The sequence below is a fragment of the Strongylocentrotus purpuratus genome, unplaced genomic scaffold (genome assembly GCF_000002235.5).
Source record: "Strongylocentrotus purpuratus isolate Spur 01 unplaced genomic scaffold, Spur_5.0 spur5_scaffold_12, whole genome shotgun sequence".
Taxonomy (NCBI): Eukaryota; Metazoa; Echinodermata; class Echinoidea; order Camarodonta; family Strongylocentrotidae; genus Strongylocentrotus; species Strongylocentrotus purpuratus.
Genome location: NW_022145597.1, coordinates 4,370,466 through 4,442,554, shown reverse-complemented (window position 1 = coordinate 4,442,554; position 72,089 = coordinate 4,370,466). Strand labels below are relative to the sequence as shown.

General features: G+C 40.1%; 1 protein-coding gene across 1 annotated transcript; it reads left to right on the top strand.

Annotated features, from left to right (window-relative positions):
- Window positions 1–20,591: 20,591 nt before the first annotated feature.
- LOC591705 (multidrug resistance-associated protein 5) lies at window positions 20,592–69,773 on the top strand. Its single transcript, XM_030982542.1, has 28 exons — window positions 20,592–20,799; window positions 21,600–21,692; window positions 23,684–23,897; window positions 27,769–27,927; window positions 28,598–28,748; window positions 29,657–29,890; window positions 30,613–30,789; window positions 31,440–31,587; window positions 32,027–32,175; window positions 33,255–33,362; window positions 33,883–34,087; window positions 34,714–34,871; window positions 36,711–36,980; window positions 37,949–38,152; window positions 43,462–43,609; window positions 47,298–47,488; window positions 48,205–48,339; window positions 52,517–52,601; window positions 55,905–56,068; window positions 57,868–57,997; window positions 58,791–59,073; window positions 59,537–59,573; window positions 61,747–61,936; window positions 64,362–64,521; window positions 65,366–65,444; window positions 65,974–66,087; window positions 66,515–66,679; window positions 67,318–69,773. Exons 2-28 carry the CDS (start codon window positions 21,614–21,616, stop codon window positions 67,408–67,410), a joined length of 4,230 nt encoding a protein of 1,409 aa, XP_030838402.1. The 5' UTR covers window positions 20,592–20,799; window positions 21,600–21,613; the 3' UTR covers window positions 67,411–69,773.
- The last annotated feature ends 2,316 nt before the right edge of the window (window positions 69,774–72,089 follow it).

Here is a 72,089-nt window from a genome sequence, read left to right as displayed (position 1 = left end):
TTCTTGTGCACCATCTCCCCTATCTTCTGGTGTTAACTACTAAGAAACAGAAATGTCGGCGTAAGGTAGGGAGGGGGTGAAGTTCTCCCTACCCCGCGACCACTAACCAACAAGGCGGTGATCATTTCCTGAAAAAATCTGAAATTATCCCGAACTTTAAACCAATCTGACAAATTTTGAGTAGAGTGTTCTAGAGCTGGAAATATATGGAGTTCTTGTGCACCATCTCCCCTATCTTCTGGTGTTAATAACTAAGAAACAGAAATGTCGGCGTAAGGTAGAGAGGAGGGAGGGGGGGTTGAAGTTCTCCCTACCCCGCGTCCGCTAACCACCAAGGGGGTGATCATTTCCTGAAAATTCTGAAATTATCCCGAACTTTAAACCAATCTGACAAATTTTGAGTAGAGAGTTCCAGAGCTGGACATATATGGGGTTCTTGTGCACCATCTCCCCTATCTTCTGGTGTTAACTACTAAGAAACAGAAATGTCGGCGTAAGGTAGGGAGGGGGTGAAGTTCTCCCTACCCCGCGACCACTAACCACCAAGGCGGTGATCATTTCCTGAAAAAATCTGAAATTATCCCGAACTTTAAACCAATCTGACAAATTTTGAGTAGAGTGTTCCAGAGCTGGACATATATGGGATTCTTGTGCACCATCTCCCCTATCTTCTGGTGTTAACTACTAAGAAACAGAAATGTCGGCGTAAGGTAGGGAGGGGGTGAAGTTCTCCCTACCCCGCGACCACTAACCAACAAGGCGGTGATCATTTCCTGAAAAAATCTGAAATTATCCCGAACTTTAAACCAATCTGACAAATTTTGAGTAGAGTGTTCCAGAGCTGGACATATATGGGGTCCTTGTGCACCATCTCCCCTATCTTCTGGTGTTAATTACTAAGAAACAGAAATGTCGGCGTAAGGTAGAGAGGGGGGTAAAGTTCTCCCTACCCCGCGACAGCTAACCACAAAGGCGGTGATCATTTCCTGAAAATTCTGAAATTATCCCGAACTTTAAACCAATCTGACAAATTTTGAGTAGAGAGTTCCAGAGCTGGACATATATGGGGTTCTTGTGCACCATCTCCCCTATCTTCTGGTGTTAACTACTAAGAAACAGAAATGTCGGCGTAAAGTAGGGAGGGGGTGAAGTTCTCCCTACCCCGCGACCACTAACCACCAAGGCGGTGATCATTTCCTGAAAAAATCTGAAATTATCCCGAACTTTAAACCAATCTGACAAATTTTGAGTAGAGAGTTCCAGAGCTGGACATATATGGGGTTCTTGTGCACTATCTCCCCTATCTTCTGGTGTTAATTACCAAGAAACAGAAATGTCGGCGTAAGGTAAAGAGGGGGGGGGGTAAAGTTGTCCCTACCCCGCGACAGCTAACCACAAAGGCGGTGATCATTTCCTGAAAATTCTGAAATTATCCCGAACTTTAAACCAATCTGACAAATTTTGAGTAGAGAGTTCCAGAGCTGGACATATATGGGGTTCTTGTGCACCATCTCCCCTATCTTCTGGTGTTAATAACTAAGAAACAGAAATGTCGGCGTAAGGTAGAGAGGAGGGAGGGGGGGTTGAAGTTCTCCCTACCCCGCGTCCGCTAACCACCAAGGCGGTGATCATTTCCTGAAAATTCTGAAATTATCCCGAACTTTAAACCAATCTGACAAATTTTGAGAAGAGTATTCCAGAGCTGGACATATATTGGATTCTTGTGCACCATCTCCCCTATCTTCTGGTGTTAACTACTAAGAAACAGAAATGTCGGCGTAAGGTAGGGAGGGGGTGAAGTTCTCCCTACCCCGCGACCACTAACCACCAAGGCGGTGATCATTTCCTGAAAAAATCTGAAATTATCCCGAACTTTAAACCAATCTGACAAATTTTGAATAGAGAGTTCCAGAGCTGGACATATATGGGGTTCTTGTGCACCATCTCCCCTATCTTCTGGTGTTAATTACTAAGAAACAGAAATGTCGGCGTAAGGTAAAGAGGGGGGGGGGAAGTTGTCCCTACCCCGCGACAGCTAACCACAAAGGCGGTGATCATTCCTGAAAATTCTGAAATTATCCCGAACTTTAAACCGATCTGACAAATTTTGAGTAGAGAGTTCCAGAGCTGGACATATATGGGGTTCTTGTGCACCATCTCCCCTATCTTCTGGTGTTAATAACTAAGAAACAAAAATGTCGGCATAGGTAGGGAGAGGGCGGGGGTGAAGTTCTCCCTACCCCGCGACCACTAACCACCAAGACGCTACCCATTTCCTGAAAATTCTGAAATTATCCCGAACTTTAAACCAATCTGACAAATTTTGAGAAGAGTATTCCAGAGCTGGACATATATTGGATTCTTGTGCACCATCTCCCCTATCTTCTGGTGTTAATTTCTAAGAAACAGAAATGTCGGCGTAAGGTAGGGAGGGGGTGAAAGTTCCCCCTACCCCGCGACGGCTAACCACCAAGGCGGTGATTATTTCCTGAAAATTCTTAAATTATCCCGAACTCTAAACCAATCTGACAATTTTGAGAATAGTGTTCCAGAGCTGGACATATATTGGGTTCTTGTGCACCATCTCCCCTATCTTATGGTGTCAATAACTAAGAACCAGAAATGTCGGCGTAAGGTAGGGAGGGGGTGAAAGTTCCCACTACCCCGCGACCGCTAACCACCAAGACGCTACCCATTTCCTTATAATTCTGATATTATCCCGAACTTTAAACCAATCTGACAAATTTTGAGTAGAGTGTTCCAGAGCTGGACATATATGGGGTTTTTGTGCACCATTTCCCCTATCTTCTGGTTTTAATTACTAAGAAACAGAAATGTCGGCGTAAGGTAGAGATGGGGGGGGGGTGAAGTTCTCCCCACCCCGCGACCGTTAACCACCAAGGCGGTGATCATTTCCTGAAATTTCTGAAATAATCCCGAACTTTAAACCAATCTGACAAGTTTTGAGTAGAGTGTTCCAGAGCTTGACATATATGGGGTCCTTGTGCACCATCTCCTCTATCTTCTGGTGTTAATTACTAAGAAACAGAAATGTCGGCGTAAGGTAAAGAGGGGGGGGGGGTAAAGTTGTCCCTACCCCGCGACAGCTAACCACAAAGGCGGTGATCATTTCCTGAAAAATCTGAAATTATCCCGAACTTTAAACCAATCTGACAAATTTTGAATAGAGAGTTCCAGAGCTGGACATATATGGGGTTCTTGTGCACCATCTCCCCTATCTTCTGGTGTTAATTACTAAGAAACAGAAATGTCGGCGTAAGGTAAAGAGGGGGGGGGGTAAAGTTGTCCCTACCCCGCGACAGCTAACCACAAAGGCGGTGATCATTCCTGAAAATTCTGAAATTATCCCGAACTTTAAACCGATCTGACAAATTTTGAGTAGAGAGTTCCAGAGCTGGACATATATGGGGTTCTTGTGCACCATCTCCCCTATCTTCTGGTGTTAATAACTAAGAAACAAAAATGTCGGCATAGGTAGGGAGAGGGCGGGGGTGAAGTTCTCCCTACCCCGCGACCACTAACCACCAAGACGCTACCCATTTCCTGAAAATTCTGAAATTATCCCGAACTTTAAACCAATCTGACAAATTTTGAGAAGAGTATTCCAGAGCTGGACATATATTGGATTCTTGTGCACCATCTCCCCTATCTTCTGGTGTTAATTTCTAAGAAACAGAAATGTCGGCGTAAGGTAGGGAGGGGGTGAAAGTTCCCCCTACCCCGCGACGGCTAACCACCAAGGCGGTGATTATTTCCTGAAAATTCTTAAATTATCCCGAACTCTAAACCAATCTGACAATTTTGAGAATAGTGTTCCAGAGCTGGACATATATTGGGTTCTTGTGCACCATCTCCCCTATCTTATGGTGTCAATAACTAAGAACCAGAAATGTCGGCGTAAGGTAGGGAGGGGGTGAAAGTTCCCACTACCCCGCGACCGCTAACCACCAAGACGCTACCCATTTCCTTATAATTCTGATATTATCCCGAACTTTAAACCAATCTGACAAATTTTGAGTAGAGTGTTCCAGAGCTGGACATATATGGGGTTTTTGTGCACCATTTCCCCTATCTTCTGGTTTTAATTACTAAGAAACAGAAATGTCGGCGTAAGGTAGAGATGGGGGGGGGGGGTGAAGTTCTCCCCACCCCGCGACCGTTAACCACCAAGGCGGTGATCATTTCCTGAAATTTCTGAAATAATCCCGAACTTTAAACCAATCTGACAAGTTTTGAGTAGAGTGTTCCAGAGCTTGACATATATGGGGTCCTTGTGCACCATCTCCTCTATCTTCTGGTGTTAATTACTAAGAAACAGAAATGTCGGCGTAAGGTAAAGAGGGGGGGGGGGGTAAAGTTGTCCCTACCCCGCGACAGCTAACCACAAAGGCGGTGATCATTTCCTGAAAATTCTGAAATTATCCCGAACTTTAAACCAATCTGACAAATTTTGAGTAGAGAGTTCCAGAGCTGGACATATATGGGGTTTTTGTGCACCATCTCCCCTATCTTCTGGTGTTAATTACTAAGAAACAGAAATGTCGGCGTAAGGTAAAGAGGGGGGGGGGGGGTAAAGTTGTCCCTACCCCGCGACAGCTAACCACAAAGGCGGTGATCATTTCCTGAAAATTCTGAAATTATCCCGAACTTTAAACCGATCTGACAAATTTTGAGTAGAGAGTTCCAGAGCTGGACATATATGGGGTTCTTGTGCACCATCTCCCCTATCTTCTGGGTTTAATAACTAAGAAACAGAAATGTCGGCGTAAGGTAGGGAGGGGGTGAAGTTCTCCCTACCCCGCGACCACTAACCACCAAGGCGGTGATCATTTCCTGAAAAATCTGAAATTATCCCGAACTTTAAACCAATCTGACAAATTATGAGTAGCGTGTTCCAGAGCTGGACATATATTGGATTCTTGTGCACCATCTCCCCTATCTTCTGGTGTTAACTACTAAGAAACAGAAATGTCGGCGTAAGGTAGGGAGGGGGTGAAGTTCTCCCTACCCCGCGACCACTAACCAACAAGGCGGTGATCATTTCCTGAAAAAATCTGAAATTATCCCGAACTTTAAACCAATCTGACAAATTTTGAGTAGAGTGTTCCAGAGCTGGACATATATGGGGTCCTTGTGCACCATCTCCCCTATCTTCTGGTGTTAATTACTAAGAAACAGAAATGTCGGCGTAAGGTAGAGAGGGGGGTAAAGTTCTCCCTACCCCGCGACAGCTAACCACAAAGGCGGTGATCATTTCCTGAAAATTCTGAAATTATCCCGAACTTTAAACCAATCTGACAAATTTTGAGTAGAGAGTTCCAGAGCTGGACATATATGGGGTTCTTGTGCACCATCTCCCCTATCTTCTGGTGTTAACTACTAAGAAACAGAAATGTCGGCGTAAGGTAGGGAGGGGGTGAAGTTCTCCCTACCCCGCGACCACTAACCACCAAGGCGGTGATCATTTCCTGAAAAAATCTGAAATTATCCCGAACTTTAAACCAATCTGACAAATTTTGAGTAGAGAGTTCCAGAGCTGGACATATATGGGGTTTTTGTGCACTATCTCCCCTATCTTCTGGTGTTAATTACCAAGAAACAGAAATGTCGGCGTAAGGTAAAGAGGGGGGGGGGGGGGGTAAAGTTGTCCCTACCCCGCGACAGCTAACCACAAAGGCGGTGATCATTTCCTGAAAATTCTGAAATTATCCCGAACTTTAAACCAATCTGACAAATTTTGAGTAGAGAGTTCCAGAGCTGGACATATATGGGGTTCTTGTGCACCATCTCCCCTATCTTCTGGTGTTAATAACTAAGAAACAGAAATGTCGGCGTAAGGTAGAGAGGAGGGAGGGGGGGTTGAAGTTCTCCCTACCCCGCGTCCGCTAACCACTAAGGCGGTGATCATTTCCTGAAAATTCTGAAATTATCCCGAACTTTAAACCAATCTGACAAATTTTGAGAAGAGTATTCCAGAGCTGGACATATATTGGATTCTTGTGCACCATCTCCCCTATCTTCTGGTGTTAACTACTAAGAAACAGAAATGTCGGCGTAAGGTAGGGAGGGGGTGAAGTTCTCCCTACCCCGCGACCACTAACCACCAAGGCGGTGATCATTTCCTGAAAAAATCTGAAATTATCCCGAACTTTAAACCAATCTGACAAATTTTGAATAGAGAGTTCCAGAGCTGGACATATATGGGGTTCTTGTGCACCATCTCCCCTATCTTCTGGTGTTAATTACTAAGAAACAGAAATGTCGGCGTAAGGTAAAGAGGGGGGGGGGGTAAAGTTGTCCCTACCCCGCGACAGCTAACCACAAAGGCGGTGATCATTTCCTGAAAATTCTGAAATTATCCCGAACTTTAAACCAATCTGACAAATTTTGAGTAGAGAGTTCCAGAGCATGACATATATGGGGTTTTTGTGCACCATCTCCCCTATCTTCTGGTGTTAATTACTAAGAAACAGAAATGTCGGCGTAAGGTAAAGAGGGGGGGGGGGTAAAGTTGTCCCTACCCCGCGACAGCTAACCACAAAGGCGGTGATCATTTCCTGAAAATTCTGAAATTATCCCGAACTTTAAACCGATCTGACAAATTTTGAGTAGAGAGTTCCAGAGCTGGACATATATGGGGTTCTTGTGCACCATCTCCCCTATCTTCTGGGTTTAATAACTAAGAAACAGAAATGTCGGCGTAAGGTAGGGAGGGGGTGAAGTTCTCCCTACCCCGCGACCACTAACCACCAAGGCGGTGATCATTTCCTGAAAAAATCTGAAATTATCCCGAACTTTAAACCAATCTGACAAATTTTGAGTAGCGTGTTCCAGAGCTGGACATATATTGGATTCTTGTGCACCATCTCCCCTATCTTCTGGTGTTAACTACTAAGAAACAGAAATGTCGGCGTAAGGTAGGGAGGGGGTGAAGTTCTCCCTACCCCGCGACCACTAACCACAAAGGCGGTGATCATTTCCTGAAAATTCTGAAATTATCCCGAACTTTAAACCAATCTGACAAATTTTGAGTAGAGAGTTCCAGAGCTGGACATATATGGGGTTCTTGTGCACCATCTCCCCTATCTTCTGGTGTTAACTACTAAGAAACAGAAATGTCGGCGTAAGGTAGGGAGGGGGTGAAGTTCTCCCTACCCCGCGACCACTAACCACCAAGGCGGTGATCATTTCCTGAAAAAATCTGAAATTATCCCGAACTTTAAACCAATCTGACAAATTTTGAGTAGAGAGTTCCAGAGCTGGACATATATGGGGTTCTTGTGCACTATCTCCCCTATCTTCTGGTGTTAATTACCAAGAAACAGAAATGTCGGCGTAAGGTAAAGAGGGGGGGGGGTAAAGTTGTCCCTACCCCGCGACAGCTAACCACAAAGGCGGTGATCATTTCCTGAAAATTCTGAAATTATCCCGAACTTTAAACCAATCTGACAAATTTTGAGTAGAGAGTTCCAGAGCTGGACATATATGGGGTTCTTGTGCACCATCTCCCCTATCTTCTGGTGTTAATAACTAAGAAACAGAAATGTCGGCGTAAGGTAGAGAGGAGGGAGGGGGGGTTGAAGTTCTCCCTACCCCGCGTCCGCTAACCACCAAGGCGGTGATCATTTCCTGAAAATTCTGAAATTATCCCGAACTTTAAACCAATCTGACAAATTTTGAGAAGAGTATTCCAGAGCTGGACATATATTGGATTCTTGTGCACCATCTCCCCTATCTTCTGGTGTTAACTACTAAGAAACAGAAATGTCGGCGTAAGGTAGGGAGGGGGTGAAGTTCTCCCTACCCCGCGACCACTAACCACCAAGGCGGTGATCATTTCCTGAAAAAATCTGAAATTATCCCGAACTTTAAACCAATCTGACAAATTTTGAATAGAGAGTTCCAGAGCTGGACATATATGGGGTTCTTGTGCACCATCTCCCCTATCTTCTGGTGTTAATTACTAAGAAACAGAAATGTCGGCGTAAGGTAAAGAGGGGGGGGGTAAATTTGTCCCTACCCCGCGACAGCTAACCACAAAGGCGGTGATCATTTCCTGAAAATTCTGAAATTATCCCGAACTTTAAACCGATCTGACAAATTTTGAGTAGAGAGTTCCAGAGCTGGACATATATGGGGTTCTTGTGCACCATCTCCCCTATCTTCTGGTGTTAATAACTAAGAAACAAAAATGTCGGCATAGGTAGGGAGAGGGCGGGGGTGAAGTTCTCCCTACCCCGCGACCACTAACCACCAAGACGCTACCCATTTCCTGAAAATTCTGAAATTATCCCGAACTTTAAACCAATCTGACAAATTTTGAGAAGAGTATTCCAGAGCTGGACATATATTGGATTCTTGTGCACCATCTCCCCTATCTTCTGGTGTTAATTTCTAAGAAACAGAAATGTCGGCGTAAGGTAGGGAGGGGGTGAAAGTTCCCCCTCCCCCGCGACGGCTAACCACCAAGGCGGTGATTATTTCCTGAAAATTCTTAAATTATCCCGAACTCTAAACCAATCTGACAATTTTGAGAATAGTGTTCCAGAGCTGGACATATATTGGGTTCTTGTGCACCATCTCCCCTATCTTATGGTGTCAATAACTAAGAACCAGAAATGTCGGCGTAAGGTAGGGATGGGGTGAAAGTTCCCACTACCCCGCGACCGCTAACCACCAAGACGCTACCCATTTCCTGATAATTCTGATATTATCCCGAACTTTAAACCAATCTGACAAATTTTGAGTAGAGTGTTCCAGAGCTGGACATATATGGGGTTTTTGTGCACCATTTCCCCTATCTTCTGGTTTTAATTACTAAGAAACAGAAATGTCGGCGTAAGGTAGAGATGGGGGGGGGGGTGAAGTTCTCCCCACCCCGCGACCGTTAACCACCAAGGCGGTAATCATTTCCTGAAAATTCTGAAATAATCCCGAACTTTAAACCAATCTGACAAGTTTTGAGTAGAGTGTTCCAGAGCTTGACATATATGGGGTCCTTGTGCACCATCTCCTCTATCTTCTGGTGTTAATTACTAAGAAACAGAAATGTCGGCGTAAGGTAAAGAGGGGGGGGGGGGTAAAGTTGTCCCTACCCCGCGACAGCTAACCACAAAGGCGGTGATCATTTCCTGAAAATTCTGAAATTATCCCGAACTTTAAACCAATCTGACAAATTTTGAGTAGAGAGTTCCAGAGCTGGACATATATGGGGTTCTTGTGCACCATCTCCCCTATCTTCTGGTGTTAATAACTAAGAAACAGAAATGTCGGCGTAAGGTAGGGAGGGGGCGGGGGTGAAGTTCTCCCTACCCCGCGACCACTAACCACCAAGACGCTACCCATTTCCTGAAAATTCTGAAATTATCCCGAACTTTAAACCAATCTGACAAATTTTGAGAAGAGTATTCCAGAGCTGGACATATATTGGATTCTTGTGCACTATCTCCCTTATCTTCTGGTGTTAATTTCTAAGAAACAGAAATGTCGGCGTAAGGTAGGGAGGGGGTGAAAGTTCCCCCTACCCCGCGACGGCTAACCACCAAGGCGGTGATTATTTCCTGAAAATTCTTAAATTATCCCGAACTCTAAACCAATCTGACAATTTTTGAGAATAGTGTTCCAGAGCTGGACATATATTGGGTTCTTGTGCACCATCTCCCCTATCTTATGGTGTCAATAACTAAGAACCAGAAATGTCGGCGTAAGGTAGGGAGGGGGTGAAAGTTCCCACTACCCCGCGACCGCTAACCACCAAGACGCTACCCATTTCCTGAAAATTCTGATATTATCCCGAACTTTAAACCAATCTGACAAATTTTGAGTAGAGTGTTCCAGAGCTGGACATAAATGGGGTTTTTGTGCACCATTTCCCCTATCTTCTGGTTTTAATTACTAAGAAACAGAAATGTCGGCGTAAGGTAGAGATGGGGGGGGGGGTGAAGTTCTCCCCACCCCGCGACCGTTAACCACCAAGGCGGTAATCATTTCCTGAAAATTCTGAAATAATCCCGAACTTTATACCAATCTGACAAGTTTTGAGTAGAGTGTTCCAGAGCTTGACATATATGGGGTCCTTGTGCACAATCTCCTCTATCTTCTGGTGTTAATTACTAAGAAACAGAAATGTCGGCGTAAGGTAAAGAGGGGGGGGGGGGTAAAGTTGTCCCTACCCCGCGACAGCTAACCACAAAGGCGGTGATCATTTCCTGAAAATTCTGAAATTATCCCGAACTTTAAACCAATCTGACAAATTTTGAGTAGAGAGTTCCAGAGCTGGACATATATGGGGTTCTTGTGCACCATCTCCCCTATCTTCTGGTGTTAATAACTAAGAAACAGAAATGTCAACGTAAGGTAGGGAGGGGGCGGGGGTGAAGTTCTCCCTACCCCGCGACCACTAACCACCAAGACGCTACCCATTTCCTGAAAATTCTGAAATTATCCCGAACTTTAAACCAATCTGACAAATTTTGAGAAGAGTATTCCAGAGCTGGACATATATTGGATTCTTGTGCACCATCTCCCCTATCTTCTGGTGTTAATTTCTAAGAAACAGAAATGTCGGCGTAAGGTAGGGAGGGGGTGAAAGTTCTCCCTACCCCGCGACGGCTAACCACCAAGGCGGTGATTATTTCCTGAAAATTCTTAAATTATCCCGAACTCTAAACCAATCTGACAATTTTGAGAATAGTGTTCCAGAGCTGGACATATATTGGGTTCTTGTGCACCATCTCCCCTATCTTATGGTGTCAATAACTAAGAACCAGAAATGTCGGCGTAAGGTAGGGAGGGGGTGAAAGTTCCCACTACCCCGCGACCGCTAACCACCAAGACGCTACCCATTTCCTGATAATTCTGATATTATCCCGAACTTTAAACCAATCTGACAAATTTTGAGTAGAGTGTTCCAGAGCTGGACATATATGGGGTTTTTGTGCACCATTTCCCCTATCTTCTGGTTTTAATTACTAAGAAACAGAAATGTCGGCGTAAGGTAGAGATGGGGGGGGGGGTGAAGTTCTCCCCACCCCGCGACCGTTAACCACCAAGGCGGTGATCATTTCCTGAAAATTCTGAAATAATCCCGAACTTTAAACCAATCTGACAAGTTTTGAGTAGAGTGTTCCAGAGCTTGACATATATGGGGTCCTTGTGCACCATCTCCTCTATCTTCTGGTGTTAATTACTAAGAAACAGAAATGTCGGCGTAAGGTAAAGAGGGGGGGGGGTAAAGTTGTCCCTACCCCGCGACAGCTAACCACAAAGGCGGTGATCATTTCCTGAAAATTCTGAAATTATCCCGAACTTTAAACCAATCTGACAAATTTTGAGTAGAGAGTTCCAGAGCTGGACATATATGGGGTTCTTGTGCACCATCTCCCCTATCTTCTGGTGTCAATAACTAAGAAACAGAAATGTCGGCGTAAGGTAGGGAGGGGGCGGGGGTGAAGTTCTCCCTACCCCGCGACCACTAACCACCAAGACGCTACCCATTTCCTGAAAATTCTGAAATTATCCCGAACTTTAAACCAATCTGACAAATTTTGAGAAGAGTATTCCAGAGCTGGACATATATTGGATTCTTGTGCACTATCTCCCCTATCTTCTGGTGTTAATTTCTAAGAAACAGAAATGTCGGCGTAAGGTAGGGAGGGGGTGAAAGTTCCCCCTACCCCGCGACGGCTAACCACCAAGGCGGTGATTATTTCCTGAAAATTCTGAAATTATCCCGAACTCTAAACCAATCTGACAATTTTTGAGAATAGTGTTCTAGAGCTGGACATATATTGGGTTATTGTGCACCATCTCCCCTATCTTATGGTGTCAATAACTAAGAACCAGAAATGTCGGCGTAAGGTAGGGAGGGGGTGAAAGTTCCCACTACCCCGCAACCGCTAACCACCAAGACGCTACCCATTTCCTGAAAATTCTGATATTATCCCGAACTTTAAACCAATCTGACAAATTTTGAGTAGAGTGTTCCAGAGCTGGACATAAATGGGGTTTTTGTGCACCATTTCCCCTATCTTCTGGTTTTAATTACTAAGAAACAGAAATGTCGGCGTAAGGTAGAGATGGGGGGGGGGGTGAAGTTCTCCCCACCCCGCGACCGTTAACCACCAAGGCGGTAATCATTTCCTGAAAATTCTGAAATAATCCCGAACTTTATACCAATCTGACAAGTTTTGAGTAGAGTGTTCCAGAGCTTGACATATATGGGGTCCTTGTGCACCATCTCCTCTATCTTCTGGTGTTAATTACTAAGAAACAGAAATGTCGGCGTAAGGTAAAGAGGGGGGGGGGGGGTAAAGTTGTCCCTACCCCGCGACCACTAACCACAAAGGCGGTGATCATTAATTTCCTGAAAATTCTGAAATTATCCCGAACTTTAAACCAATCTGACAAATTTTGAGTAGAAGGTTCCAGAGCTGGACATATATGGGGTTCTTGTGCACCATCTCCCCTATCTTCTGGTGTTAATAACTAAGAAACAGAAATGTCGGCGTAAGGTAGGGAGGGGGCGGGGGTGAAGTTCTCCCTACCCCGCGACCACTAACCACCAAGACGCTACCCATTTCCTGAAAATTCTGAAATTATCCCGAACTTTAAACCAATCTGACAAATTTTGAGAAGAGTATTCCAGAGCTGGACATATATTGGATTCTTGTGCACTATCTCCCCTATCTTCTGGTGTTAATTTCTAAGAAACAGAAATGTCGGCGTAAGGTAGGGAGGGGGTGAAAGTTCCCCCTACCCCGCGACGGCTAACCACCAAGGCGGTGATTATTTCCTGAAAATTCTTAAATTATCCCGAACTCTAAACCAATCTGACAATTTTTGAGAATAGTGTTCCAGAGCTGGACATATATTGGGTTCTTGTGCACCATCTCCCCTATCTTATGGTGTCAATAACTAAGAACCAGAAATGTCGGCGTAAGGTAGGGAGGGGGTGAAAGTTCCCACTACCCCGCGACCGCTAACCACCAAGACGCTACCCATTTCCTGAAAATTCTGATATTATCCCGAACTTTAAACCAATCTGACAAATTTTGAGTAGAGTGTTCCAGAGCTGGACATATATGGGGTTTTTGTGCACCATTTCCCCTATCTTCTGGTTTTAATTACTAAGAAACAGAAATGTCGGCGTAAGGTAGAGATGGGGGGGGGGGTGAAGTTCTCCCCACCCCGCGACCGTTAACCACCAAGGCGGTGATCATTTCCTGAAAATTCTGAAATAATCCCGAACTTTAAACCAATCTGACAAGTTTTGAGTAGAGTGTTCCAGAGCTTGACAAATATGGGGTCCTTGTGCACCATCTCCTCTATCTTCTGGTGTTAATTACTAAGAAACAGAAATGTCGGCGTAAGGTAGGGAGGGGGCGGGGGTGAAGTTCTCCCTACCCCGCGACCACTAACCACCAAGACGCTACCCATTTCCTGAAAATTCTGAAATTATCCCGAACTTTAAACCAATCTGACAAATTTTGAGAAGAGTGTTCCAGAGCTGGACATATATTGGGTTCTTGTGCACCATCTCCCCTATCTTCTGGTGTCAATAACTAAGAAACAGAAATGTCGGCGTAAGGTAGGGAGGGGGTGAAAGTTCCCACTACCCCGCCACCGCTAACCACCAAGACGCTACCCATTTCCTGAAAATTCTGATATTATCCCGAACTTTAAACCAATCTGACAAATTTTGAGTAGAGTGTTCCAGAGCTGGACATATATGGGATCCTTGTGCACCATCTCCCCTATCTTCTGGTGTTAATAACCAAGAAACAGAAATGTCGGCTTAAGGTAGGGAGGGGGTGAAAGTTCCCCGTACCCCGCGACCACTAGCCACCAAGGCGGTGATCATTTCCTGAAAATTCTAAATTTAAAAAATTTTGAGTAGAGTGTTCCACAGCTGGACATATATGGAGTTCTTGTGCACCATCTCCCCTATCTCCTGGTGTTAATAATTAAGAAACAGAATGTCGGAGTAAGGTAGAGAGGGGGGGGGGATGAAGTTCTCCCTACACCAAACTACACTACAACATCTCCCGCTACCAAAAAACAGTAGACAATAAAAATTTAATTTAATTTAATTTAATTATTAAAAAAAGCATAGGCTACTAGGTCTAGGCCTAGATCTATTTTCTTAATGCTAAATCAGAGTCGGTATTCATAACACGAGAAGAGGGTTGTACCCATAGAGATATGTAGTATATAGCTCAATGGTTGTATCCCACCCCGAGAAGAGGGTGATTTTTCATAATGTGGAATGAGGGTCGCTTTTCATAATACGATATGTGGGTCGCTATAATCATAATTATACCGGAATTAATGAGGGTCGCTATTCATAAACATGAACGATATAGCCTACAAACAGAATGATAATGGGACATACGGTAGCCATGGGGGGAAAAGGCCCTGAATATTTGTTGAAAACATTTATTGAAAACATATACATTTCAGAACAAATAAAGAAAAAAGGCGTGCAGTAATATTCGCAACCCGTCACCCTGAGCCCCATCCAGCCCCCCCCCCCGCCCCTCCCACTATCAGTCCGACCACGCTGCGAATTTTTTTTTTTCTCGGTTGCTTTTTTTTTCTCGGCTGCTTTTTTGTAATGTTTTTCTCGACCTCTTTTTTTTTTCTCGACTGCTTTTTTTTGTAAACGCGACCCCCCTTTTTTTTTTCTTGACTGCTTATTGGTAAACTCGACTGCTTTTTTGTAAACTCGATTGCTTTTTTGTAAACTCGACTCGGGGGGAAGAGGACACTTTTTTTTTTTGGTCTCGAAATTTGAAAATTTGACATTTTGTTCCGTTGGGGGGGTGGTGAGGTCACCTTTTTTAGGTCAGCCATTGGCATATTTTTTTAAAAATTCTTTTTAATAAAAAAAAAAAAAAAAAAAAATCACAGAAAAAAGGGGGGGGGGGGTTGCTCCAAAATACACACATAAAAAACCGAAGGGGGTGAGGATCAACCCCCTAACCCCCTCCCCCTCCCTTCCGTACGTGCCTACTCGTCTGAAAATAGTTTTTCCCCTCCCGCGCGAAGCGCGGAAGCTTTTATGTTTCATTTAATCATTAGAAAAAGAAGACGATTCGTTGTACAGTTTTTTACTTTTAATCCTCGTCTTAATTCATCCCCCTCTCCCGCGCAAAGCTCGGAAGCTTTTACGTTTCATTAAATCATTAGAGAAAGAAGACGATTCGTTGTACCGTTCTCGAAAATAATCCTCGTCTGAATACAGCTTTTACGTTTCATTAAATCATTAGCGAAATAAGACGATTCGTTGTACCGTTATGACTTTTAATCCTTGTCTAAATTCAGTTTCCCCCCTCCCACGCGAAGCGCGGAAGCTTTGACGTTTCATTAATTCATTAGAGAAAGAAGACGATTCGTTGTACCGTTCTCGACTCTTAATCCTTGTCTGAATTTCAAATATGTTCTTTGTCTATTCCCTTTTCTTCCTACGCCCTCTTCCTTTACACTCCTCTCTTTTTTGGCCTGCGTTTTTGGGGGACCACCCCACCGCCCCCTGGCTACGCGCTTGCTGTCAGATGAACATATGTTGATACCTTGTCCGCCCCGGAAGCTAGGGGTTTAAGGTTTTAATTTACGGTCAGATTAGCATTCAGGGGTCCACCTTAGCGCCCTAGACGGGGTCCAGGGGGCAGAGCCCCGGAAGTTCAGGATTTTAGGCGTTTAATTACGGTCAGATGAGCATTATTTTGATACCTAATTGTTACAATGGCAAGTCACTAATTGGCTTGGGGTTCAGGGGGCGGAGCCCCGGAATCTCAAGGGTTTTAGGCACTCAATTACGGTCAGATGAGTATCGAGGGGCCCGCCTAAGGGCTCTTGGTTGGGTCCAGGGGGCAGAGCCCCCAGAAGCTCAGGGGTTTTAGGCGTTTAATTACGGTCAGATGAGCATTTTTGATACCTTATTATTTGTGACACAAGCAGGACACTATTTGGCGTGGGGTCTAGGGGGCAGAGCCCCCAGAAGCTCAGGGGTTTTAGGCGTTTAATTACGGTCAGATGAGCATTTTTGATACCTTATTATTTGTGACACAAGCAGGACACTATTTGGCGTGGGGTCCAGGGGGCAGAGCCCCCAGAAGCTCAGGGGTTTTAGGCGTTTAATTACGGTCAGATGAGCATTTTTGATACCTTATTATTTGTGACACAAGCAGGACACTATTTGGCGTGGGGTCCAGGGGACAGAGCCCCCAGAAGCTCAGGGGTTTTAGGCGTTTAATTACGGTCAGATGAGCATTTTTGATACCTTATTATTTGTGACACAAGCAGGACACTATTTGGCGTGGGGTCCAGGGGGCAGAGCCCCCAGAAGCTCAGGGGTTTTAGGCGTTTAATTACAGTCAGATGAGCATTTTTGATACCTTATTATTTGTGACACAAGCAGGACACTATTTGGCGTGGGGTCCAGGGGACAGAGCCCCCAGAAGCTCAGGGGTTTTAGGCGTTTAATTACGGTCAGATGAGCATTTTTGATACCTTATTATTTGTGACACAAGCAGGACACTATTTGGCGTGGGGTCCAGGGGGCAGAGCCCCCAGAAGCTCAGGGGTTTTAGGCGTTTAATTACGGTCAGATGAGCATTTTTGATACCTTATTATTTGTGACACAAGCAGGACACTATTTGGCGTGGGGTCCAGGGGACAGAGCCCCCAGAAGCTCAGGGGTTTTAGGCGTTTAATTACGGTCAGATGAGCATTTTTGATACCTTATTATTTGTGACACTGGCAGGACACTATTTGGCGTGGGGTCCAGGGGGCAGAGCCCTTAGGATTCTAGGCATTAATTTTAATCATGGTCAGATGAGCATTTTTGATTTCTCCAACCCCCCCCCCCCCCCGCTCCCTCCGATCTACACCTTGTTGGCGGGAAAATTGCAACTGATATCCCTTACCTTTCTTCATTCTCTTTTTTTTCCTTTCCCTTTCTCTCCTCTTTCACTTTCCCTTCCCTTCCTCATCTCTCTTTTAGTTTTGATGGGGGGGGGGGGGGAGGGGCACGGTCATTTTGGTCCCCAACCCGCTCCACTTCTTTTCTCTCTTTTTGTTCCCTTTTAGCTCTCATCTTATCCTTTTCCTTCCTTCTCTCTTTTTTTAGCGGGGACGGGGGGGGGGGGGAAGCTAGGGTCTTCCCCCCCCCCCTCGATCCACAACTTGTTGGCGGGAAAATTGCAACTGATATCCCCCTTCTTTTTTTTTCTTCTTCCTATTTTGTCCTTACCTTTATCTCCTCTTTATCTTTTTTCTTTCCCTTTCCTTCCTTCTCTTTTATTTTTTTATTAGGGGGAAGGGGGGGAGGCAAGTCCTTGCCCCCCGATCTCCTTCTTCCCTCTTTTTTTTCCTTCTTCCTCTTCTTGTTTTCCCTTTCTCTCTTCTTTCCCTTCTTTTCCTTCTCTCTCTCTCCTTTTTTTTTTTTTTTTTTTTGCGGGGGGGGGGGGGCAAGGCACGCTCGCCCCCCCCCCCTGGATCCGCGCCTGCGCACACACACAGTGCAGTGAGAGGGAATATACATAATAAGACAGTACAGTTCGTAAGTACGGTTCCGAGAGTGGTTCCTGACCAAGCCGCTCTGCGGAATAAAATTAGACGATGTCACGCGTTAGTGGCACGGAAAAAATTATCGCCGTCGGCGATCACCGGTGACTAAGGGCAGCCGAGGTCTCTGGCTGGGTCATAAGCCTTCAGTTCATCGTGACTGTGCCAAGGACTAGTATGGTGGCCCTGAAGGGACATCGCGAATAGACTAAATCGTGAAAAATATGCGATAAAATTCACGATATCGTCAATTTTATCGCATATTTTTCACGAAGAAATTCACGAAATTGACAATATCGTGAACTTTATCGTGAACTTTTCACGATGAAATTGACGATATCGTGAATTTTATCGTGAAAAGTTCACGATATAAAGTTCACGATATCGTCAATTTTATCGTGTACTCTATCGTGTACTCTCTCGTGTACTCTCCTGACGGGCGCTTCGTAAACAAAACCAGCCCTAGCTGGGGGAGACAGAGAGAAGGAAAAAAGGGAAAGGGAAAGAGAAGATAAAAGGAAAGAAAAAATAAGAAGAAGAAAAGAGGGAAACGGGGGGGGGGGGCGAAGGGCTCTTGCCTCCTCCTCACTCCCCCCCCCCCCCCCCGCCAAAAAAATAAATAAGGAGAGAGAGAAGGGAAAGGGAAAGGGAAAGAAAATATAAAAGGAAAGAAAGAAGAGGAAGAAGGAAAGAGGGAAACGGGGGAAGGGCGAAAGGCTCTTACCTCCCCCCCTCCCCCCCCCGCCAAAAAAATAAATAAGAGAGAGAGAGAGAGAGAGAAGGGAAAGGGAAAGAAAGAAGAGGAATAAGAGGGAAACAGGGGAAGGGCGAAGGGCTCTTGCCTCCTCCCCCCCCCCCCCGCCAAAAATAAATAAGAGAGAGAAGGGAAAGGGAAAGAAAATATAAAAGGAAAGAAAGAAGAGGAATAAGAAGAAAAGAGGGAAACGGGGGAAGGGCGAAGGGCTCTTGCCTCCTCCCTCCCCACCCCCGCCAAAAAAAAAATAAGAGATAGAGAGAGAAGGGAAAGGGAAAGGGAAAGAGAAGATAAAAGGAAAGAAAGAAGAGGAAGAAGAAGAAGAAAAGAGGGAAACGGGGGCGAAGGGCTCTTGCACCCCCCCCCCCGCCCAAAAAATAAATAAGAGAGAGAGAGGGAGAGAGAGAAGGGAAAGGGAAAGAAAGAAGAGGAATAAGAGGGAAACAGGGGAAGGGCGAAGGGCTCTTGCCTCCTCCCCCCCCCCGCCAAAAATAAATAAGAGAGAGAAGGGAAAGGGAAAGAAAATATAAAAGGAAAGAAAGAAGAGGAATAAGAAGAAAAGAGGGAAACGGGGGAAGGGCGAAGGGCTCTTGCCTCCTCCCTCCCCACCCCCGCCAAAAAAAAAATAAGAGATAGAGAGAGAAGGGAAAGGGAAAGGGAAAGAGAAGATAAAAGGAAAGAAAGAAGAGGAAGAAGAAGAGGGAAAGAGGGAAACGGGGGCGAAGGGCTCTTGCACCCCCCCCCCCGCCCAAAAATAAATAAGAGAGAGAGAGAGAGAGAGAAGGGAAAGGGAAAGAGAATAAAAAAGGAAAGGAAGAAGAATAAGAAGAAAAGAGGGGCTCTTGCGGTCTTGCCTCCTCCCCCCCCCCCCTCCCGCGCCAACAAATAAATAGGAGAGAGAGAGAGAGATAGAGAGAAGGGAAAGGGAAAGGGAAAGAAAATATAAAAGGAAAGAAAGAAGAAGAAGACGGAAAGAGGGAAACGGGGGAAGGGCGAAAGGCTCTTACCTCCCCCTCCCCCCTCCCGCCATAAAGGGAAAGAGAAGGGAGAGGGAAAGAAAATATAAAAGGAAAGAAAGAAGAGGAAAAAGAATAAGAAAAGAGGGAAACAGGGGCGAAGGGCTCTTGCCTCCTTTCTTTTCTTTCTTTTCCTTTCTTTCCTATTCTCCCTCTTTTTTGTTTTTCTCTTTCTTTCTTCTCTTTCCCTTTCCTTCTCTTTCTCTCTCTCTTATTTATTTTTGGGCGGGGGCGGGGGACGAGGCAAAAGCCCTTTGCCCCCGTTTCCCTCTTTTCTTCTTCTTCCTCTTCTTTCTTTCCTTTTATCTTCTCTTTCCCTTTCCCTTTCCCTTCTCTCTCTCTCTCTGATTTATTTTTTGGCGGGGAGGGGGGGGGGGAGTGAGGAGGAGGCAAGAGCCCTTCGCCCCCCCCCCCGTTTCCCTCTTTTCTTCTTATTATTCTTTCTTTCCTTTTATCTTCTCTTTCCCTTTCCCTTTTTTCCTTCTCTCTGTCTCCCCCAGCTAGGGCTGGTTTTGTTTACGAAGCGCCCGTCAGGAGAGTACGCGATAGAGTACACGATAGAGTACACGATAAAATTGACGATATCGTGAACTTTATATCGTGAACTTTTCACGATAAAATTCACGATATCGTCAATTTCATCGTGAAAAGTTCACGATAAAGTTCACGATATCGTCAATTTCGTGAATTTCTTCGTGAAAAATATGCGATAAAATTGACGATATCGTGAATTTTATCGCATATTTTTCACGATTTAGTCTATTCGCGATGTCCCTTCAGGGCCACCATAGACTAGTGATGGTCTGATGGTAGAGCCGCTTCCCGGCAAGCGATAAATGGCAGGTTTAAATCCCGCTGTTTCCAAAAGTTTTGCTGACCTGTTTTTTTATTACATGATATCGAGCTCGTAATCTTTATTTACTTGATTTACAAATTAAAGTTATTCCCAGGAAGGTTGCATAAGAACCATACTAGATATTTCATCATTATGCTGATTCAGCATACAAAAATCAATATTTGCAGTTTGAGGGGAAGGATGATCTAATTATTTGCAGTTTGAGAGGAAGGATGATCTAATTCAGAATTAGATCATCCTTCCCCTCAAACTGCAAATATTGATTTTTGTATGCCCCTACGTCCAGCGCGCCAGCCTTAAAAAAAAACCCTCAAATAAGAATAAAGAAATCGAAATGCTTTGTCATGTTTCACTTTAATAGATAATGCACTATTGTTACATCACGGGACGATGCATCGATAATATAAGCTGCTTTGTAAGGTGAATAGAATAGGTGAAATGAATACTTTTCTGAGTATTTTGACCAAGAAGAGGGAGAATAGATTTATTCACTGAGGCTTAACTTGTTAACCCGTCTTAACTACATACATGCAGGCTATTACACTTTCTTTAAGAGATAGCTGTGTACATCGAGGAAAAAACAGGTAAGAGATAGATGTTTTAACCGTTATTTCTCTGTTTAGTTTCATCAATTCGCAGCCTGTGACGACAGTACTAGATTTGAGACATCGAATGATATTAAGCTAAACTGGGGTAGCTATAAGTATTGGAAGCGCATATAGACGATATTATTGTCATAATGTAATATTTAGCTAAATCACTTAAAAGGAAAAATCGTTGCGAAATATAATTATGGTAGCGCTAAACTCGGTATGCTTTGTATTATATTAAATGTAGAGGAATTTCGATAATATCGATGGATCCATAGCAACACACGGGGTTTAATGCTGGATGGTGTTAAAAGGTAAAGATCAGTTCTGGTCATGCGATTGCATTGTGAAAGAAACGTTGTGGAATCGATCAGAAAAGGTTGATCATCTAGCATATAAGTATTGGTGTATACTGCAAGGTTCTGGAATCATAAAAATCATAAGAAATTTGGCACAGTCTTGGTAAAGTTACAAGCACTGTAAACAGAAATATGTATTTGGGACTACGTGACACGTGCGTGACACGTGCGCGTAATCTATCCGGTCCAGATAGATATAATAATTTACCAAATATATCAATTAGTAGGCGGTTCCCGGCAAAATTTGTATCATCACGTATTAGTCAAAACATATTCTTTCACATGATTGGTAATAAGAGCTTCCTTTTCATTTTTTGAGAGGGGGGGGGGGTTCCAAAACTGGTCTTTACCTTTAAAGTCAGGCTGAGGCTATACTGCACTAAAATATACTTTGCATATAAATGACGTCACCATTTTCTTTTTGGTCTTTTCTAGAAAAAAGTTCAATAATGCCTGACACGCATTTAGAAGAGAGTGATGTATCAGGTGATGCCATGATGCCAGAAACAGAAGATGCAATGACGTCAGGTAAGCAATTCAAAGTTTATGACCTTTTTTTGGTTAACATGTATTTATAATATCTTTGGAAAATATTGTGATTTTTATTTGCATTAAGTTTACGCGATCTTTCTCGAATACATTGACGACGGATAGTCAACCTGTTCGAAACGTCGAGCCACTCCTACTACCCATCCTCTCTAACCGGCGCATTAGTTCTCCTCAGAAATATAAGCTCAAGAAAGATTACCAACAGTCCTTTACAGAACTACACATACTCTCAAGAAATAAAGATTACCGACAGTCCTTTTCAGGACTCCCCAATCCTCCCCGTCAGCCTACTGTATACATTGGCAAAATACATAATATAGACGAAAGACTTCATGCATGGCTGATTGTCAACGAAACGGAGTTAAGTCTTTTGTCAATTCTGCTTGTTGCTACGGCAGGCAGCCAGTGAAAATGAATTCGTTTGATAAAATTATGGAAATGCAAGCACTTCTTTAAACAAACAGAACTTTGTCATTCCTTGCTCATTTTTCCTGATTGAGGTGTCATATGAAAGGGCAGAAACTCAACTTTTTAGAAATGTGATTTTCTCTTTGAAATTCAGATACGGTCCGCCAAATGACTTTTTGGTTGCCTCTCTTCAATTCATTGGTATCACTCATGCGTAAAATATGCATCATATGAGTTGCATCAAATGAAAGAGGAGGATCTAAGCTTTCCAAATATGTGTCATATATTAATTTTAAATGTGACTAAGATATGATAAAACATCGATAATTCCCGGTTTCGTTTTTTCTGGGACGCACTGTATTAGAACAAAAAGTGCTACGTATATACATAACCCTCCAAATGCTAAAAACAGCACTCTAGTTTTTAGAGTGTACCTGTTTTCCTACCTAAATTAAAGTCATTGGGTGGTATTCCGGTAGCGCGTACTAAGTTAGCGCGTACTTAGTTAGTTCACACTTCTATGGAGTGCCTGTTGCAAACTAATTTACCCTGTACAGATTATTTTAATCCTTCAATGAAAAGTGTTCAAAAAATTAATTTTGCAATGAAATGGGAAGAAAAAGATAATATGAGTATGAACTGAATTTCAACAAAGTTTTTGGTAGATTATCTTTGTCATGAATATTGAAGGAGGAAGATGAAACCTAGCATTCCATAGAAGTGTGAACTAAAATTCTTGTTTAGTCTGGACTTAGTCCCGGCTTAACTTATGAGAATACCACCCATTGGGTGGTATTCTCGAAAGCGGACTACTTTTAGTCCTTTGTTTAATTCACCGACTAATTATGGAATGCCAAGTGTCCATATGAATATGTTTTTGAATAATTTAATCTGTCACTAAATTAAAATAAAATGTAATAACATAATAAATAAACAACAATATAACTATGATATAATTATGTTATCATGGTAATTTAGGGACATATATCAAATTATTAAAAAATATATTCATATGGACACTTGGCATTCCATACTTAGTCGGTGGATTAAACCATGGACTAAAGTTAGTCCGCTTTTGAGAATACCATCCATTGAAGTTATCAAATCCGGGTACTTTTGACATCCCAAATAAATGTGTTGAGTCATATGAAGCTTTATGTTGGATTTTGTATTTATATCATTATATAGATATATGATTTTCCGGGTCCCACCGATAAGCATTTAAGTTCTTTCCGTAAGGGAGACACATGTGTACCAAATTGTGCTGACAAGCATGCAAAGTAAACGAATAAGAAGAAGAAGTAAAAGAAAAACAATGAAGAAGAAGGAGAAGATTGAAAAGAAGGAGAAGAAGAACAAACAAATGACACAAGGAATTTTAGAAACTATATATTTTATATTTTTAACAAGCGTCATAGTTCGAATAATTATAAACAAGCGAAATTGAAAAGAAAGTCGTTCAACTTCCCTTACTACGTACCTGAATCTAACACCATATACCAATAGCATCGACTTCAATCGCTCTTACATAATTATTTGTTATATTCCCTGTCTTTCCAAAGATGGTGGGGTCGAAATGACAGCGGTTACCTTGACCCCAATGGACGAGACGATTACGACGACGACGACGACGACGACGACGAACCAGGTTGAGGCGACCAAGCAGGATGAGAACGTCGATCATAAAGAAAGTATTCAAATGGATGATAGTGGGAGAGATGGATTTAAATACAGGAAAAGCGTCCAGCTACTTATACCCATTAGACTCAAGCCTACGTGAGTTTTCTTTCTTCTATCTTTCCCCTTTTTCCCCTCCATTTTTTTAGTCGGGCAATATGTATTTTTTTCAGTCGTGTGTTTTCTATTGAATATGTTTTCGGCGCCATGAGCACTATCTGCATGGGTGGATTGTTGCACACTATACATTTCTGCTTCATTATTATTATTATTACAATCATCATTATTATTAAATTGTCTATTAGTAGTAGTGCTAATATATATGTTTGTTTTAAAAAAGAACGCAGGGTGATAATGGAGCCCCAAATCTGCTAGAACCATACTTCACCGACCTCACCGCATATAGTATTAAGGATTGATGTAGGAGGGGGCTCCCCCTCTCACCATGTAAACGATTTGAGATATACATTCCCTCGAGAGTCTTGTGATGCCGAAAATAATATTTTAACATGTATTAGAAACAAGGGGGAGGCATTCGTATTACACTTTCCGAGTGAGTCCAGTGCATCGTTCCAATCGTTCCCGTGTCCCTCATTAGGGCGCTTTAGCAACGCGACGGAAGGCAAAGAGGACGGGAGAATTCACTCAACCTAGATCAAAATGTATGCAGTTCGGATTATGTTTATTGAAATACTATTATTCTTATCAGGTGAATGAAATAAGTTGTATGGAGGCACTTCACAAAGACCTATGCATTAGATTCGGTTACATTACGGTGATACAACTCTTCCGTCGAGTTTAGTGAACGAAAGCTATTATTATTATTACGCTCATGAAAATCAACATGCGCAGATTGATTATTTTGCTCGGTTACCCTCATCTTTTCCTTCCGCCGTGTTTGCAAAAGCACTCTATATTTAGGTTACAAATGAGGAAAGGCCCGGTCACACAGCCCTCCACGGGCGTATCGCGGCCGAATCACGGCCCAAAATTTCTGCCCGTGAAGCAGACGCTGTTGGACGCTTTGAGGTCGCGATAAAGACGCGATACAGCCGTACTTTACCCGTCGTTACACGCGGTAAGAAATTCACACGCGGTTGGCCGCGCGAAAAAGTTTTGGGCTGCCCAAAAATTTAGACCGCGGGTAATCGCGGGCGGTACACGTGGTACACGTGGTACACACGCGGTAAAGACGCGGTACAGACGCGGAACGAACGTGCTAGGACGTGCTACGGCCGCGGTTAAGACGTGGTTACACGCGGAATTGGACGCGAAATTTTAGCGGGTAATCGCGGGTGGAGCACGGTCATAGCACGTTTGTTCCGCGTCTGTACCGCGTTGTTATCACGTGCATTAGCGTGCGTACCGCGTGTAAGCGTGGTAGGCCGCGGTACCGCCGCGCTTCACCCGCGATAAGGACGCGGAACAGTCGCCGGCGTCTGTTCCGCGGGCATACCACGGGTAAACCGCGGGTAAGCCAATTTTGCACATTTTCCACCACGGGCAACCGCGGGCAAAAAAAAAAAATCGCGAAATTTTACCCGCGATACATTACGACGTTTATACACCACCCCCTCAAGTTTTCGGCTTGACTGCACGCTCAAGCCGGTGCCAATGATATGAAAGAGATATTGTTCGAAAGAGATTGTCATCACGACAATAGGAGCGTCCTTTGAAATCAGAAGGAGGTCAAACTATATCAGGCCTTCATGATAAGGATATCGACTCTTTGAATTATTAGATAACCAACAGTTTCTGGCCTAGAAACTGGAGACAAGCGCTTGCGTAGCCGGGAAATGAACCGACAGAAAGCAACAAAAAAAAACGCTTAAAAAGATGCTGTCTACCAACTAAATAGTCAATTGCGAAAAGAAAATCTAAACTCGTTCGCTGATATGGAATGATCGAGACAGGAGAGAAAAACAATTCATTCCCTTTGGTATAGTGAAGTAGACTCTACAGCAGGGGTGACTTAACCTATTTTCCGTGTTATATAATACATGATTTGGTTGAGAACTCAAAGATGTCTTACTCTTTACGATTCTGTATGGCCAATTATCTCCACTTGATTCTTGGCGTAGTTTGTTCATTGTTGCTTGCATGAGATTGACAAAGCGTCTCTCGTATTTAGTACGTTAGGTTTTGAATGAATCGACAGACGTAACGAGATTTATTCAAGAAATCAATACACGAATTTTGTTTTTCCTGGATATAGGGATCCAGTTATATATAGAAGAAAGACAGAGGAGAGAGTGTGTGTGTGTGTGAGAGAGAGAGAGAGAGAGAGAACAGGAGGGAGAGGGTAAGAAAGAGAGAGAGAGATGGGATGAGAGAGAGAGAGAGAGAGAGAAAGAGAGGGAGGGATTGGGAAGAGAAGCAGTGGAAGAGTAGAGGTAGGGAGAGGAACAAACATAAATGGACAGAGAGGGAGATAAACGAATATCTTGGTACAAGCCCAGTGTAGTGATTTCAATCAATAATATCATTTATCAAGAGCAAATTGTATGACCCCCCCCCCCCCACTGTTATTTTGTTCCTACAAAAGCAACATTGCTGCTTCTTCAGTGTCGTTGTTTGACCATTACATTTTTCTATAAAAGTCTTGATTATGATGCCGACAATTTAGTTACAGATCTTATTGTGAGATAAGACTTATTTTTTAATATTCTAAAACAAAACCGCTTAAAGGATCAATATGGTCATAATATTACTAATACGAAGCTCTGTATTTGCAATGTTTTTAAAAACAAAACAAAAACAAAAACAGTTCCCAATTTCCATAACTACTTCCGACCCTGACAAGAACTAAGATGTAATAATAAATAATAATAGTGAACATTTATAATGCGCCTGTCTGTCAAAAATGACACTCCTGGCGCAGTTATGTGAATGTAGCAGGCTGTACGTACATAAAAAAACAACCGATATACTAATAATACTACTACCAAAACAAGAAAAATCCGTGAATTTGTGTCAAACACGCCGATTATCTTGGAAAACCAGGGAGTAGACTCGAGTCCAAAGTCTTCATTATATTTCGGGTATCAAGTGAAGTGTCTAAATATTGCCATCATCATGACAATATATACAAAGTTAAACTATGGAATATCATAACACTGAGATAACAATATATCAAACTTACATATAAATTGACATAATAATACATCACAAATATAACGAAAGTATACACCATAATATAAATTGAAAACGGTGTATAAGTAATAATTGACAATTGAATGCACCAGGCGCACAAGTAATAATAACACATGCTTAGGGGGGGGGGGGGGGGGGGGCTTGCATTTTGGTATGAGAGATGTGGTCTTTAAATATATAATGCATTATAAAGAGAGAGAAGATGTTTCTTGTGAAGTCTTTTGAATGAATTGTTAAATCGAACGGACTGTAAACCCGGTAACCCAAGTTTTGACTTTTAATTTGGGAATCTGCTAAATTCGAATAAACTTGTTATACGCACTGTATAGATGCGGTCAAATCTAAATCGTGCTGAGTATAGCTTCATGTAATCATCATTATTACTGTTGACGGTTAATGGATGTGTTAAAGGTATAGTAAGAGCAGTTTTGGACCGACCACTCTCAAAAAATGAAATGGAAGCTGTTATTACCAATCATGTGAAAGAATATGTTTTTTTTCTGTACTAATACATGATGATACAAAAAAAATGCCAAAAACCGCCTACTAATTGATATACAGTGTATTTGGTAAATATCCGGACTGGATATATATCGCGTAGTCACATATACTGTACATCTTTCTGTGTACTTGTAACTTTACCAAGACTGGGCCAAATTTCGTATCCAGAACCTTGCAGTACACACCAATACTTATATGCTAGATGATCAACCTGTTCTGATTGATTCCACAACGTTTCTTTCACAATGCAATCGCATGACTAGAACTGGTCTATACCTTTAAGTGGAGAAATTTATTGTGTATTTTTTCTATGCAGAAATGAACAATATTCACCGTTGGATCATTGTGGACTTCTTTCATTCGTATGGCTGTCATGGATGACGTCCTTGTTCTTCAAGGCTTATAAAAAGACGCTTGAGTATGCCGATCTTGGAACGATGTCGGAGTATGACAGAGGCGATTATAACGGAGATAGGTAAAGCATTCTATATCAACGACCCATGTAGAGAACGTTTTGCAAAATTCAAGTGGGCTCTGCTAACATTAAAATAAAATACATGAATTCCTTAGGTTCCAATGACCCAATTCTCCCACTCCTAACTTTTAAAAGGGGGATAAAGAAATATAACAGACAGACATTGAAAGGGAGATCTTTTTATTAGGACGGCAATGATGTTGATAATGAGGATGACGATGATGGGGATGGGGGCGGTGCTACCTTTACAACATTATCTTTAGCTTATCTAAATCATTTTGCTCACCATTTACGATTTACAAATTACCAGTGATTAAGTTTTGAGGACATCGGACGTACCGCAAAACGTACAACTCATCAGGTTTATTTTATAAGCATTCCGAGATCACTGTTTCTACTCTTTTTTACGGATATATTTTGTGTTCCGACCAAGACGTTCATGAATGGATGGGGGTACAATATTGCAGATTCAATGACATAATGCCTATTTCTAATTAATCAATTGAATTAAAGTTGTTGATTATTGTCAAGATAAAATGGGAAATTGAATCCAAACGTCATTGTCTAAACATGTACCTTTTCAAACCATAGTCAATTATTCTTTAAACTGTATCATACCGCCACCCCCCCCCCCATGATGTTTCTTAACCCAATCAATGATTGTACGCAGACTGGAGAGACTGTGGATGGAAGAAGTGGCTCTGAGTGGTAGTGAGGAGGAAGCTTCTATCGGGAGAGTAGCCATTCGATTTGTAAGGACCAGGCAGATCGTATCAGCTGCTGTGCTTGTCGTCGCGCTGATGGCGTCTTTCGTCACATCTGTAAGCAGTTAATATTCCTCCTTAGATCTCGCTCAAAAATATTTAATGTAGCAATTGTTTATATGTCTTGTAGGACATAAATAAATACGATTATAAATTATGAACGAAGTAAGGAACCTATTACCTCATTTGTTCACGGGCACTGTTTCATGATCCTTGTTATTAATTAAATGTTTTTATAACTTTCATAAGCAACTGGCATCCTTGCATTTGATTGAATGAGAATAAAATTGTAATAGAACTGTGGCATTTCTATTAATAAGATTTTTTTTTTATGAAACAGGGCCCTGAACAAACTGTATGAATTGAGGTTTATTTGTTGGTACTTTCATTCTTTATTCCTTTCTTTCTTCCTCCCCCTCCTCATTCTTCTTCTTTTTCCTCTTCTCATTTTTTTTCTTCTCCTTAACCTTATATTCTTCTCTTCCTCCTTTGTTTATTCTATGACTGAAGAGTTCCACCATTTGAAAATGTAATCCATTCTTTGTGAAGTCCGTCGGACGTGTCAAATACATTTTTTCCGCATCCAGAGTTTCCAGGGTAAGAGGACACTTTTTTTTGTTGGTCCCAACAAATCGCAACGACTCAGCCAACCGTTGAATAAGCAGGGGGGGGGGGGTAATTTCGTCCAAAATACATTTGTACGCATGCACATACAAAATATCAAAGGGGGGGGGGTTCAACCCCCCAACCCCCCTACCCCCTGCGTACGTGCCTGACCTTGGTTATTATTGTTCTTATCATCAAACATCTGGCGTCATCTGTACCAGGGAGGGGAAAGCTAACAAAATCACTGTGACTCCGATCGGGCCACCATTTCCTATATAACAAGTTGGGGGTGTGCATATGGACCGATGTTTCCCGAGATTCCCCCATGTAATCTATCATAATTATGTGTGTGTTTGTAGGCTGTCCTTGTACAGAGGTTACTGGAGTATACTGAGGAGGAGGAGGTCGACCTCTGGTCCGGCATCGTACTCGTTGTCTCTATCTTCATCCTCCAAATCGTTCGTATAACGGGCGACGTCTTCTCTCGCTCATTCAACTGTCGAACAGCCACACGTCTACGGAGCGGTATGCTGACTGTGGCGTTTCGCAAGCTAGCTAACCTTAGGAGTCTACAGCAGCACAGCGTCGGGGAGGTAGGAAATCTTGATTTTTCATATTATCAAATTCCAACTTTAAAGGTAACTGTCAACTTTGCAGAGATTCCAAACTTGTCTTTACAGTCATAGCCTCCCCCTTCCCCCCGTAATATTTATTTCTTCTCTCGACCAATCACGTTGCTCATAAAGTCTCCCATAGCTGAATGGTTTGGGAATCACAAATTTGCATCCCCCCCCCCCGTCGGATCTTAAAGAACTTATCCATGTTAAGCATTTCATTGATACCATCTGCATAACCTTAGGTCCAGCCCCCATACAGCGACCATTTCTCCCCCCCCCCCTCCCCAAAATATCGATCAAATGCAGGAAAGCGGTCATTCGTAGGCATACCACCAATATTTCAAGGATGCAGGTTACAGGTTTCAAACATGACTTCAAGACCCATATATTCGGACAATTCCTGCTTGTCATCATCCACTAGCCTTTCATATTTCCCATCTTTTGCCATTTTATTGAAGCGATTTTTGTTAGGTTGAAAAATCATTATTTTACCCGACTGATACGTAAGCAACTAATTAGTATCAATGACATGGCAGATGTAATAACCTTTCCCAAGGAACTTTCTAATTGAGGATTAACAAATCTATAGTACACCCTAGCGCGTCGAATCTGTGATCTACGAGTTATGAGACACTGAGCTATCATGTCTCCTGAAATGATATCATATTATCTTCACTCCTTTAATCTACCACTACCAGATTGTGAACATATGTGCCAACGACAGTCAACGTCTCTTCAACGTATGCGTGGTAGGAAACTTCCTGATCTCCTCCCCAGCCTTGCTTCTAGCAACCCTCATTACGACACAGTTCATAGTCGGAAGTGGGGCGTTGATCGGGACACTCGCAACATTCATCTTGTTCGTCCCTATGCAGGTGAGAGCGTCGGTGCTAGCCTTGGGCCAGAGCCATCGATAATACGCAGAGTTTGGCCTATTTAGTTTCAGTCGGTCACAAAGTGGCGCATGTGCGTTTGTTTTGTGCTTGCCGAACAAAGCAGTGTTCGCCATATTGTGCCCAAATCGAGCCGGATTGGCCAAACTCTCCTAGTGAATGACACTGCCTTGTGCAAAATAATTTTTTTGAAATCTTCTAATCGCACAAATAGTAAACTAAATATTACACCTGTAAGACTCCGCATAAAGTATATGCTACGATATATTACTTTACTCTCATAATTATTTTTCTTTTGTTAAGAATAAGACTGTGGAATAACGGTGTTGTCAAACTTTATTGATTTGCATTTGGACGTACTCGGACTCGAATACAGGCCAGACCCGCGTATCTTATATTTACTGAAAATCTTCTGCAACTCATAATAAGGGGTACATCACTTCCATCTTAGGTGTTGTAAGTCACTGCAGAGCAAACTAAAATGTATCTTAGAGTGAGCCGAAAGTCATTTATGAAGTTCACTCGGTAATTAGAATCCTTACACTCGGTATAATATGTGTGGTAGAAATCAGTACTCGCTCAATTAATTTTCTTTCTTGCTCTTCCTGTGTCATGTTCTGCATGACTCATAGGTCATGGCTGGAAAGACCATATCGAAGATAAGAATACAATGTATCGAGATCATCGATGTCCGTGTCCAGAAGATGCATGAGCTTGTGACTTACATAAAACTGATCAAGATGTATGCCTGGGAGCTACCATTCGCCAAGTCAATAAAAGGTATTTTCATCTTTTTGTCCTTCAGATTTCGATGCATGTCCCTCTCTTTTTGGAAAAAAGCATCAGCCATGCATACAATTATGCAAGCATCCCTCTGTTTCATCTTCAAAATTCATGGTGTGCTTCTGGTTAATTCATGGTTATCGTAGACGCTAATAAAAGCCAAACACAAAACAGAACAACATAATGCTCCCACTAAATTGAATCACAAAAGTATACTTACATGTATACTGTAGGGTGTGGAAATGGGGGTCTAATGAGAAAATATTATTTTCCACGAAACTGCATCAAAGAAGTAAGTGATAACACGAATGAGTGCAGCTAATAATGATAGAACATATTTTGTTTATTTAAGGACTGGCAAAATAGTTATCGTTGTATTTTCGCCGGTCTAACACTCTTCTACCCCCATATTATTACTTCTTACACAATCGTAAAGCTTTACGCCGCCAAGAAAAGTCGCATTTGGAAAAGGCGGGAATGTTGCAGAGTTTCAGTCTATCCAATGTTCCCATCATTCCAAGTCTTGCTTCAGTCCTATCCATCATCATCCACATCTATATGGGAAACTCACTCACTGCAGCTGAGGTAATACAACATTTGTTTAATTGAATTTGAATTTATTTATTTCACATGCTTGAATGTATTCACAAATCCATTAGTATATCAAAATGGAGGGTATTTTATATGGAAACAATATTATAAACATTGAAATAATTTAATTACGCGATCGACATTTTTTTAAACAAATTTGACAGTTTGAACAATATTATAGGTAAGACTATTTGTATGTGGCATGTGAAAAAGGGGCTTATTGAAAAGCGTGGCTTGTAATGGCAAGCCCCTCTGAAATGATCATCAATACATTAGGTATGAAGCTGTGTGATTTAGTGTTTGACAAAAGAAACGACAAGGACAGGCACATTATTAAGGGCAAATGAAAATAGATGAATAATTGTATAAAGACAGTGAACAATGAATATCCTATTGATGGGTGAGAGGTGCTGTAGTCCAGTAGATAAGTTACTGGACTGTGGATCTCAATGTCCGCGTTTCGAGTCCCTGGGGGCTAGGGAAGAAAAAGAAATTCTGCGTTGTTGGAAAACTGGCCTAGGAAATAAAATATCGCTATTTTACAGAAGACTTCTTTATAAATGATCGAATCAGTTGACGCAAAGGAAGGAGCCTTAACTCTTATCATGCCAAATGCCAAGCACCAAATCCCCCTGTGCCAGGTTGTTTTGGAGATAAGCTGACCAACGCGATGGTTCTATGAATAGCGCGTGCGAAACACACAGCATAGTCCATCATTAAAGCATGAACAATAACTGCTATTACGAATGCGTGCTTGCATGCACATGGCAGTTAATCAATAGTTAGCTCGCATGTACAAAGCACTATAACGGTATCGTGTATGCAGCCTCATGGCATCCTATGAGTTAATGTGCAATTTTCAATTCTAAATTCCTAAACTTTTAATCCTCCGATGTGAAACAATACCAAAATACTATTCCTTAGCAGTTTAAAAATAGATTCACGCATGATTCAAACACTTTGATGTTGTTTTTTTTTTCTTCAAAATGTTAATCACTACATTCGGGACTTAAGTTCTTTTTGTTAATCCTACTTCGAGCTTAACGAGTATGTCCGGGTTCGTATTCTTACAGGCGTTCACTCTCGTGTCACTTCTGAACGTTTGTAGAGCTGTTATTGGACCTGCTCCCTTTGCCGTCCGCATGCTGGCTGAATCTAACGTTGCACTGGATCGACTGAAGGTATGGGGGTAAGAGAGAGAGAGAGGGAGTGCATTATAAGTTTATCATTTAATACACAATGAGAATCACCATAAGCAGAGTTAGTTATGATTCTCAGAGTTATATTTTGATTAGCTGAAGACCAGCACACAGCTGGAGACCAACGGCATAAAATCTAACTGTGGTCCGACCTAGGATTAATATCTTCAACTGTTTTTGCTGATGCATGTTTCTACATACTAAATGTGTAAAATGTAAAATGCGTAAAATGTGTAACTCTAGCGTAGCGTAGGCCTTTCAGGTGAAGAAAAAACCCGATTGCTGGCTACTAATCTATAATACGTCAGCAGGTTGGGTATTTTTATTTCATCATTCATAATAACCATTATGAACCTCCATCAGGAAAAATATGTATATATCTATTTTCATGTCTAATGATATTGTAGTTTCTTCCAAATTTATTCGAAGAGTACGTTTTATATATAGGTAAGAGTACTGTGTCTCATTCAAATATTATAAAAACGTATGCGTTTAATTCCAGTCAATCATGATCATGGACAAAGCGAAAGCGAATGAGAAGCTTGAAGATAGTAGTGAGAACATGGTTGAAATCAGAGGAGGAGAGTTCGGATGGGATGACATCTCATACAACGAAGATGCGATCCAAGATGACATCACCATGGAAACTACGTCCGAAGATACGAACAAAAATGAAGTTATCGACACGAATGGTAGCGGTGACCCAGGTATGTTCGTATAATGTAAAGGATCTTCACCAGTCACTTGGATCACGTGGTTAATCCTATCGCTGCCATCTAGTAATTGTAAGATCAACATTAGGTTCAAGGTTTATTGATTTCCAAACTCGTCATTATTTAGAACAAAACGATATCATGCACGTTTTCTACGGAAAAAAAATGTATTTTTAAAGCCCTTTAATCATTGTTTACAGTAATATACATGTAATGTCCAATATGAAGTAATGTAAGTATTACAAATCATAGGCAAGTTTTTGAATGCCGAGGTGTTAACATCTATCATTCAACATAACGTTTAAAAAAAGCAGATGCTATAATCAGGCAGTCGTCACAAGTGGATTTACTCATATGACAGAATTAGAAAAAGATCATCTATTACACACAGAATTTAAACAAGACAGTTTTTTTTTAAGTTTTCATTTAAGTTGTTTTTACCGTAGATTGTCACGTTTCAGCCTTAAACTACCTAAAGAGTGTTTGCTCTAAACTGAAGACAGAAATGGCTTTAAACAGTTGATGTATTAATTTCTGCTGAAGGATTACAAATATCAGGAAATCAAAAATATTATTTTCTTACTCTCTCTCTCTCTCTTTCTCTCTCTCTCTCTCTCTAGAAGTGATGATAAAGAACGGATCACACAATGCTACCGATTCAAATGGAATTAAAGAACAGACATCTGACGTAAAACAACACGAGTGTAATAGTGTGACCGATGAATTCTCGAATAATATTGTATCAGTACTTTTCGATGTCAACTTTGACCTCCCAAATGTAAGTGCACGGTTCCTGGATCGATTCTTACCTGCCATTTGATCTATATCAATCTTCGCAATTCTCTTGTAACATAAAAACATTATGTAGAAGAAATATACGCAAAGGCGCCGGAAGTGGGGGGGGGGGACACATTTCCCCCCCCCCCTGGATGCTCATCTGACCGTAATTAATACCTAACACCCCTGAGCTTCCGAGGGCTCTGCCCCCTGGACCCCACAAAGGGCCCTAAGGCGGCCCCTGGATGCTTATCTGACCGTAGTTAAATATTAAAACCTCTGAGCTTTCGGGAGCTTTGCCCCCTGGACCACATCAATGGCCTTAAAGAGGGCCCTGGACTCTCATCTAACCGTAATTAAATACCCGAAACCCCTGAGCTTCCAGGGGCTCTGCACCCTGGACCCCACCAAGGGTCCTAAGGCGGCCTCTGGATGCTCATCTGACCGTAATTAATACCTAACACCCCTGAGCTTCCGGGGGCTCTGCCCCTGGACCCCACGAAGGGCCCTAAGGCGGCCCCTGGATGATCAGCTGACCGTAGTTAAATATTAAAACCTCTGAGCTTCCGGGGGCTTTGCCCCCTGGACCACACCAATGGCCTTAAAGAGGGCCCCTGGACGCTCATATAACCGTAAATAAATACCTAAAACCCTTGAGCTTCCGGGGGCTCTCCTCCCTGGACTCTCCGCCAATTAGTGACCTGTCAGTGTCAAAAATAAGGTATCTAAATATGCTTATCTGGCCGTAATTTAATGCCTAAAAACCCTAAACTTCCGAGGGGCTCAGGCCCTTGACCCCCTGCCGACGCTCAGACCCTGGACCCCAAGCCAATTTACGCTCTACCTGATCGTTAATACTCCACTTTGAAAAACGTTCCGCGGGGCCTGCATGTAACGTGTAAGAGTGGTGGTGATGCAGATTTTTCTTCTGCCCCCCTCCCCCTTCCAAACGTTTTTGCTCATTACGTCACTGCCCCTGGAAGGTGAGCCCCCCGGAATGTTTGCCCCCCCCCCCAATCCCAAACTGCTTCCGGCACGCCTGAATATACAGACATATCTGATTTAATTTTGAATATACTGAATGTTACTCAAGCATTATTACACATTTGCTTTTTGATCAGAGAGGCAGGCCCGTACGCATCAATGTACCTCATTTTCACGCTTTTGCTCTATTCACAGACTTACCTTGACCCTGAGGCTTTCCTAGGGAGGGGGGCGGGGGTGGTACTTTGCACAAGGCAACATTTCATGGTCATTTTTGTTGTTAGAAAAACTCTTTTTGGACTTCTGTCGACAAATTTGAATATCTGCACCGTTCCCTTAGTTGGCAAAGTTATAAATTGTGTAAATAGGGAAGCTTGGTATTATCATTTTACAAAACTGGTTTTTTTTTTTTTTTTTTTATAAAGTCCTTGCCCTAAAGTGCTCGCCTAAATGTCGAATACTTTAAAATAGAATATAGCCTACATTTCACAACTGGATGCAAATGGTAGAGTATTCCTATTTGCATATTAGTCGAATTATTTCTTACAACTGAGTATTTCGCATGGTTAAATGAATAATCAATTTATCTTTTTTTTATAAGAAATATGCTTTCAATTGCCCTTTATCATAATATAAAGAAATTCTATTGAATGCAGATATTTGATGTAGTTAATATAGATGTGTGTATGCTAATGGCAACCCCCGTCACAAGCCTCATGTTCTCAAGGTATTTCTCCTCCTCTTTACATTGTAATGATATATGTCATGCTATTTTCATTTTTGATTATTATTAATTATTGACGTTTATTGAATTAATCACCCATACATTTAAATGCACAATCGTGCTCAATCTTAGGGACATTTGGTTGGTGTATGCGGATCTGTCGGCAGCGGGAAGTCTTCGCTGGTCAATGCCATCTTAGGTCAGATGGAGAAGGTCAAAGGCACTTGCAAGGTCAGGGGAAAGTTCGCTTACGTTGCGCAGGAAGCCTGGATATTCAACGCCACAGTGCGAGAGAACATTCTCTTTGGAAAACCGATGGACGAGAAGCGTTATGCTATGGTCCTAGAGGCCTGTAGCCTCAAACAAGATCTGACGATCTTAACCAATGGAGATGAAACAGAGGTAATAAACTGGGCCTTTCTTACACAGGGTAGCCACGTCACCATCAGTGCTAGGTCCATATCTACATCTAGGTAGAGAAGGAAAACTTAAAGTAGAATAAACATCTGGATAACGTTGGAATGACTAAATGTAGTGAGAGAAAGAGAACCCAACATATACCTGTTTTCTTTTTTACATTTCATATTCATCTTTTAAATCACAAGACCCAAGAGACAAGATGTTGCACGAAAAATTAGATATTAGGAAAAGAAACATATCAAATGACAAAGTATTGTTTTGCTTTCTTCAATTAAACATGGCGGTAAAACATATTGGCTTGTCTCACACTGACAGCAACGTATCATGAAAATCAGATGGAAGACATGTGACAAACAAAGGAAATAAATTACTTGTGTAAAAATTTAGATTTTGTTCTCTCTTTTATGAAAATTTAACAAAATGTGCACATTTTCTGTACTACATTACACACTGTCGAAGATAACAATGGGAATTAAGTGCAGAAAAGACAATTACCTGCAATTTTATGTGCATGCACACGCGATTGTAGGGTGTATGGTATCTGTGTATGTGTTTGTTTAATGTGCGTGTGTGTGGTGGTGTGTGTGTGTGTGTGTGTTTGTGTTTGTATACGTGTGAGAGGTACGGTTCACGACTGCAGATGATAAGGCCAACAAAATTAACTGATGGTTCAAATCCATTCTTGATCTGATAAGCGCTTTGCTCTTGATAAAAACTGATTATTTTTTTTAGCTCAAACCAATTTCCGCGAGCTTTTAAAAAAAAACTTAGCCAGTGCTCTCTTAAGCGTAAAATATTGTCAATAGTTTTAGAGCCATCCGATCGATAGACCCTTACCAAATATTTCTTAAGAAATAGATCATGCAGATATCGTGAAAGTATAATTGTGGAGGATATATTCAAAGTGTTCACTTGTTATACTTACATGTATGTCATTATCCTTTCCTTAGATCGCTGAGCGAGGAATCAATTTGAGTGGTGGTCAGAAGCAAAGGGTCAGTCTTGCGCGTGCTGTGTATGCTGATCATGATGTGTATTTCCTAGATGATCCGTTGAGTGCAGTAGACGCACACGTTGGAGAACACATCTTCACGAGGTGCATCAATGGAATCTTAAACGAGAAAACCATTCTTTTCGTCACACACCAGCTTCAGGTAAAGATTTTTAGTTTTTCATACGATCTTTCGTTTCAGAGAGCTTGCTGGTTCTAATCAACTCGAAATATTTCATTATGCAAGGGATGGGTTTTTTCGACCAGCAAAATAGTAATCATCATTTAGAGTCATCACATTAATTTTCCTAATATCTGGCAAAACGTCGATGGCCGCTGCCAGGTTCCTCTCATTCCATCTGTCATTCAGCATGTCACACCTCAGTAGATGGTCTATGGTCTGAGGGCCGTCACCCAGCATGTCACAGCCTGTTAGTTTTGACAGCCTCGATGTGTCAGCCTTGCTGGGAAGACTTCAGAAACTAAAGGGTGAAATGACAGCACTGAAGAAATCTGTTATGTGACAGGCAAAAGTTACTGAGGATATTCAACTAGTTACATCCGAGATGGATTCACGTGTGTCGGCTATCTCTACGGTGCAAGAAGCTCCTAGTTCCACGACCACCATGTCTGCTGTACCAGTACCACAAGAAGTCCGGAGTGAGGATCTTTGGAGCCAGGTGGTACGTCGGGGTTGGAAGCGTAAAACCCCTTACATTGAACCCAACTCCAGCCAGGCACCAAATAACCACAGGAAAGGCCACAGCCCCAAAAGAAGCCGGGTATAGTGGGGACAGCCACTGTAGGGAAAAATTTAAGCTGTTAAGACTAAGAAGGTCAATGTCTCTGCTACTCGGTTCGACCCTGATCTGGATTCTACCATGCTACAGGAGTACCTAACAGAAAGGCTGAATGACTCGGGTAAGTGTCGCAAGATAATAAAGGAGAATGCTCGTTTCTCATCGTTCCAGGTTACCGCTTTATGCAATGACGTCAATGAGATGTATGCACCTGACATCTGGCCAGATGGTATTTTTGTTAGGAGGTTCTATGAGCCTCGGAAGCAGGGGTCTGTGACACTTTTATAGTCTTCTGGACCTGTGAGCAGTAGTCATTCAATACTCGAAGAGAAGAGCCAGAGAGAGCCCTAGCTTGGATTATGCTACCCTTTTTAAATTAAGTTCAATTGTGTTAGTTATAATTGTCGTGGGCTGCGTCTTGGGCAGAGCAATGCAGAGAAATCTCGTCGTCTTGTCATTGAAAAACTATTTCAGGATGAGGTAGACATCATCTGTCTTCAAGAAACTTGGTTAGCTAAGCAAGATTTAAATGAAATTAACTCTTTACATTCATTATACATGGTATTGGTGAATCTACTACAGATCTCAGAAATGGTCTGGTTCGGGGTCGTATACCTGGTGGGGTGGCTATACTCTGGCACACTAGATATGAACACTTAATTAGTGAAGTTAGATTAAATGTTGATTGGGCTGTAGCGATTGAATTCAAAACTGATGATAAGAAATTTGTCATCATTAATATATACACTCCTTATGAGCGTCCTGAACATGAAAGTGATTATCTTGAGAAAAAAGCTTTTATTGCGGCGGTTATTTCTGAGCTAGACAGTACACTACCAGTGTTTATGTGGTAGGTGATTGGAACGCAGACATATCTGACAATAGTTCCTTATTTGGAAATCATTTGAAACAATTTTGTTGTGATAATAATTTTGTGTTACCAACTTTGCATTATTTACCTGCAGATAGTTAAACTTATGTAATAGTGAAGCATGGCATACCACGTCATGGTTGGACCATTGTATATGTACAGCAGATGCTAATGCCTCCAGAGAAGATGGAAATTATGTATAGATTTGCTACAACCGAGCATATTCCTACCGGTGGTGGCGCTGCAAGAAGACGCCTATAACCTATAACCTGGGAAGTAGGCCAATTTATTACGAATATTGCATTTAAATATGATTTCGTCTGAGAACTCTATGTGTATTCTACGTTATACATCACAAGGACTCCTTTCGTGTGAGTAATTTGCAGATCTTGACATTATAAACTGAGCGAAATGAATTTGTTATCCTATCTCTGTCTGTGTGTTCTTGTCGAAAGCTTATTAATAGAAGGCTCATTACACATGTTTTTCACCTCATCTTTCTTGATATATTCCTCTTACTTACCCTTCTTTTCTTTTCCTTTCATTCTTTTCTCACCTTCTGTTGATTCTTGCTCCTTGCTCCTATTCCTCATTCATCTCTTCTTTCTTTCCATACTCACTGAATTTTGATATTATAGTATTAATGACTGCTTTGAGAGAAATAGTTGTTTTTATACGCTCAAGGGAAGGTTAGAATTGTGCTATTACCCGAGGCGTGCCGAGGGCAATAGCCCAATTCGAGAGCGTATAAAAACAACTATTTTCGAATATTAAAGCAGTCATTAATACTTTTATATGCCGAAAAAAAATTTAAAAAAATAAAAAATAAAAAAACTTTTGTCGAAGATGGGATTCGATCTCTTGCGTACAGAAGGTGATGTAACTAAAATCACCGCTATAAACCGTTCGGCTATCGCGCTCTGTTACCATACATTTTTTTCTTATATATACATTAAAATGGATTGAAAACGGCTTTGCGTGGTGGATGCTTCGCGGCTGCTCCATTAAACAGGCCCTTCTTTTACTTTTGCAATGCATATTGGCACAAATTTAGATCAAGATCTATCGGCAGATGTTTTTTTTTCTGTTTTTGGAAGTTTATTTTCGTCTTCATGTCAACAATGCAAGATAAAATTGTCGGTAAGATCGATCGAGATTCAATTGTATTGAAATTACCGACCAATTCTTCGCACACGTACGGTATCCTCGATCGCTCAGACCATTTTTTAACATGTAAACCTATGGGGTAACCATGGAGACTGAACTATTTTCCCAATAACCATGGTTACTGGGATTATAGAACTGTTTTAACCATGGTTACTGGGAATTTTACAGAAATAGTTGAAGTTTATGAATGCAATTTCGACCAATCAGATGGCTGGATTTCTTAAGTGAGGTATATAAAGAGTTTTAATATGGTAATTTATATATATATATTATGTCATAGTCCTAAGACTATTGTACTTTTAACTTGTAAATACTTGTACTTTTCAATTGTATTCCAATGGCAATTCAGTTGTAAGACTGCGACGATGGAATTTATTCAATAAAACCTTTCTATATATATATATATATATAATTTGTCAATTGATGTTGACAATTTGCCTGGGCAACGTGATCCAGGCATGGCTAACACTGTACATAAAGGCAGGCTAGATTGTACTAAGATTGATATAAATCGTAGGAATAATTATTGCTGTGATACTGATTTATTTCTTAAGGGAATTAATGTACATGCGCACGATGCTTTGTTATGTCTAGATTCCAGTTGTGTGAACAATGACCATGCTAATTAGGTATGTAATACATATGATGATATTGTGAAATGCTTATGTGATGCTAGTGAATCTCTATATCACTGTAAAAACAAGGTTCAAAATACTAGGCCTGGCTGGAATGAGCATGTGTTAGAGTTCCACTCTGCTGCTCGTGAGGCTCATCTACTCTGGGTTGAAGCTGGCAAAAACAGACAGGGACGGTTATTTGAGCTAAAAAAAAAGAGGGCCAATGCACGATTCAAGTATGCTCTCCGTTTTATAAAGAATAATGAGAAAGTCATGCGGGCGGACTCTGTTGCTCGTAAATTGCAGTGTAAAAGTTATAATGAATTTTGGAAAGAAACTTGTACATGGATGGTCTATCCGACAATTTGAATGCTTGTAAAAAAAAAAAGGCTGTGTAGTTGGCAGTATAGTATTCAATCATTTAATGTATGTAGATGACCTCGTTATTATTAGCCCGTCAACTGCTGGGTTGCAGAGTTTGCTCAAGATTTGTCCTGATTATGGATATGATAATGATGTCAAATATAATGCAAAAAGAGTCATGTTATGATAATTAGATGTAAGGAACACCGTAGATTGGTATTCCCAGATTTCATTTATGTGGAGCTAAACTCAATGTGTGTACAGAGGTCATGTATCATGTCATTTCTTAATACTGAGGACCTTTGTGATGATAAAGATATTAGTCGACATTGTCGTAAATTGTATGCTCAAGGTAATATGTTCGTTAGGAAATTTCATATGTGTTCTCCGGATGTGAAGGTGGCATTATTTAGGGCATACTGTACACCTTTGTACTTTTAAGAAGAGCAGTTTGTAAAGGCTTACTGTGGCCTATAATGATGCCATGAGAATGCTTCTTAGGGTACCTAGATACTTTAGTGCTAGTCATGTGTTTGCTGAGTTGAATGTTCCAGTCTGTTTGGCTGTTTAACGAAATCTCATGTATAAGTTCATCCAGAGAGTATGGTATTGTAAAGGTATTAGTGAACCCCACGTATAGTAGTCTTAGGTACTCATCGGGCCTCTGGAAATTCTAGCTTAATAGCCTGCTGACACATCGGAATTGATCATATTTTGCATGATGTTACCAGGACTATGCAGCCTCTCATGGTTGTAGTATAGTCCTTGTTGCTTGTTTTAATATCTAGTTGTCTATTATTATTATATTATTCTAATTAGGTGAGCAGAGATTGTTACAATTAAGTTACAACTATATTTTGGTATAAATATATTTATTTCAATCTTGCAGTTACAGGTACAGCTTAGAGTTAGATTGCTATAGGCCTTCTGTTATCAATTATACAGATACAGGTTACATGTTACAGATACATTGTATATACGTAGTATAGTTTAATTTGTTATACTCTTTAGTATTTGTACGATTTGTTGTTATTATACTCATCATGTTCATACTCAGCTCTTTTCCCTATATATATGTAACATATGTTTTATGGACCTCTGACTTGTGCAGCTGAGTCTGAAATAAAGTTCTGAATTGAATTGAAATGAAAGGTCAACGGTCTGAGGGCCGTCATTTAGCATATCACAGCTCAGTAGATGGTCTGAGGGCCCTGCACTCTGTAGTATGTTTTAGAGTCGAGATATCCCCTCCTGTGTATGTTTGCATCACTTCTTCCAAAACCATTACGCAGTCTGTTGAGGCTGCGACATGTGACCCATGGCAGTTCATATCCAGCTGCTAATTCTTCCTGGAATTCTATTCATTGAAAAATCACCCACCAAAAATAAAGTCGCGTATCATACACATCATTGGCTGTAACTGCCCAAGCTCCATGTATATGTGCTCATTCTACCGAAATCCTGACGGTTGACAAATGCCTTTCCACTTTGAATAAACAGTATCGAATTTAAGCCACTCAAGGTTTGAAATTTGCCAACCTTTATTAGGCCACACGTATATGTAATATTACTAGTAGATAGAAGTGGCTTAAATTCTACTTAACGAAAACAAATAACTGCTCAGTGATCCTAATAATTGTATTCCTTCTTGCAGTACTTACAAGACTGTGACTCTGTAGCAGTGATGATGAATGGCCGGATCAAGGAACAAGGAAGTCACAGTGAACTCATGTCAGAGAAAGGAGAATATGCTCGACTTATCACCACACACTGCACGCAAACTCGAAGATATACAAGAAGGTGAAGAAGAAGACGATGAAATTACTTCCCCCAGAACCAGGAAACAAGCAGTTTTCATAAGGTATATAATAGATGCAATCCTTAACTCGGTTCTTCTTGTAATTGGGAAATTGACAAGTATTTTATTTCACACTAATACATCAAACTATACATTGATATGTTTTATATTAAAACGAAGAAAATGAAGATAATGCTGGTATGCTGAAGTGCTGGAGTGCACTTTTTGGTAAAATGGCAGAATCTATAATTGAGATACCTCAGTCTAGATATGGGATAATATATATTGTCAGTTGCAAAAGGTATGAAAAGTATTGGGACATTTTGACAATTGGATGGATAGTAAATCGTTAAAATTTGATATATTTGGATGCCCTTGTGGGTGTTTTATAAGCACTACAAAAGTTAGCCCCTAAAACACTTATGCTTTTGAGAAATTGAATAATCAAACATTTACCGGTGCTCCAGGTCAAATTGTGAATATTCTAAATATTTTCTAATGCCATTCCATGGTAGCTACGATCCCTGAATATTATAAAATCGCATATGCTTCCGATATGTTCATTTGAACCAAATTCATGACCCCTTACAAAACTTTGTATTACCTTTAAGTGAAGGTTACGAGCTGGTGTTTATATTTGGAGGGTGTCATTAAGATATTCATCTATTTAGTCTCGTTACAGTATTGCTAATTCAACTACATTCAATGTATAATGTATTGGTGCATTTATTTAACTGTTCCTAGTTCGTTCTCATTACTCTCTTCAACTTAGAATATTGTAATAACCTTTGGAGTCTATGAACAATCTACAAGCTGTGCTCCATCTTGGGCTCCAGCAGGGGCTAGGGTACTGCGTTACCCCCACAAATACAAAAGAACAAAGAAAATGCAATAAATTATCAATAATTCATTGTATTTTGCCCCGATCCCTAAGTTAAAAAGATCCTCTATGTGGGCATGCCTTGAACCATAATGCATGGCCCTACAGAGGAATTGTTCCTGTTGGGGACTGGGGGCAAATGCAATGAATTATTGAAAATGTATTGCTGCGTACAGTCATGATTCAGTGGCTAAGCAATGGCCTCGTTACTGTGAGGCCCCGAACAAAACCGTGTCGATCAGCTATATTAGTGCCCTTCTGTGAGGCATTAATCCTCATTACTGTCAGTTATGACTTAAAGACGTAGGTCCCCTAGCTGATTAGCATAGTAGCACACACATGCTTTAGCAGTCACGCAAAAAAAAAACACACGCAAATTATTATTCAATAGATCTGAGAATGTATACTATTATATTGATCTGTTAGGAATAAACCATTGTCAAAATCATTCCATAAATTGGGGTAAATTTTTTTTTCCACTATTATGATCAACAGTGTATATAGCAAAACATTAGCAGGCGATATAATAACTCATACCGTCCTCTTTTGTGTGTGTTTAATACTACAGAGAGCGAAGTAGACGAATTTCGTCACCGTCGCCGAGGGCGAACAGTGGAAACAAAAGAAGACGGACTATATCATCGACAAGCATAACAATGACACCAGTTACACAACGCAAAAGTAAAATATCATCAACAGCAAGTATTTCGGGTTATAATGACGCAGCTATCGCAATTACACCAACTACACAACGCAGAGGAAGGAGATCATCAACAGCAAGTATTGGTAGTTATATTAATGACGCAACTATGGCAATGACACCAACTACACAACGCAGAAGAAAGAGATCATCAACATCAAGTATTTCGAGTTATTTGAATGACGCAGCTATCGCAATGACACCAACTACACAACGCAGAATAAAGAGATCATCAGCAACAAGTTTTGGGAGTCATGATGACGTAGATATCGATATTCAAGAAGATGATGGTTAGTTGTATTCTTTTATGATTCGGTAGTTTCTGTCATTTTCCACAGCATTTTTTTTCTTCAGCTGTTATAATAATAATAATAATATTTAATTTGTATATAGCGCTTAATACAAATGTCTCTAAGCGCTTTACAAATATACTATTACCCCGGTCATTGGATTCAGTGCTTGCCCGCACACACTGTGTGCACAATCTCCACTCCCAAGAGAGCATTCCAGCGTTTCTTGACGCTCACAATCTGTTGGACCAACAATGACGGCCGCATCCTACCGGGTACCCATTTGACACCTGGGGGGAGAGTAGCAAGTGCAGGTTAATATCTTGCCAAAGGATATTAGTGCCGTGTCGGGATTCGAACCCTCGACCTTCACATCTCCAGCCTTAAACCACTCGACCACGACACTCCCTGTTATCGTCATGTGTAAAAATGTGAGGAACTTTATTCCCGCCTGCCTGGATATTGCTAAAGAGTGTGGAGCGTCATACTTTCCCCATAAAAAGAACTTTATTTTGTTGTATGTTTGTGTGGGTTGGGTTGTGTGGCGCTTATATGCGTTTGTTAGTAATGTTCTGTGGTAGTGAGGTTCTGTGTTTAAGGAACTATATCCAATTTGCAGGCCAAAACAACGAAAAGGTCAAATCCCAACGGCATTTGAAGATAATACTAATTTAGAACTTTCCTCAAAACGAAAGGGCTTGAAAAGGTCTTTTGGGGGCCGTTAGTTGTCGAATCGGATATAGGGATTGCAGTTTGATTTTCAGACCCTTGTACCAAATGATCGTACGTTTTGTGCTGCGCAAAGATTCAATTAGTTTAATTGTGGTCATTACAAGAAGTGGGTGATTAATGTAGACAAATGCTTATGTACCTTTTATTGCTCATTGTATGTATGTAATTGCCAAATAAAGAAGGAAGTCAGTCAGTCACTCGATAGTGTCTGACAGTAAAGTCTAGAAAGTAGACAGGTTTCCTTGCATAATTGAATACTAGGACACTGCTAACGTTTAAATTGCACATATAGGACATACGAGACATATTCATAATTTCTGCAAAGTTCTACAGCATCTGATTTTGGTTGCAAATAGAACACATAATATGTTTAAGTTATTTAAAACAAAAGTCAATTGGAAACGCCCCTTTCTCCTTTCAGTTGGAAATTTAATACATTTCTCCAAGGCATTTCCATGATCATTTGACTGGATATGTAAAGGTCGCGGGTTCGAAACCCGGCACAACATCTAATATGTCCTTCAGTAAGGCCTTGTAGCAACATTGGTCATATCAAACCAAGACTTAGTGGTATATGAAAAGAATTGTGATTTGGGTTAGCAAGTGTATGCTTGTTAAGGGCGACTGGCTGGAATGCTCGCAGAGGAGAGGAGAATATGTACACAGATTCGTACTTGAATCAGGTCACTGGGATAATCATCTGTAATTTGTATTTAGCGCTTTATAAGAAGCAATTAGTAGTAGTAGGAGTATCATTGTCATGTGACCATGCTCTCCTAAAAATGACTCATTTCAAGTTTTCATATGTCTCACTGTATGTACCTTATAACCGGGCATGGTGGCTCAGTCGTTAGAGCGCCCGCCTCATGAACGGGAGGTCGTGGGTTCGAACCCCGGCCGAGTCATACCAAAGACTTATAACAATGGGACCTTCTGCCTTCTAGCTAGGCGCTCAGCATATTAGATTGGAGAAGGGTAGTAATAACATATTATGTTATGCAGGGCCCGCTGGAAGAACAGTTTCATAACTGAAGTGGCTACCCTGGGTAAATAAAAGTTATTATTATTATTATTATTATTATAAATACAGGTCAGCTAATGACATCAGAAATACGGTGTAGTGGACCACCGACCTGGGAGGACTACCGGGGTTACATACAAGCAATGGGAGGCTACATCGCTGCCTCCTCAATCATCTTCACCTACATCGTGGTGATTGGGATGCTAACATTTAACAACTGGTGGCTGGCTTACTGGATAGGAGAGAGTAGCAACCGACCGGTGAGTGCAGCACTCTGCTATCTATAGAACATTGGGCTCAGTGGTAGTTACTGGATAGAAGAGAGCAGCAACGGATCTGTGAGTGCAGACCTCTGCTATCTAAAATATTGGGCTCAGTGGTAGATCAGGGTCTCGTACCCTGAAGGTCCCAGGTTTGAACCCAATTTCATGGACTAGTGCCGTTTGGAAAGACATCAATCCTCTATACAAAATGTCGCTCGGAGTTAATAGAGCGCCAGTGCCCATCCTGCCCTCCCCCTCACCCCGTAGATACTCCACTGAGCATATACATAATTATGCTTTCCTATCAGTCAGGTTTTTAAATTGCAATATCTTTTTGTAGAATAAATATTTAAAGCTCATAATTTTTGTTGGTGATTGCTACAATAAACTCCAACCCAACTCTTCTTATATACTCTGCCGTCAATGTTTAGCACCAATCGAATTCAACCAAAATCCTGGTTCTTCGACTGAAGAAATAAAGCCTGGGTAAACTTCATGTGAGCAATCTGCGGATCATCCGATCCCAGACAAAAAGTCAATCTTGGTCCGACTGAAAAATACAAAATTACTACCCTTTCCCCGAACAGATGGAACAAAAAATGGCACCTGCAATCAATGAAACGGATTGTCTTACCCGGACTTTATAAGACCACTGTGACACTTGTATTGTTCATCCGTTATTCATATTTGTATTACATGATTTTAATACATAGTACAACGAGACATTGGATGAGGAAGCGCCATCGCTAGTAAACGACCCTAATCTCTGGTTTTACATGCTGGTGTATGGAGGTTCCCTACTTCTCATCTTCATTGTGGCTGCCATTAAGAGTGTCATCTATATGAAGGTATGATAGGCGTTTACGTGGTCCTATTAGTTAATTTTAAACGTCATGTAAAACTATTCACATGCCACATACACCGTAGCAAAGCTGATGATCGCACATTTACTGTAATTGTAACCAAGGAAAGGAACACTGTCAAATAACGATCATCAAATCAGCTTATCCACAGAAATTCTTGAAAAAGTATATCTTTTCGGAAATCGTTCAAACGCCTTTAAATTTATTTCAAACTCTGTACCTACGTTTAATCCGTTCCTTCCGAAATTATTCAGCCTGATAGCCACCTCACAAACGAGATTTAAAATCGGAGACTCGATCCGTTCGCTGCCGTACCGTGCGAGCGTTCAACGGGCGGCACAATGCGTGTGCGTTCAAGCGAGCTAAAACATGGCCAGTGGATTCGACGAGCTGGAACCTAGCACATGCGCAGATCATTTGGCAATCTGGCTTCGTCGCGTCGTTAGGACGTTGCACACCAATCCTCTGCCGTGCTCCAAGCCTCTATTAACGTTCTTTCAGCTAGCTCTTCTAGGATTTTGTTCTTCGTTATATTTTCTTCTTTATCACCTCCTTCTTATTTTGTACTTCTTCTTCTCTCTCCTCCGCATCTTTTCTTTTTTCTTCTCACTCTTATTCCCCCTCCTTCTCCTTCTCCTTCTCCTTCTTCTTCTTCTTCTTCTACTTCTTCTACTTCTTCTCTTGTATTCAGGATACTTAATTTCATGAAAAAATACACAATTCATAAAAAGTAAAACATTTGAAGGATTTGAAATTGACGGTAATAATACACGTCGGACATTATACTTGAGCGAAGAGATATAAACATGATAACATGAAACTAAAGAAGAATCCAAAACGAGGGGGAAGGGGGGGGTGAAAGGAGAGAGAACATATCATAATAATAAATACAGAACAGACTATACGATGCGCCCAACTTTCTCTCTCTCTCTCTCCCTCCCTCTCTCTCTCAGTTTCCCTCTGTCTGTCTCTCTGTCCTTCTCTCTCTCTCTCGCTCTTTAAAAACAGTTTTCTACTTCATCTCTCATACTGTTTTCTGTTCCGCGATTTTTGAAAGAATTATTATCGCATAGCCAGATGTTTCCCTATCTAAATTAATAAATGTCTGCAATTGGTTTGCTGCTAATGAATTAACAATCAACTTCAAGAAATGCAACTACATGATATTTTACAACTCTCCAAAAACTCCTGACTTGAGCTCTGTACAAATCAAATTAAATAATAATATTCTTCCCGGAGTGGATTCCACTAAGTATCTTGGTGTTTTCATAGATAACATGGAAAAATCATATAAATGCACTTGGAAGAAAAAAAGCTCAAAACACAGTTGTTATTTACCGCCTAGTTTGTTTTTACCGAAAACGATATTAAGTACTTTAATATATTGTTCTTCGATTCTCCCATCCCTATCCTATTGTAATATTTTATGGGCAAATACATATCGAACAAGTCTAAAAAGCTTTGTGCACTGCAAAATAAGATTGTACGTATCATATCAGCTTCTCACCAACGATCCAGAAGTGATCCTTTATTTAAATCTCTTAAGTTGCTTCGTATTGAAGATATAAATAAACTTCAGCAATGTATATTATTATATAAATGTCTAAACTAACAAGTACCTTCTCAGTTATGCGGCCAGTTCCAACGTGTTTCAGAAATCCATAAGGTTATATTTGATAATTTAATGAAATTAGCAGAAGTTTTGTTTTACTGACTAGTACATAATTGCATTCTTATACGTCAGATCATCTGAAGAAATCTATATTCCCAAACACCACACACAGAGTAAAAGAGGTTTGAATATAAGGGAGTAAATGCTTGTCGCATAAGTGACACCCCTCTGGGAGTACATTTACTCCCCAGTGTAGGGAGTAAATGTATCATTTTAAATTACAGTGCATAAGTATCAGCCCTATACCCGATTAGGGTGACGAGTGTGTGTGTATATTGTATACGGGGATATGAATGGATATGTATGTATATATACCTGTGTTGTATTCCTATGTCTAATTATGTAATTGTATATTTTTTGTTCTCTAGCTCAAGCTCTCTATCCTCCTCTCCTCCTTGCCTTTCTTCCTTTTTTCTATATTGTATATTATGTTTTTGTGTATTCGGGCGTACCCCTTACAAGCTTATCTTCTCGGGATTCGCGCCTTCTTCCTTGCAATAGATGTTTAATTATATTTATGTTCGTACGTACAAATTACATTGCTTGAACAGATGTCAAATATGTTGTCAAACTGATTTGGAAGAAAATAAATGTTCATTTGAATTGAATTGAATTATATTACAGATCGATCAATCGATCTTATTTACTGGGTGTAAGCCACAAAAATGTTTAGATAAAAGATGATTTTGACATTTAAATTGTATGTTCTTTCAAATTTGACTCTCAGTTTTTCATTATCTCACAACAAATATTTTTGTGTAGCGCCCTCTGCAACAGAACTCAACTTTCCGCTTAAAGCCCCACTGTACTACTTGTAGCTATTTGCTCCCTCTATATTAAAAAGAATGCATAAGCGGTGCATGTTAGTCCCCCCCCCCCCCGATCATCTTTGTATTATGTTAATTGAGAGCTGAGTTGATAAGATAACCACCTGTCAGTGACCACGCTAATCCCTCCAATCCCTCATGTCCAAACTAGTACAGAGGAGTTTTAAGACCTGAATATGAGGCTAAGTCACAAATTAAAGGTTGCAAAGTGTATTATTATCATCAACATTGTATTTTCGATGAAAAACTTGCAATAATGTACATGAAAAATTTAACGCCACACATAAAACATAAACAGTTTTCATCTTCCAAACAATACGTGAATTACACTTCACCTTCCTCCAAATTATAGCAGAAGACACAATCCATGCATTTATTCCGTTTCTAGGTATAAGGATAACATTGTCATATAGCTATTAGAATAGAATTTTCCTGCTGATTTGGCATATTAAGCCTTTTCAATACTTGAATCTTTAATTCGCGCTAGTATATACAAGTTTACATTCGTGTAGATAAGCGCAGTGCTACATTGATTCCTCGAACCCCGAAAACTTGAATAAAAACAAATGTAAAAATGTCTAATTACAATTCAATCATGTTTATATTTTACATTATTTTGTTCGGGTATTTACAGCGAATAAATTCATCATTATTCATCATTATAACTCGGTAACGCCAAACCGACAGTCCACACCATCACAAAGCGACTGACTCTTTGTCATTGGGTTTACCCCCCCCCCCCCCCCCCCCCACTCCGAGAACGAACGGACCCCATGCGTGTTACCAAAATATCCGGTAAAGGGGTACTTTTCGTGCGACAAAGTCCGGCCCGAGAATTGTAAAAAAAGGGGTGTATTAACTTTTCACCCGGAGATTTCTTTAAAAAGGGGGTTTTTTTTTTTTTTTTCTCTCTCTCTCATCTGTTTGGACTCTTGAGAAATTATTCCGAATTTAAGGGGGTACATTGAGCATTTTTCATGATTTAGGGGGGTCTCCAAGGCAGGAAAAGGCCGCGGAAAGCCCGCGAAATGGGGGTTCGGAAATATGATGTTGGCAGTCATCAGATAGGGGGTGCTTTCAAAAAGAGGGAACAAGCATATGCGTACCCTAAATAACAGTGTGTGGGGGGGGGGGGTGGGGGCGGGGGTTTAATATGCTCGTTTGATCGGTCAGTTTGTCGGTTTGGTCTCAATTTTGTTGGTGTGACTGGAAGGTGGCATTTAAATAATGATCGAGCGCCAACGTATCAATATCAAATAGTTGCAGAAACTGTTTTTGAAAACACATTGTTTTCTTGGACTTGAGTGTCTTTTGTCCATCGACAAAACACCTTCCTTAAACCTTTCTGAAATCTTTGATATTGAAAGGAATATATAAAGGGATTGACCAACATATTCCCGAAAGCAATCGACACAGACAACGTGAAGATCCAGCCGTTAAAGTCTATATTATAACCGAGACAATGTGCAAAAATTAACATTTGGTTCGGTACCCAACAAATAATAAAGACAACACTCACAGTCACCAATACTTTTAGTACATTTCTTCGGGCACGGCTTCGGTGGTCGACGCATCGAGTGTTACGGGTTTGCGAAACGGATTTGTCCGTTTCTCTGTTCTTTCTGGTCCTCTTGTTGAATGTTTCCTCCATCGTTGACTTCAGCTTGATGGATATGGAGGTGTACACGAATACCATGACTGCGAGCGGCAAGACAAACTGCAGGAACGCGCCGCCGACAGCGAAACCAGTTAGTGTCGCATCGTTCGGGAACTGGACCAGCAGGCACTGATCTTGTTCCACCTTCGTAAACCACATGAAATTTTGCTGATAGGCAAATCCAGACAACCAGGGTAGAGCGACAAGGCAGAAGAATCTTGCCGAGTTGGTCCGACTGTGGTAATGAAGGGGGAATACGATGGCGTAGTAACGCTCTAATGTCATTAAGGTTAGATTGAGCGAACTAGCAACGATCAGGGACCAGAACGGATACCCGGAGTACCAAAATGCACACACGAACCGGGCAAGTGTTGGGTTGTTGGTTGGTAGAGGTGGTAGAGGTGCAACGAAGCTGGCTAGGAGAAGGAGAGACGTCAATAGATCAATCAAAGATTGATTGCCGATCAAGACATTGGCGACATCGTGGAGATCACGAACGACCACGATGACGAGGAGAATGAGTCCATTGCCGAACACGCCCAATAAACCCATCACAATATAGATTGTATTTGTAATAGCAGTAATCGTTTGACTTTCATGTTCCAGCTGCCCTCCATTAGTCAAATTCGAAAAGTTGGTTTCCATTTAAGTCAAAAAGTATACCGCAATTAAGGAGGGAGGGTATTTTGAACTTTTGATGTGGTTCTCAGATATGAACCGTAAAATAAAATTATTTGTCTATCACATTTGAAGGTAGATGATCAACTAAGCAACGTTTCCCTAAATGATCCTCTTTACATGAGGTAAAGAAATAAACCAGTTGTATTTAAGAGAATACAATCTCCATCGCTTAGATATTATCTTTAATATAGAAATGGCCTCTTCCCCTCGGTTTCACTCCGTGGCATATATCTGAAAAGGGATGACTTCTCGCTTATATAGATAATTCAGAGAGCCTTAACAGAACCAACTGGAGAGGGGCTAGAGCAAAAGCACGTCTTTTTTCAAGGATTTCAAGGATTGCTATATTAAATGACATTATTATAATGAATTGTAAGATAATAAAAATTGACTACTAAACCATCCCGGTATCCTCGAGTATAACGGTTTAATTTCATAATTGACCTTTGAATGTATTTGCTAGTGAATTACTTTCAGACATTACATTTGATGGAGTCCTGCATGTGATTAAAATGAATATCTTTTTCCCATATCATGAAAATCGCTTTTGAATGTCGAGGAAGAAAAAAAAATCGATGTTGATAAAGAAAGATTCCCGAGAGATATCTGATCTGAATGCTGTATATCCGATACACAAAATTGATTTACTCTGCACGAGTATCTTTTCTATCAACGCACTCCGGATACATACATAATACATACCCCGTACATAATTATATTTGATGCTTTTGTATCCCTTTTCCCGCTCATCTCCAAAACCGATAAAACGAAGAGCTCGGCTCCAAAAGGTACTACATCCATAAATCCAAGTTCTGAGAAAAACACGATTTTTTAATCATCATAGTTTAAAAGCAATATCAGTTTTGAATGATACTTTGGCTGATTATACTATTGTATGATAGAAGTATAATACCGTTTTTTCATGAAGTTATGTTTTTTAAATTTGTGTACATGTAGTACCTTAATTTTAGAACCGAAATTGGATGTAGTTCCTTTTGTAACCGATATCTTTCATACTGTTTGCGAGTCACAATGCATGACTTGAATAGATATAGTGCTTTTTGGAACTGAACCATGTTTAAATGCCATTCTTAAAACTTTTTTATGGGCGGATTCGGATTTTTGGAAGTGTCATTATATGACACTACTGTACATTGATTTAAAACCAAAAAATTCAATTTGATTTAAAAAATGGATGTAGTACCTTTTGGAACCGAGATCTTCTAAATATCGCCACGCCTTTTTCCTCCTTAATGTTTTTCGCCCGTATATACCCTGCGCTTGCTCTCGCCTGCTGTTTTCTCTCTCAAACACGAGGTCTCTTCGACTTTTGATTATCGATCTGACCTATATTGAATGCCCGAAAAGGAGAGGCTATTTCTCTCAGCTACTGGCTATCTGATGAGTATTCCTACAATCGTTGTATTTGCCTAACTAGTTATCTGTGACTATTTATTTGTGATTGTTACTTTGTATGCATCAATATTATTTTGTATGATATAAAGACAAATATACCGGAAGAAAATCTCCAGGTTGATTTTTTGAAGTGCACTGGCTTGACTCATTTGTACAAAATGAATATCAGCTTTTCAAATTCAACTGACGGAAGAAAGATCAAAGATTGAAAGCCTACAGATCAGCGCTGTTATAAGAAAGATCAAAGATTGAAAGCCTACAGATCAGCGCTGTTATAAGAAAGATCAAAGATTGAAAGCCTACAGATCAGCGCTGTTATAAGAAAGATCAAAGATTGAAAGCCTACATATCAGCGCTGTTATAAGAAAGATCAAAGATTGAAAACCTACATATCAGCGCTGTTATAAGAAAGATCAAAGATTGAAAGCCTACAGCTCAGCGCTGTTATAAGAAAGATCAAAGATTGAAAGCCTACATATCAGTGCTGTTATAAGAAAGATCAAAGATTGAAAGCCTACAGATCAGCGCTGTTATAATTAAAACAGTCTACATCAGGGCTTTTTCAAATGCCAGACCCACGGTCTACAACTAGACCGCGGGGCACGTCAATCCGGATCGCCCGGGAAGTTCTTGATTTTTTTTATTTAAAAAAAGGGCTGGGTCAGAATCCATCCTCCTCCCTATCTTTTGAAACCAAATTCATATACTTTCGACCAAAGGGTACCATAGTTAATGGGAGTATCAAAAATCGCCGCGCTGCGCAAGGCCAAAAGTTTTTCTTTTCTTCTATGAATTATGTACGGTACACAATGCAGTATTGTTGCTTCGCGGCCATGTAAATATTTAGTTAGTTATTATTCAACAGCCATTTGAGACTAATAGATTTGAAAATGCATAATCTTTATGAGATACTCTATAAATATGCAAAGTCTAGGAATTGTCCGTAATGATAATGATTGAATAAGTATAAACTAGATTTTCCAATTGGCTCGCGGACGTTTTTGCTTTCATGGAAAACCCATCTGGACCGTTTGAGAACCCCTTCTCTACATAAAGATGGGATTATTGGGTGTCCCCGGCAATGGTCTCGTTTTCCTTGTCATCGTGGTCTTTCGTGATCTCCACGATATCGCAAATGTTTTAATCGACAATCAATCTTGATCTATTGACATCTCTCCTTCTATAGCCAGCTTCGTAGCACCTCTACCATTTCTACCAACCAACAACCCAACACTTGCCCGGTTCATCTGCGCATTTAGAACTCCAGGTATCCGTTCTGGTCCCTGATCGTTGCTAGTTCCGTCCCTCAATCTAACGTTAATGACGCAGAAGTATTATTGCGCCATCGTCTTCGCCCTTCATTACCACAGTCGGGCCAAGTCAGCAAGGTTCATCTGGCTTGTCGCTCTACCCTGGTTGTCTGGATTCGCCTATCATCAATATCTCGCATGGTTTATCAGGGTAGAGCAGAGAACCAGTGCCAGCTGTTTCTTTCCCCGAGCAGTGCATCGAGAACCGGTCTCACATTCAGAGGGACGATTCTGGAGTTCTTCTTCCTGGCTTGACATGGTCTACGTATTCACAGCCATCTCCATTAAACTGAAGAACATGATGACAGAAAGATTCCATAAAGATATTGGGAAGCCCAGCGGAACTCGAATATCTGCTGATTTCAACCTGGCAACACCAGTATCAACAACCGTAGCTGTGCCAGAAGGAATGTCATCAAGGTCTGCTTGATTTATCATTTGCTGGTTTCCAAACCTGGTAACGTATTGGTTTTGTAATCTCGATGTCGACATAGATCTCAGTGGCCTGATATACACGTTGTCTGTGTTTGTTGCTTTCGGGAATATGTGGGTCATTCTCTTCTTTTTATAAATTCCTCTCAATATCGAAGATTTCAGAAAGGATTGGGGACGATGTTCTGTCGATTGACTGGGGAAAAACAAGCCAAGAGATCTACAGCCATTTCCTGTACCATTTCAACAGCCGTGTGAAATGCACTCGTACAAATTACATAATTGAATCCTGATAGATTATCTAATAATAATATTCCGCTTTTATATAGCGCTTAAGTTAACACAATTTTAAGTTTTAGTTGATGCAACGTTACATTCATGTTGTTGCAACGTTACGTTTAATGTTGATGCAACATATTTGTAAAATGTTTTGTATTTGGTGTGATATAGTTTTCCTCTTGATAGTGTACTGAATGCTTGTTATTTCAAATCTTAACCTGCAGTGGTAAATTATATCAAATAACCAAGAGCAAGGATATAGGGGTGGGAAGAACTCACTCCTTTTTTGTATAACCTCTGCCGGTATGGACTGTGCAAGCTGACGTCATGTTTTTACAATTGGAGGGACTATTTAAAAATGCGAGGGCCTTTTTAAAATCTTTGTCGCACATTTTAGAAATCTGAGACCTTCTTTCCCCTTTATTGTGTCTATCGAAGAAAACAAAATATGCAAACTTGGGTACGACACTCTCTCCGATTCAAAATGGTGTTACGGTTCACACTTTGAAAACAAAAGTATTTTGTAGAAGAGTTCGATTATGAACATTACAAGCATGATGCTTTTATAATAGAAGCGTATGTGGAAAAGAATTACAAAAGAAGGCCACAAAATATGAAAGAAACACAGCTTTCCAAGTATCACTATCGTTAAGTCAAGAACAAATTTGGCAACACGACATTAAGTCAATATTTAAAATGGCGTCACACAAGTTATGCAATTGAGAATCATAAGTATGTCACCACAAAGGGAAAACCGGATTTATTCTGTATATTTGGTCGTGAATCACCTTCTAAAAGTTAACTTCTTAATGAATAAAATATGGCCGTGTTCAGCTGAACAGCAGTATTTGTTTTTCAAAGATTTTGCCCAGCGAATTGAATGGATGATTAACCAAAATGTTTGATTAAATTGTTTTCATTGCAATTGAATGCATTCACAAATTATGAAAACAATTCTTGAAAAATTTTGCAAAGACGATTTGTATTTTTTAATGGACATTGGTCAGTAACTTGCAACCTAAAAAACTTTGAATGAAATGCCTAAATAAAGAACTCATCTTCTATATCACGCAAATATGATTCAGTAATTTTAACCTACTATTATAAAATATTGGTCCTGAGTATACTTTTCCTTCCTGAAGACACTGTATAATGATGTGGAATTGATAATATCATTTATGTTTCATGTTTTAATTGTTGTCTAATCATTAGCCTCTATCCTTCTCACTTTTGTCATAGCTTACACTGAAAGCATCGTCCACCTTACACAATAATCTATTCCGAGCAGTTATACGTAGTCCAGTGAGCTTCTTTGATACCACACCTATTGGACGAGTGCTCAACAGATTCTCTAAAGATATAGATGAGCGTAAGTAAACTTTCAATATCTAAGGCATGTGAATGTAAAGTTTGTAAAGTTAACTTTTTTAAAACTGGAGTTTAGGTTATGGAACAATAATACACATTTAAAATTATGAATCGCTTATCATCCAGTAGGTCTGCTTTTGATCTGATCAGCAAAAAAAAAGCATAAGCAATGAAACAATAAAAAAATGCTGGAAATCTTATTAAAATAACGACGTAGTTTAGTGTAAATCACGAGATTAGAACAGCGAGCTCGATAACTATTGGTGTTGTTTTTTGTTTACTTCACAGCGTTTACATCCGTTTTTAAATCAAATTATAATATGAAATGTTTTTGTTTAATCTCTTGGAAGATATATTGCATCATTACCAGAGTTCATGATTACCATTCGCGAGAGCCCCCATGACAACATAGCTCTGCCCTTTGTGTAGGCATATACATATACGACATTAGGGGGCGGGGGGGGGGGGGGCGAGAGGGCAATTCTTTGCTTGGGCTTTTCTAATACGGAATTGATTGTGATGAGCAGGCCTCGTAACTAGTTATTACATTTTTCAAGCACATTTAAATGTATTCATCACACTCATTTTTATTGAATAGATTATCTCAACATAAATCCGATAAACAAAGAGACGTCGAAACTCAACCTAATGTGATTTCAATAACCTTTTTCATCACCTGTTGACATGTGCGGTTATTACAATGACGTATCATGCAATCCGAACATGTTTTGGGTTGATTTCTCGAAAGATTTAGCGACCGCATTCAAAGAATTATTTTCATTTTTCATTCCTAGTGGATGTGATGCTGCCAATCAACATGGAAATGAGTCTTAATTATGTCCTGACGATCGTTGCATCGTTGATCACCATCTGCATAGTATTCCCGTATTCCCTATGCGCCGTCATCCCAGTCATCGTCGTCTTCTTCTTCATCATGTTCTTCTATCGTAAGGGCGTCAACGACCTTAAGCAGTTGGAAAACATGAGCCGATCTCCATGGTTTTCTCACATTGGTTCGACTGCAATGGGACTGGCCACCATCCATGCCTATGACAAGACCGATGATGTTATCACAAAGTGAGTCCATTCAATCATTCCTTCATTCATTTCAGTTTGTGATAAAATAGAGTAAAATCAAGTCATACGGCAAAACAATGAAAATACAAAGTAAGTAATATTATTGGCAGGTACTGTATAAAGGAGTCGAGAACACCACAACAATCATTGACATTAGTCCATTCCAGCTTATTTATGGAAAATTGATTGAATATCTGTATATATTCATCGATTTTCTTCCAATTTCCGATATGTTGTAGTTAAGACAATTCTCTACAAGCTCAGTGGTCACCATTTCACATTTTGATGAAGTCATCGTAGTGAAAATCTCGATTAAAGGCCTCGTGTCAGAAATTTCATAATTTGCGTGTTGTGCCTATAGAAGGTGAATTTCGTTCACGTCATCAAGCTGCATGATATTGTTTTTCAAGCATTTTTAAGCAGTATCTCGCTCTTTTTTGCTCTTTTTTGTCTCAAAGTTTAGTTCGACCATGCAGCTCATCTATACTTGTTCCAAACAAGTATTACATATCTAGTTCTGTATTACTCTTTTTGTCAACTCCCTATTTCTTTCTTTCTCTTATTTATCAATTTGTATCAAACTATTCTTTCTTTAATCAGTTTGATTTATCGTCCTTGTGTTTCATCGTCTTTCGCTCACAGCTAACAGGAATGTTCCAATTGACAATGAATATGCTGACAGATACAGAAGCACGATTCTCTTCTGCTCAAAGGATTATGCAGTATATCAGGGTAGGTCTATGTTGTGAGTACAATATGCATTCCGTCTTGTTGACGATCAGTAATGCATCAAGTCTTTCGTCTTCGTTGTGCATGGCTGATCGTCAACGAAACGGAGTTAAGTCTTTTGTCAACTCCGTTTTTTGTACGGCAGGCAGCCACTGAAAACGAATTCGTTCAAATTATGGAAATGCAAGCATTACTTTAAATCAATAGAAATTTGTTATCCTTGTTTCATTTTTTCTGATTGAGGTGTCATATGAAAGAGCAGAAATGAACTTTCGAGAAATATAATTTTCTCTTTAAAAATTCAGATACCGCCCTAAAAATGACTATTTGGTACCCTCTCTTCAAATTGCTTTTAATCACTCATGCGTGAAATATGCTTCAAATGAGTTGCATCAACTGAAAAAAGAAGATCTAAACTTTACAAATATGTGTCATTTATCAATTATAAATGTGATTAAGTCATGATAAAACATCGATAATTCTCGGTTTCGTTTTTTTCTGGGACGCACTGTATTGTGGGTAGAATGTCAAGTCCACGACTATAAGCCAGTTCACGGTTGCAGTCTGAGCATGAACAGATAAAGGTCATTGCAGAACGTATTGTGAAATACATGGAGACGAAATACTGGATACATGCTCATGAAAGTTATGTAATTATTTTATGCACTCAATGATACACAGGTGGAAGTATTCTTTGAAAAGAGGAAACAAAGGCTATTTATGAAGCACCTCCATCACTGTAGGAGTGATTATTTCAAAATATACAAAGTGGGACCTCTTCACGTTTTGAAGATCTGTGGATATTCGGGGTCATTGCAGTAATGTGCTAACCGTGAACTGGTCTATTCTACCCGACAGGCGATTTCCTATCACCTGCCTAGAACAAGAACACGCTTTCCTCAAAATATTCAGGTCCTAAGTTCTGGAATTCTCTCGATTTTATTATTAAAAGGTGTTCATGTATTCAGAAGAAAATTGAAATGTTATTATTTGAATACATATTGTCATTCCTGACTATTCTTGTCTCCAAGCTGTATACTTTTGTTGATTGCAATGAGTAAGTAACAGTATTGGCCATGCCAAATATGTTCATATTATATTCATATCGAGAAAAAAAAACTACATTTTACCATTGTTTCAATAAGCTGCAGATATATTCCTTTCCCTTTCCCTTGTCTTTTGTAGTTAATTATGAGTATCGATTCATGTATCCCTCTAAACTCCCTTTCACCTAGCGTGTATTTTTATTTTATAAACGATGTCATTTGTAGTTTAAGGAGCCTATCCACAACAAGCTCTGCTTTTCCATAAGTCTAGAATCTACACGGTCCTTTATAATTTCCCTACACACTTGATTCAAGTCGTCGAAGATGGCGTTATCAACAAACTCATAATTATGCTTATTTTTTCGCCGGGCGTCCTAATTTAAAGACCGTCAACACTACTGGGCCAGAAGGGATTAGACCACACAGCGAGGTCACTGACAGATGGCTATCCCATTAACTCAGCTCTCAACTAACATAAGAAAAAGAGGATCATGGGGGACCAACAGGCACCGATTGGGGAAATTTTCTATATAGAGGGAGCAAGTGGCTACAAGTAGGACAGTGGGACTTTAATGATCACGCCATCATGGGCTGGTAGCAATTAAGTAGGGAGAGGTAGCGTTGGTGTGGTGGAGATCAACATTAAACAGGCCAGATTCTTGACTACTTTTCCATATGCTCCGCCACTGTATCTCTTAAGTTTAACTCAATGAAAATATTCTGAATAGTGTGTACTGGTATTGTATGTATATCTATATTATAATCATTTTCAATATGATGTAACACTCTTCGTTATAAAATGAGATATTGTGGAAACCAAGAATCTATCTAACTATCTATAAACAAGCAGAAAATGAACATAACATCTATGGCTTTTTCCATTTTATCAATTGTACAGGACATTAAACCAGAGGCTCCTGAAAGCATCAAGTCGAGAATGCCTGAGAAAGGCTGGCCAAGTCGAGGGGAGATCCGACTACATGATGTCGGGATGAGATACAGAGAAAACCTTCCGCTGGTTCTCAAGAATGTAACGTGCACTATCAAGGCAGGAGAGAGGATTGGCATCGTGGGGAGGACCGGATCAGGTGGGTACTTCCACCACTTTGGAAAGAGTGGTGAAGAAGGAGGAGTGGGTCCAGATAGTGGGTAGCTAGATGTATAAGGTTTGCCCCTGTGTGAAGAAGACACATGCTCCTTAGACAAAAAATAAATGATACTGGTTGTAGTTGTAGTAGTAGAAGTAGTAATTACTATAGTATTAGTCGTAGAAGATTAGAAGTAGTAGTATTAGTAGTTATAGTATTATTTATTGTAGTATTAGTCGTAGATGTAGTAGTAGTAATTAGTAGTAGTAGTAGTAGGAGTAGGAGTAGTAATAGTAGTAATCGTAGGAGTAGTATATTAGTGGTATAAGTATAGTATTAATGACTGCTTTGAGAAACAACTATGTTTCGAAAATTAAAGCATATATACTTTTATATACCGAAAAGGGGCATAGAATACATGTGCGACTTACCAATCATGGTAATCAAGTTTGTTTACTCTATCGAGACAGCATACAGTGTAAGGGCACAAGGTACATACAAATACGTGTGTGGGACTGAAATGCGCTCAGAATTCAAGTAATTCATCTATTAAATGACTATAACAGACAAGAAACAAGTCAAAGGTAAGGACAAGAATCAGTGCTTATCTATATAACAGAAATTTTGCATGAAATACCATCAGGAAAGCTATCTAAATTTGTCAGAAATTAGCGACAAACACACCAAATTCAGCGCTGCAATGACGCACAAAACGGCGTAGAATTCAACTTTTCATCCACCAAATGAATTCAAACACTTGCATTATACAATCTTTAATACCTGTATCATCGTTATCGCATGCAATAAAATCACAATCTTGTCTAGACCTAGATCTACGGCTAATAATAAAAACGTAGGGCCTACCCTTTTGGTGTTCTTGCACGGTCTAGCGACCAATTTTTCGCACACACACAATGTATGGTATCCGAGATCGCTCAAACCCGTTTTTAAGCAAGACTGAACTATTTCCCGGTAACTTGAATATTACCCACGAACTATTACATCGGCGTGGCATTTTTCGTTTATTTACGGGAATGGCTAAAACCATGACTGCAATTTCGACCAATCAGATGGCTGTATTTCTTAAGTGATGTATATAATAGTTATTGGTGTAGTAGTAATTAGTTGTAGTAGTAGTAGTAGTAGTAGTAGTAATAATAGTAGTATTAAAGTAGTAGTATCGTTCATCTCTGACTGTCTCTTGTAAGCTTTTATAATCTCTCAATAACAGCAATCGACAACCAGTCCTTTGATTGTTGTTGTTTTTATGTATTTAGACATGTGTACATTTTACACTCTTTATAATTCATTAAAATGATCCATGATAATTTATGTTGATACTATGTGATGTCTAATTTAAAATGAAAAGGATCAGTAAAATAAGTAGTATACTAGCAAAGTTTAGTAGTAGTAGTAGAAGTTGAAGTAGTAGTAGTATTAAACGTAGTAGTAGTAGTAGACGTATTAGTAGTAGTAGTAGTAGTAGTAGTAGTAGTAGTAGTAGTAGTAGTAGTATGAGGAGTAGTAGTAGTAGTCATAGTATTACCAGAAGAACTAAATTATAGTAGTAGTGGTAGTAGAAGTAGTATCAGTACTAGTAGAAGAAATGTATTATGATTTTTAGTAGTACATAGTACCAACCCTTTGGAACTCTCTTCCTAGCACTCTCCGTGCTCAGTCAAACATAGACGTATTCCAGAAAGAACTTAAGACATATTTGTTCAACATTTCATTTTAATTTTGCACTGGTTTGTGACTAACTGAATGCGTAGCATGAAGAGTTTTCCAATGAGTCTCCAAACAAGCGGGATGTTTATAGGCGAGGCGTCAAAAGTAAATATACCAGCCAGCGGCAGCTAACTGCACTTGTGCGTCCTGGCTGCATTTTTTAAATTAGCTCAGCCGGCTACCGCTGGCGGTAGGAAATGGCATTCAAAAGCATGCGCCGGCTGCAGCCTTTCGAATGGAAACCGAGCCTCAGATAAGGGAAAAATAATTGCCCCAGCCAGGCTTTGGCCGTAATTACAGCCTCGATGCGCCAATACGTGAGGCGGCAGCCTGCTGGTATCGATATTTTTGACGCCTCGCCATATTTATTTTATTCAAATTGTTGTATTTGGGCCTTCCTCACCAATATAATAATTTTCGAATATTATATTACATGTATCACCTTTAATTGAAGCTTCTATCGATTTTTATAATGTACACGCTATGCCTTCTTACTTGTAATTTTTGATTATATATGTAATTATTATTTGTATCTTGATTTTGAAATGTTTGTAAAGCGCATTGGTATTACCTTCGGTAATTAAATGCACTATATACGAGCTAACTATTATTATTAGTAGTAGTAAAGTGTATTGGCAGTAGTAATTTTACAGGTAATTATAAATAATTCATGTCTGGATTGTTATCTTGTGATCAGGGAAGTCTTCTTTGAGCGTTGCCTTGTTTCGTCTAGTGGAGGCTGTTAAAGGAACAATAACTATCGATGATGTCGATATATCGGAACTTGGTCTATTTGATCTGAGATCTAAGATGTCCATTATTCCTCAAGATCCTGTCCTATTCATCGGTACCGTAAGGTAAGAGTGATCACCACTCGTCATATAAATATCTCCTGGACGATAGCGTCATTGATTTTATTACTATTCTCAATAAGATCAGGTAATAACGTCCCAGTAACAAATGCATCGTAGTTTGTTGTTGTTGGTTGGTTCTTCGTTTAGATGGCGCTCTTCAATCTCAAAGATTATTTGCGCCAGTCAATTTCGTGTATAGCTTTGGCGTGGGCTTCGGAAATCAAGCCACCGAGCGACTTTCCTTGTGTTTGTAACAACTAACCTGTCAATAGAGGGCCTGGCTCCTCGGAAGTAAATAAATAATCGAGGCGCAGTCATCTCGGCTGTGAATAAGACATACACATCACAGTAATCTCTTAGTCCCTCATCACCATTTGATTCTTGTGTTAGCAACATAACATAGCTCTTCTCGCCTTTAATCAAAAGTTTTTTCTCTCTGACGTTCACGAATTTCACGAATGGATGTCTAGCAACAAAGAGGTTTACTTCCTAAAAACTAGTTCTCCTCAATAAAAGCAATAAAAGGGATAGTTCGGGAAACCTTTTGGAATACAATTATATTTTTACATTAGATCTTCTGGAACGCGATTTTTGGTTCCTTCTTCCCTCATATGTATCTCTCTCTCTCTCTCTCTCTATCTATCTGTCTGTCTTTCTAGCGCCTGCTTTTGTTTTTAAGTGGCCCAACCATTGTGGAGCGTATGTGCAGCGCTTTGTATCTACAAGGAAAAGGCGATGTATCAAATATCTTTTGGATTTGATTGGATTGCTTCTTTATCAATTTTCTTGGTTCTGTTTTTATGAGATGTTTTGTTAAAAATGAAATATTTTTTTCCTGTTTATTTAGATATAATTTGGACCCATTCGGTGAAAATAATGATGCTGATCTGTGGCAAGCAGTAGAAAAGGCCTACCTGAAGGAGAAGGTTTGTACTAGTTCCATGTCTTTTAACTTTTTAACTATTTGAGTTCCTGGATCGCGAAGCTGAATACATAGACTACATACACTAGATATCAAGTTTTTCTCCCTTCTGTTGAAGTGGGGCATTACATATTATAAGCATCAATGAACTGATGAGTCAGCGTATACTTGAAACGTGTCTAAGCTGATTATCGATTATTTCACGTAATGAAATATAGTATATAGAACAATATACTAAACTAAACATACCAATGTACTTTTGTTTACTTGGTATTAGGGCATTTCTACACTCTATCATTGTCATTGTTTAGTATTAGCGTATTAAAGCGGAAAACAAAATGTGAATGCGCTCTGGACCTGTGATGAATGTGAGCTATACCAAAATAATACTCTGTGAACTGGAGTGTATTTGAATGTCAACGACCCTAGCCTAATACTCAAACATCACATTAACGTTATCATTAGTAGTATAGGAGCCTTCTACAAGTTATAATGTTCATTATTATTATTTGTTTTTAATTCATAATGTTCAGATTAGTTCTCTAGATGGCGGTCTCGATGCTCTTGTTGCAGAAGGAGGAGATAACTTCTCTGTTGGTGAGAGGCAGTTGATGTGTATGGCGAGGGCACTGCTTCGGAATAGCAAGGTGAGAATGGCAAGCTGTATTGTGCGCTCGCCAATCTACCATCAATGTTCCTTCGTTTAAGATCAGTTATCCAAAAGGAGACGTAGATGACGTTAACCAGTATTTGTCAAGCTATATTCCCTTTAAGATAAAGGCTAATAATTGATTGTCTTATCCATACAACCACTTGGCCTTCTATTTTCGTTTTCTAGACGCTTTTCCTCTCCTTTTATTTCTCCTTCTCTTCTTTTACATAGTTTTCTCTGTGTACGTCCTTCTTGTTTCTCAATATCCATCTCTTTCTCTTTCTCTCTCTGTCCTTCTCTGTCTGTCTCACAATATTTGCTATTTCACTTTCTGTCTCCTTGATACACGTTACTATTTTTTCTATTTTTCTTTTTTTCTCGTACCAAACTGAAAACAAATTACATTACCGATGCTCTTTCAGATCCTATTCTTAGATGAGGCGACTGCAGCCATTGACACAGAAACAGATAGCTTGATACAGCAGACAATACGAACAGCTTTCAATGACTGTACCACACTCACCATAGCACATCGACTTATTACAGTACTAGACTCAGATAAGATTCTAGTCATGGATGATGGAAAGGTAGTGGGTTTTTCCTCTCAATTTATTTTCGTGTGTGTGTGTACAGTGTGTGTGTATTTGTGTTTGTTTGTCTTCCCTTGTTGTTATATGAAAAGACGAAAATTAGGAATCGAAGCTTAAATGGAAAATAAGAAACATCAACAACAACAAAAGAAGGAAATAAGCTACCACCTCCCCTTCCCCCTTCTCACTTTTGGATCTCGAGAGGGGTGAAATCTCCGGAATTAATATCTTCCATGCAAAAATTACTGTCAGGATTATTTATTAGCACTCCAGCTGGACGCCTTTTACGGGCTAATAGAACCACCACGAATTTAATTTTTCCGGAGTACCAATTGAAGTGTTACATGTTTCTTTAAATAAAAATATTGCGTCAAGTTCAATACAGATTTGGTTATTTTACATAGCATCAATACAGATACTAGAAGCATGTTGCAGTTTGCATGAATCAACGAAGTTAGTTTACCCTATCGTATAGATTTACTCAAATTATGGTTAATTTCAAAACAAAACGAGACGAGCCGAAAAAAGGGAAAGAGGAGGAAACGAGAAACTATAAATTATTTTCATTTGGCCTAAACTATTATCTACATAAATTCATGTGTCATATTTGTTCTGTATGTTTGTCCATACCCCAGGTTGCTGAGTTCGACTCGCCCATAGCTCTACGGGCTAACCCAAAGTCTATCTTCAGGGGGATGTTAGCCGCAGCTGAATCTCAGAGCACCTAGCTCAAGAGTCTATCCAGGACAGATGACGTCGGAGCCGGTCCTACTCCGCCAAGGCAGAAACCAGCGTATTAGTTTAACTGTTTGTACCTCCGAAATCTTGTATTTCTGCCATAGTTTTATATTTACCTCACATATTTTAACGTTCATTGAACAATTGTGCAACACGGTAGCCATTCAGGAAGACAGTATCATGGCTGAATGTGAGAACAGCTAGCTAAAGTCAATTTATTTCTAAGATATAAGATGGCGTAATTGGCAGTAGTTGAATCATAGAGGTATTAAAAAATGGAGTCCCAGCTCACTAAAATGAATGCTTACAGTTGACAGAGTTGAAAGGATGCACAAATGAATCACTGAATTGCTTTGATTCTTCGATGTCGGAGGTTTCACGTCGCCGAGGTAGACAACAGCGATTGAAAAAGATGTTTATATTTTAAAGTATTATTATGCTCAATTAGTATGATGAATCAAAAAGCACAATAAGTAAACATGCAGTTGCATTTAATACAATCATTTATAGTAACAAAGCCTCAAAGTTTAGAACTTCTTGATATATAAAGCCTCGAAAGTGTCACCAACATACGCTTTATGTGCAGAGTTTAAGTCCCTTTCTTATTCATTCCAAGCACTGTAATTCGTTATTTCTATCATGAAAGCTTATTTTGTCAAATAAAGCATTTACTATTAATGTCCTCACATGCCCACTCGAGATATTTCATTTAGTCTGGGATGTTAATAGGGCAATATAGGGGCAGTTTGATGCATCTTCTAAAAACCCAATATTCTGCCGATAGTGTCTCTTCGTTGTGCAATATAAGGTTATCTGAATGTTTTCATCACCTGCATGGGAAGTACATTTACATATTTTGCATGCCTGGTGTGGCGACACAGAAGCTTCCTTTTCCTTCAAAGACAAGCACCTACAGTAACTCCAGCTGTAATACCTCTTTGGTTGTATTAAACCTTTCGTGCTTACTGCCAGTACAAGTATACGAGTACATGCCATTTTTACCTCTGACATTTTCACCTCTAGAGTTTTTACCTTTGACATGTTTACCTCTGCCATTTGTTTACCCCTGGCATTTTGTTAACTCTGGCATTTTTACATCTGACATTTTTACATCTGACATTTTTACACCGTACCTTATACATAACACACGCACCTGATGTAAGAATTGTTTTGTTTTTCGCACTTTGAGTCAGTTCATCAATTTCTTATTGTTTGAGGTAGCGTATGGAATTGTTAGGCTCAAACTTCAATAAACAGGGTATCCATGGCAATAAGATCTCGAGTATGTTCAGATGTGTGGAATGTAGACTTTTGTTTAATACATGTAGGACATAACTAATAGATATCCAAAATTCTAGCAAACTCAAAACTTCTGGACGATAATTTTGAAAATGCGAGCAAGCATTATGAAGTGGTGTAGCAAATACAACGCCAAGGCTGTTGTTTCCCTCCCCCGAGAACCCAACAGGCTAATTATGATGGGTTTTTTTGTTCTTGTTGTAATCAAATGTAATGTGTGTGTTTTTGTTATGTGCCTCGTTACGAACTACTATTTTTTCATTTATCTGTTACGAAAACGAAATTGTATTTCGATATTAAGCATGCTAGGATAAGCTATAATGTTTGTCCAACCTAACAACAACTAATTATAATCGGTCTAACTATGAGCCAGTTCGTAGTCGCTAACTTTGCATGGACAGATAATGGTCATTTGTACAAAATGTTAAAACCCACTGAGTAATGAAACACACTCAGACCTAAAGTTGGATACGTGCTCATTTAACTTAGTTGTGTGATCATATTATGCACTGACAGCACGTTATGTGGTACACAGGTGGGAGTATACTTATCATGATGGCAAACAAAAGGTATTCATGAAGTACATCCATGATTTTGGCGACGGTGGTTATTTTAAAATGCACAATTTGGGACTTCTCCAAGTTTAAAATATCTGTGGATAATCCGGGTCAATTGAACCGTGTCTTATAACGAACTGGTATATTGAGAGACAGTATCATATCAAATATTTGTGGATAATCCGGGTCAAGTGAACCGTGTCTTATAACGAACCGGTATATTGAGAGACAGTATCATATCAAATATCTGTGGATAATCCGGGTCAATTGAACCGTGTCTTATAACGAACCGGTATATTGAGAGACAGTATCATATCACAGGTTAGTGTAATCATTCTTTGCTAGGTAAACTTATACTTGAATTATATTGTATTTTGTATAACAAATAAAGAAGGTCTTACTATGCAACCATTTTTGGGAGATAATGCCATCCACTAAAAAAAAAAGTACTAGTGACTGAGAGATATTATATCGTAAATACAGTACTTTTTCTTATATTTCTTGAGTCAAGTGATCTATTTATTTGGATGGTTGTGTAGCCTTAACATTATCAATAATGCTAACTATGTACAGCCAAAGTTCTGGTGGTATGTATGGTCTCAGTGGTACTATGGTAAATGAATGGTGGTCTGTACAAGCTCAGTGGTAGTATGGTACAAGAATGGTGGTCTTTGTGGTCTCAGTGGTAGTTTGGTAGATGGATGATGTTATGCTGGTATCATTGGTAGTATGATAAATGAATGGTGGTCTGTGTGGTCTCAGTGGTAGTAGGGTACAAGCATAGTGGTATGTATGGTCTCAGTGACAGTATGGTATTATGAATGGTGGTCTGTATGGTATCAATGGTAGTATGGTACAAGAATGATGGTATGTATTGTTGTCAGTGGTAGTTCGGTAGATGGATGATGGTATGCATGGTATCATTGGTAGTATCGTAAATGAATGGTGGTCTGTACAGGCGCAGTGGTAGTATGGTACACGAATGGTGGTATATATGGTCTCAGTGGTAGTATGGTAAATGAATGGTGGTCTGTGTGGTCTCAGTGGTAGTATAGTACAAGAATGGTGGTATGTATGGTTTCAGTGGTACTATGGTAAATAAATGGTGGTCTGTACAGGCTCAGTGGTAGTATGGTAGATGGTCTGCATGGTATCAGTGGTAGTATGGTACAGGAATGGTGGTATGTATGGTATCAGTGGTAGTTTGGTAAATGAATGGTGGTTTGTGTGGTCTTAGTGGTAGTATGGTAAATGAATGGTGGTCTGTGTGGTCTCAGTGGTAGTATGCTGGATGAATGGTGGTCTGTATGGTATCAGTGATAGTATGGTAAATGAATGGTGGTTTGTGTGGTCTTAGTGGTAATATGCTGGATGAAAGGTGGTCTGTGTGGTGTTAGTGGTAGTAATGGTTTTCTGTATAGACTCACAGGTAGTATGGTAGAATAGTGGTCAGGGGCGGGTGTCGCGTTTGCTAAGGGGGTGTTTGACCCAAAGACGTTGCGGATACTTTGTGGGTCTAGACACATGATGGCGTTTTCCTATGCACATCACATTTTCACTTTGCAACCCAAGGGGGGAGGGGGGGGGGAGGTTACAGGAAACTAGTAGTATACTCATATTTGACCAATTTTCAAAAACCAAAACCATATATGAATGGAAAGGTTATATATCAAGGACGATTATGATTGTAAAATTGTTCACCATAAAATGCTAATTAGCATCCAATTATGCAAATTAGCCAATATTTTCAACAAGTATAAAAATGAATGGGGGTCTGTATGGTCTCAGTGATAGTATGCTAGAAGAATAAGATACGAGTCTGTAATGTGGTGAAGTCATTTATGATTTTCGTCAATGCTGATTTCATCACCACATAGAATTCCATATTGAAGATTTTGTATATACAGTGCGTCACAGAAAAAACGAAACCGAGCATTATCGTTGTTTTATCATAACGTTGTCACATTTATAATTTGATGCTTATTTCAGGCATGAGTGATTAAAATGAATTTGAAGAGAGGAAACTAAAAAGTCATTTGGCGGACGGTATCTGAATTTCAAAGAGAAAATCACATTTATAGAAAGTTGGGGTTCTGCACCTTCATATGACATCTCTATCAGGAAAAATGAGCAAGGAATGACAAAGTTCTGTTTGTTTAAAGTAGTGCTTGCATTTCCATAATCTTATCAAACGAATTCGTTTTCACTGGGTGCCTGCCATAGCAACGTGCAGAATTGACAACAGACTTAACTCCGTTTTGTTGTCTATCAGCCAAGCATGAAGTCTTTCGTCTACGGCTGATTGTCAACGAAATGGAGTTAAGTCTTCTGTCAACTCTGTTTGTTGCTACTGCAGGCACCCAGTGAAAACGAATTCGTTTCATAATATTATGGAAATGCAAGCACTACTTTAAACAAACAGAACTTTGTCATTCCTCGCTCATTTTTCCTGATTGAGGTGTCATATGAAAGGTCAGAAACTCAAATTTCTAGAAATGTTATTTTCTCCTTGAAATTCAGATACCGTCCGCCAAATGACCTTTTGCTTTCCTCTCTTCAAATTCATTTTAATCACTCACGCGTAAAATATATATTATATGAGTTGCATCAAATGAAAGAGGAGGATCTAAGCTTTCCAAATATGTGTCATTTATCAATTATAAATGTAATTAAGTTATGATAAAACATCGATAATTCTCGATTTCGTTTTTTCTTAGACGCACTGTATATAAATAAAATGTAGATAAAATCGTATTTTGTTTTTATTGTTCATGTATTTAGATTATGTTGTCAGGCGAAAATAGAGAGAGAGA

Coding starts and splice junctions, on each gene's coding strand:
- LOC591705 (XM_030982542.1), top strand. CDS start 21,614: ATGCCTGACACGCATTTAGAAGAGAGTGATGTATCAGGTGATGCCATG. Junction 28,749..29,656: donor TGGCGTCTTTCGTCACATCT/GTAAGCAGTTAA, acceptor GTGTGTTTGTAG/GCTGTCCTTGTACAGAGGTT. Junction 57,998..58,790: donor CTCTAAAGATATAGATGAGC/GTAAGTAAACTT, acceptor TTTCATTCCTAG/TGGATGTGATGCTGCCAATC.